Source organism: Molossus molossus, unplaced genomic scaffold (assembly GCF_014108415.1).
Source record: "Molossus molossus isolate mMolMol1 unplaced genomic scaffold, mMolMol1.p scaffold_m16_p_15, whole genome shotgun sequence".
Taxonomy (NCBI): Eukaryota; Metazoa; Chordata; class Mammalia; order Chiroptera; family Molossidae; genus Molossus; species Molossus molossus.
Window position 1 is genome coordinate 11011569 of NW_023425350.1, and position 71563 is coordinate 11083131.

Below are 71563 nucleotides of genomic sequence, written 5' to 3' on the forward strand. Positions count from 1 at the left end.
AGCAGCTGTTTAGCACCACTGGAATGTGCAAAAGTATTAAGTACACCAACTTCTCCTTATTTCCAGGTGAAAATTTTTATCAATTTTTTTAAAAATATGTGTTTATTGATTTGAGAGAGAGAGAAGCATGAAATTGAACTGGCAACCTTTCAATGCATGGGACAATGCTCAACCAGCTGAGCCATACTGCCAGAGCAAAAATTGTGAGCAGTTTAATGATGAATTTGTCCAAGTCCATTTGCTCGCAACTTCTCCAAAATGCCATCGAGTGTATAGCTGTTAAGGCCAACACCAATTATTTTTAGACATTAGAAAACATAAACACACTTTCAAACACTTCAATACAAAATAAAAGAAAATAATTACATTCTATTGTAAATAAACAAAAAGAGTAAAACTGTTTTCTCATCAAAAATCTAATGTAACCTAAACCTCAGAAATTCTTCTTTAGAAAGCATGATACAAAGCAGTCTTCAAACATCTGTACTCATATGTCCCCTAAAATAATTTGACAAATAAGTGATGTCTTGTGTATATTTAAATTACATGAAAATTTTCACAAGTTTTACTTACAAAATATGCAAATTTGTGCTGTTATAAATATTAACTCTCTAAAATAAAATTTAAATTTTTCAAATGTATCCCATTTAATATTAAAACCATACTGAATTGATACCTAGTATCATTTTTTGAAAATAAAATATTTAAAATTAAAGAATTTGGGGATGCCGACTTTTGCCACTCTTATTCAACATAGTACTAGAAGTCTTAGCCACAGCAATTAGACATGAAGAAAAAATAAAAAGGATCCAAATTGGAAAGGAGGAAGTGAAACTGTCATTATTTGTAGACGACATGATATATAGAAAACCCTAAAGACTCCATCAAAAATCTATTAGAGTTAATAAGTGAATTTGGCAAAGAAGCAGGATACAAAATTAACGTCAAGAAATTGACGGCATTCTTATACATCAATGATGAACTCACAGAAAGGGAAACTAAAAAGACAATCCCATTTACTATTGCAGCAAAAAAATTAAGATACCATCCTGGCCGGTTTGGCTCAGCAGTTAAAGCATCAGCCTGCAGTCCAGAGAGACCAGAGTTCGGTTCCTGCTAAGGTCACGTTCCTCGGTTGCAGTTTGTCTCCGGCCCTGGCTGGGTCATGCGGGTGGCAACCACTCGATATGCCCCTTTTACTCGATGTCTCTCTCTCTCTCTCTCTTTCCCTCCCACTCTATCTGAACAAAAGGTGGAAAAATGTCCTCAGGTGAGGATAAAAAAAAAAATTAAGATACCTAGGAATAAACTTAACCAAAGAAGTAAAGGACCTCTTCACAGAAAACTACAGGTCATTGAAAAAAGAAATAGAGGAGATATAAAAAAGTGGAAGCACATACCTTGTTCATGGATTGGAAGAATTAACATCATTAAAATGTCCATACTACCCAAAGCAATCTATAGATTCAATGCAATCCCCATCAAAATACCAACAACATATTTCACAGAGCTAGAACAAACACTCCAAAAGTTTATATGGAACTAAAAAAAGACCCTGAATAGCCACAGCAATCTTGAAAAAAAAGAATAGCCCTGGCCGGTTTGCTAAGTGGTTAGAGCATTGACCCGGGGTCCAGAGAGACTTGGGTTCAGTTCCTGCTAAGGGCATGTACCGTGGTTGCAGTTTGTCTGCAGCCCTGGTTGGGGTTGTGCGGGAGGCAGCTACTCGATGTGTCCCTTTCACGTCGATGTTTCTCTCTCTCTCTCTCTCTCCCTCCCACTCTATCTGAACATAAAATGGAAAAATGTCCTCGGGTGAGGATAAAAAAGAAAAAAGTAGCCTGGTACTGGCACAAGAACAGGCAGATAGATCAATGGAACAGAACAGAGAATGCAGAAATTGACCCAAGACAATATGCTCAATTAATATTTGACAAAGGTGGCAAGAGCATACAATGGAGTCAAGACAGTCTCTTCAATAAATGGTGTTGGGGAAATTGGACAGCTACTTGCAAAAAAATGAAACTAGACCACCAACTTACACCATACACGAGAATAAATTCAAAATGAATAAAAGACTTAAATGTAACTTGTGAATCCATAAAAATTCTAGAAGAAAATGTAGGCAACAAAATTTTAGACATCATATGCAGCAGAATTTTCACTGATACCACACCTAAGGCAAGAGAAACAAAAGAAAAAATGAACACGTGGGACTACATCAAACTAAAAAGCTTCTGCACAGCAAAAGAAACAATCATCAAAATGGAAAGGGAACCCACTATATGAGAGACCATAATTGCCAATGATGCATCCGATAAGGGATTAATTTCCAAAATATATAGAGTACTCATACAACTCAACAAATGGAAGACAAAGAACCCAATTAAAAAATGGGCAGAGGACCTAAATAGACACCTCACCAAACAGGGCATACAAATGGCCAAGAGACATATGAAAAAATGCTCAATGTCACTAATGATCAGAGAGATGCAAATTAAAACAACTATGAGGTATCACTTCACACCTGTCGGAATGGCTGCCATCAATGAATCATCAAACAACAAGTGTTGGCGAGGGTGTGGAGAAAAGGGGACTCTAGTACACTGCTGGTGGGAATGCAGACTGGTGCAGCCACTATGGAAAACACTATGGTGTTACCTCAAAAAGTTAAAAATTGAACTGCCATTTGACCCAGTGATCCCACTTCTAGGAATATACCCTAAGAAACCGGAAATTGATCCTTTTAAAACTGTCTGTCTACCACCCCTTCACAACCGCCCCCCCCCATACATACACACATGCACACCATACCCCTTGAAAGTTTCTTCATATTCTTAGGGTATTCCTAACACAATCTGAATACCACTCTAATATCCCTAGGAACAGTGCTGATGACTTGTGCTATGCTAAGAGAAAGTACTTTCCCTGAATTACAACTTTGGCTAAGGAAGTGATTTTGAAAGTTTCTGACATGGTACCATGTTACATTTCAAATCTGCTCTTTTGACCACTTGGCTAGCCAGTGTGTTACAGCTAGGTGTCATCTGAGCTACCTTGCCCCCACTCATCAGCTGACTCATCTGTGCAAGTACAGATTCTGAATGAAGAAGCCAAATCAAAGAATCATAGCATAATAGAGGAGCTCAATTAGAAGCATATATTGTTATGGAAAAACACTAGAGAGAAATAGGTAGCTTTTACATGCAAATATTAAATGGGTGAAATGGTCTCTTAAAACATTTCAAAGGAACTCTAAATTTAAAAAATAAAAGCTGTACAGTATTACTGTTGCTCATCTTAAAACCTAATGAAAAGAAAGATCTCTTATCCTTTGAGACAACATGGAGGGACCTCGAGAGTATTATGCTAAGGGAAACAAGCCAATCAGAGAAAGACAAATACCACATGATCTCACTTATTAGTGGAATATAATGAACAAGGTGGGCTGATGAATGAAATAGACCCAGAGACATAGAAAGGAATATGGTTCAGACAGACAAACCTCAGAGTAGGGGGGCAGGGGGGTGGATGAGATGAACCAAAAAACTCATATGCATGTATGCATAAGCAATGGACATAGACAACAATGCTGGGGTGGGTGGGAGGGCCGGTTAGGGAGGAGGGTGTCTAGGGGGGAAAAAGAAGAAACATCGGTAACAAAAATAAATTTATAAAACTTGGGGGGGGGGGGGAACCTAATGAAGAGAGAAGGCCTTTATCCTGTCAAATATCCTAAAATGTTTGGCTCATTGTAGCATCTAGATTGGCTCTAAGCAGAAGCAGAAAACCTTCCAGAAAGGATATGCTTGGTGTTCAGTCCCTGCAGATACGAGATGACCTTCCCCTGGAATGCCAGCGTGGCCTCACATCCACAAGCGTCTTCTATGGAGACCAGTTTTCGGACTTCTTGAATGTCTGAGGGCAATGACGGTGCACGAAACGTTATAATTAATCAGAAATCATAGCAAATCGGGAAATCTACGATTCGAGAGTTCCGTTTTTAAGACTTACCTAAATGCAATTTCTGGAAGGTAAAAAGACATAAGAGCACACAGAAAGAGGAGAAAATACTTTGGAATGTTCCCGTCACAGAAGAAATTAAATTAGGAAATGCTGGGAACGAGGTTACAATGTCAAAGCTGGTTATATGATGGGCGATGGTTATATTATATTTTAATTTCATTATATTTTCTCTATACTTTTGTGATTGAATTTTCCATGACAGAAAGTAAAAATTTTAAAAGGTAGTCGAGCCCTGGCCAGTTTGGCTCAGCGGTTGGAGCGTCGGCCTGCGGTCCTGAGAGACCCGGGTTCGGTTCCCGCTAAGGGCATGTACCTCGGTTGCAGTTTGTCCCCGGCCCTGGTCGGTTGTGCGGGTGGCAGCCACTCGATGTGTTCCTTTCACATTGATGTTTCTCTCTCTCTCTCTGTTCCTCTCTCTCCCTCCCACTCTACCTGACAAAAAAATGGAAAAATGTCCTCGGGTGAGGATTAAAAAAAATAAATAAATAAATAAAAAATAAAAGGTAGTCGAGTGGGAAGCCAAGAGTGCAGAAAGATACGACAATTAATCTTGTGATGCTGTGTCCTCAGTAAAAAATGAAAATGATGAAAATCTCTATTTGTGTGGCCAAAATACTTCAAGGATTAAAACTAAATTTTTCCTAAATGGACTATTATTCTAATGAACTATTTAAAATGAGCATTCTAATTCTTACCCATAAATATTTAGGAACTAAAGTTTGTCCAGACATTTAAGCAAAGAACCTGGGAGAATGATAATGTTAGTTCCTGTTTCTTTCTGTAACTGAGTAGACCCCTACTCAATATCATAGCCCCTAAAGTTGCCTAATAGAAATAAGAGTAACTTCCCAGGTTGAAGACTGATGTGTAATCTTCCACTTGAGAAGTACTACAGCCTGAGGACAGGGAGTGGTCCTTTGCTCCTACATTTTCTCCCATATTCTACAAAGATATGACATAGGGCCAAGGGGCCAGAAACTCACTTGATTAAGTATAATCTACCTACCTGTCCAAATCCCACTGAACCTCTTAGGGATGGCCAGCTCAAATGCCATCTCAACCAGTCAGTCAGTAAACCAGGATGTAGCTACTGAACGCCAAGTTCAAGCCCATCCATGATTCCTGTACAGAGTGTACAATTGGTACTTAGAATACTGTTGCAGTGTATCTTGCCTGATAGACCATGAACTCTGTGAGGGCAGGGGCTCAGTTGATGTTCTAATTAAAAAACCCCATAGAGCCCTGGCTGGTTTGGCTCAGCGGTTAGAGTGTCAGCCCGCGGTCCAGAGAGACCCGGGTTTGGTTCCCGCTAAGGGTGCGCACCTCGGTTGCAGTTTGTCCCTGGCCCTGGTTGGGTCATGTGGGTGGCAACCACTCCATGTGTCCCTTTCACATCTCTCTCTCTCTCTCTCTCTCTCTCTCTCTCTCTCTCTCTCTCTCTCTCCCTCCCTCCCTCCCTCCCACTCTATCTGAACAAAATATGGAAAAATGTCCTCGGGTGAGGATTAAAAAAAAAAACCCATAGAAAATTGGACAACTGCAATGTAGCACAATTGAAAGTTGAGAGATGGATCCATTCACAAGAGCATCAAAAATAATAAAAGATTTAGGAATAAACTTAACCAAAAAAGTGCAAGACTTGCACACTGCTAACTACAAAACACTGACTTGTCTACAGTCCCTTCCTCAAGACCTAATAGTACATGATATGTAACAGTAGCTCCATGAAGAGTTGCTAAACAAATAAATCAGTGAATGGCTAAAACAAATGAGGTCAGAGCCTAAACCATTATAAACATGCCAGAATCCCCATCTTCCAGCAGTAGAAAAAGTCCCCAAGGGTGATTTTTCTTTCTTTTTTTAAAAAATGTTTTGTTGTTGTTAATCCTTACCTGAGGATATTTTTTCCATTGGTTTTTAGAGAGAGTGGAAAGGAGGGAGGGAGGGAGGGAGAGAGAGAGAGAAACATCCATGTGAGAGAGAGACTTCAACTAGGGCCAGGGATTAACCCCACAACCTTTTGGTTTATGGGCCAATGCTCTAACCACCCAGATACACTTGCCAGGACTGATTTTTCCTTCTAATTAAAAAAAGAGAGAGGCTAGAACCAGGTCATGGAGGGAAGAATTCCTGGTGAGAGGAGTAGAATTGTTTCATTCTGATGCCAAGTGGGAATCCCTGGAGGATTCCAACCAGGAGAAAGTGCTTCAGACTTGGAGAGAGAAAAGCTGGCTCCTAGGTTGTCCTACCAAATGAAATAGGATTAAAGGGCCAGCCTTTACCTGAACACGTCTTCTTGTCTTCATTCAAGGTGAAGCCCGCGTGGCAGTCGCAGTGGTAGGACGCAACCCCATCACTCACACAAATGTGCTGACATCCATGAGAGCCCAGAGCACACTTGTCACGAACTGACCAGGAGTGGAGCAGGGAAGGAAACAGTCACAGATTACAACAGGAAGCTAAACACCGACTTCTGGGAGAAAACCACTTTGGTCTGATCCCAACAGGTGTTGAGAAGGACTCCTTCAGTCATCAGCAACAAGTCGCCCATGTTCCAGAAGAAGAAAGCCTATTTCCTGTCCCGTGTCTCCCATCCCCTTAGCCTGCCTTTTACTGCATACACCCCTTTCCTTTTTATTTCTTGCTGATATCTAGGGGTGTCTTCTCTGTTTTCCTACCCGCAGCACTGGGGCTGCACTGAGTCTTGATTATATTCCAGAACTCACCTTGAGCCTTTTCTGAGGACCACCCATGCCTCCAACATCTCCCACCATACATGGATCTTCTTCACCACCACCAAAATTATTCTTAGGACCTACCTGTCCATGGAGCTAAATTTGATGCTGCACAGAAAGGACTCAATGACCGTGGGCCTGCCCTTGATAGCTTACAAAGTGGGGCAGAAAGCACTGAGCCGCAGACACACATCATCATCATCATCATCCTGTAAATACATTTCATGGACGGAGAAAGTTTGCCCAAACTGGAGTGTGGAGCAGAGAAAAGTACTGTACTGGTCCCCATGGCCCAGATGACCCAGGACAAGTGAAAACCACTTGTTCTTTGGCAAATCCAGAAAGGCCTCCTGAGAGACATAGGTTCTTTCTCTGTCGCTGCAGGGGCCAAACTCGTTTATTTATTCCCCTCTAACTCTCCTCTGAAGTGTCACTTCATGCTCAGAAACTTCCCATGGCTCACTATTGCCCCTAAGACAGCTGTGAGACACAGGCTCTGTACAATCTATCCATGACTTGTCTCCCCGACTTCATCGCTACAATTCAAGTTGTTCCAGCACAATGCCTACAAAGAGAAAATGTCCTTCTCCTCCTCATCCCAGCTTAGCAGCCAACTCTCGAGATAACAACTGGGCAAGCCTCCAGCCCCGGCCTCTGCCCTGGGCTCCACATTCATTTACTAGCCTTCCACTGCCCAGCTAGGGGATCTGGACCATGTACCCCAGCTTTAGACAGTACTCATTATTACCCTAGAAATATATAAATAGTTTACATAAATAGTTATATAAATAGTTTAAGGTGGGTGATCATGTCCTAGGGCGGTGTTTGTCCCCAACTGAAGTCAGTCTTCACCTTAACTGAGCCTGTCTGTAGTCTTTTTGCATCTAAGATAACATGTCTGAAAAATATGCCTTTGGAATATCAAAGTAATTCTTTTTTTTTTTTTTTATCCTCACCCGAGGACATTTTTCCATTTTTTGTACAGACAGAGTGGGAGGGAGAGAGAGGAAGAGAGAGAATGAGAAACATCGATGTGAAAGGGACACATTGAGTGGCTGCCACCCGCACGACCAACCAGGGCCGGGGACAAACTGCAACCGAGGCACATGCCCTTAGCGGGAACCGAACCCGGGTCTCTCAGGACCGCAGGCCGACGCTCTAACCGCTGAGCCAAACCGGCCAGGGCTCAAAGTAATTCTTTTTTCCAGATCCGCCAGCATGTCTTTCTCTTCCAGCTCCCTTCGCTGCCGCATTCTCTGCACTGTGAGACCGGGTAGCTTAGTGCTTCAGAGTACATGTAACTGCCAGAGCAAGTGCCTGGTGCAAATCCTGGCTCTGTTACTCATTAGCTGAGTGACTGGGCAAGTTCCTTAATGTGTCTGAGCCTATTTCCTCATAACTTGTCTGTTGCTGTGAGGCCGGACGTGTGGCTGAGTCTAACATGCCTAGAACTACGCATGCATACAGTAGGCATTGAAGAACGCCGGAGATCATTAGCGGGAGCATTCCTGGGCTCGTCCGCCTGGACTGAAATTTTCTTTGGCCCTGGCAGGTTTGGCTCAGCGGTTAGAGCACCCGCCCTCGGACCAATGAGCCATGGGTTCAATTCCGGCCAAGGGCACATACCTCAGTTGCAGTTCGTCCCTGGCTCTGGTGGATGGCAACCAATCGATATGTCCCTCTCACATAGATGTTTCTCTGTCTCTGTCTCTCTCTCTTCCTCCCTCCCTCCTCCCACTCTATCTGAAGATAAATGGGAAAATATCCTTGGGTGAGAATTAAAATAATAATAATAATAAATAATAAAAAAATTTTTTTCTTTGTTGTTTTGTGGGTTTTCTTACATAAAATCTTCCATTTTGCCCTGGCCAGTTTGGCTCAGCGGTTAGAGCATCAGCCTGCGGTCCACAGAGACCCGGGTTCGGTTCCCACTAAGGGCATGTACCTCGGTTGCAGTTTGTCCCCGGCCCTGGTTGGGTCGTGCGGGTAGCAGCCACTCGATGTGTCCCTTTCACATCGATGTTTCTCTCCCTCTTCCTCTCTTTCCCTCCCACTCTATCTGAACAAAAAAATGGAAAAATGTTCTCGGGTGAAGGTAAAAAAAAAAAACTTAAAAATAAATAAATAAATAAAATAAAATCTGCCATTTTATTCCGTATATGTGAGTTGAAATGTAAATTTGTTTGTTTCCTTTTCCCAGGACTTCAATGCTCCTGGCAGCTGAAAGTACCCAGTGGGACACTTGGAAGGATTTGAGTCGTCCAGCCATGAGTCCTCTCCGCCTGCCTGACAGCCCTGTGTCCCCGAACAAGCGGCTCCCGCGAGTACCCGCCCGCCCTGCCTGGCCACTCCTGCAGCGACCTGCCACCACCCTCAAAGGCCCACTCCGGTCCCCCTCCTCGGTGCTGCTCATGTGGACAGGAAAGGGGCCACGTATTACACCGGACAGCTCGGGGGAGCCCTGCATGGTGGTCTTATGAACTCGGAGACCTAAAGTAACCACATAGGCTGGTCTGAAATGAAAACTTTCTAACTAAAAGCAGTTTAAGGTGGGTGATCATGTCCTAGGGCGGTGTTTGTCCCCAACTGAAGTCAGTCTTCACCTTAACTGAGCCTGTCTGTTGTCTTTTTGCATCTAAGATAACATGTCTGATAAATATGCCTTTGGAATTTCAGAGTAATTATTTTTTCCAGATCCTTCAAAGCACAACCTGAACCACAGTAGAGACCACAAATCCCCTCATTGTTGTCATTATCATGTTGAGTGTAAACTGTTAGCTGTCCTATACCCGCCTGTGTAAAAGAAATATCAGTCTATTCCTTTCATCTATTATCCATTCCCAGAGATTTGCTTTCTCCAGCGTCCCTAATGTATCACTAGTGGATTTCACGTAACCGCCTTACAGTTTCCTTTTGATTCTAATGAATAAAATAAGTGGTAAACCCTGGTTAGTGTGGCTCAGTTGGTTAAGCATCATCCTATGCACTGAAGGGTCGCTGGTTCAATTTCCGGTCAGGGCACATACCCATGTTGTGGGTTCGATCCCCAGTTGGGGTGGGTATGGAAGGCAACAGCTCCATGTTTCTCTCACATGTGGATGTTTTTCTCAATCTCCCTCTCACTTCCTCTCTCTCAAAAATAAATTATTTTTAAAGTGGTAAAACTGGCCCTGGCCAGTTTGGCTCAGCAGCTAGAGCATCAGCCTGAGGACCAAAGAGTCCCGGGTTCAATTCCGGTCAAGGGCATGTACCTCGGTTGCAGTTTGGTCCCCAGCCCCAGTCGGGGTCGCAAGGGAGGCAACCAATCAGTGTGTCACTCTCCCGAGGTTTCGCTCTCTCTCTCCCTCTCCCACTCTGTCTGAAGATAAATGGGAAAATATATATCCTCTAGTGAGGATTACAAAAAAAAAAAAACCTAAATAAATAAAGTGGTTAAAATTGCCATTTTTGGAAGCATTTTCTCAACCCGTTAGGATTTTGCTTCCTGGCAATTGTCATCAGTTTGGCTCAAAGAAACAAAAGTTCTTACAGGTTTGGGTGTTTCTTATGTTGACACTGACTAGAGGTAACAAGAGGATGTGCCTCCAGCCCCGCCCTTAGTTACCGTAGTCCCTGTCCCTGGCTACTTAGTCTCTGCTCACTGAAGGCACAGGTTCTCTTCGCACCCGCACCCCAAACCCCAAACCCCGCACCCCGAACCCCGTCAGTAAGTGGCTCCGAGGAAGAAACAGACGCTTCTTTTTTTTTTTATCCTCACCCGGGGACATTTTTCCATTTTTTTTTTTTGTTGTTGTTCATATAGAGTTGGAGGGAGAGAGAGGAACAAAGAGAGAGAGAAACATCAACGTGAAAGGGACACATCGAGTGGCTGCCACCCGCACGACCAACCAGGGCCAGGGACAAACTGCAACCGAGCTACACGCCCTTAGCAGGAACCGAACTCGGGTCTCTCTGGTCCACAGGCCGACGCTCTAACCGCTGAGCCCAACCGGCCAGGGCCGGACGCTTTTTTAACCCCACAGTGCCTTGCAGTCCTGGGAACAGAATAGGTGCTCAGCACTCTTTCATTTTTTTACAAAGGAAATTAGTGATAGCCATTTCCCTTCACCTTTCACCTCTCCTGAAAAGGTCACCTAATATATCTTCTCAAGGGAGAGGAAAATATGCACAAAATCTCAGAAATATACATTGACTATGCCAGAACCAAACACCACCTGGAGAGCTAGGAATTTCTCTTAGGAGTGTTTTTACATTATAAATGCCGCCCTGTTCTGCCAATGAGTTTAAATCAAATTAATGAGGGTTCGAATTCTGGCCTGGGCTCACTAGCCAAGCCTCAGATTCTTCGAAGATTGATCATCCAGAAACTGTCAGGGAATGACTCGCTGCAGACTTCCTGGAAGACCTATGTGGGTCGAATTCAGTCACTTACAAAGTCTCCTTTACAAACACGACCCGGCTTTAACATGAACGCCACAGAAAAGTTCCAGGCCAGGTTTTAACTGGAAAAAGATCAGTTCGACCTATCACACCAAATAGTTCCTGTCCAACTGACTTCCTCTAAAGTTTCCTATTTGCTCTATAAGCCCCCAGTGTACAGAGCTAGAAAATGTTCCTGGATGAGGACCCTACATTCACTGAGCTTTTCTTATATCCCCCCTCCCTACCCATTTCCCAGTAATTTTCTGACGTCATCTGTCTGCAGATTCCAGTGAGCTCATTGCCCTGTAAGCAGTACGTGCCTTCGTCTATAAGCACAGCCGAGTGTCTGAAGCCTGATTCTTTAAGTTACTTTGAAGAACCTCTCTTGGGGAGTTGCTAGTTGGTTTCGCTGCACTTGAAAGAGCCAAGGAGGAAAGGACTTGCTGAGTGTGCCTTACCTGAGCAGGTTTTTTTATCTTGATTCAGAGTGTAGCCCTCATAGCATTCACAGCGATGGGACCCAGCTCTGTCGTTCACACAAATGTGCTGACAGCCATGTGTACCTAAAGCACATTGATCTTGAGCTGCCAGACAGAAGTCCAGGAGAAAAGAAATTCAACATGAAAAAGTCTTGTATGAACTATATATAGACATCTGATTTGCAGCTAGAAATAGGTAAGAAGCAAACCCCTTAGAAACCTTTCAAGGGCATCAGTACGACGTGCCCTTACTGAAAGCAAGTTAAGTTAAACAAAAATCCTACGCACCCACACTCATTCTTCTACTTTCCCCAGCTCTTTTTCAGAATCATCCACATGGAATCTTTATACTCTAAGTGTCTCATAAAATACTTTCTAAAGCATTCCTTTCAGGATTATTTGTATTTTTTCTGAATCAGAGGGATACCAACAGCTGTGTGGCTACTTATACTAGATTCAGAAAGACACGGAGCTTGAAGAAAGTGTAGTTCAACCCTCTCCTGTTATAGGTAGGGAAACCGAGCCCACAGGAGACCAACTGGACTCCGAACAGCATCCAAGCTCAAGACCCAAACTGTCACTCAATGCACTTATTCTCTGAATGGACAGGATGTTTTTAATTACTATTTTTATTTTTAAACTTTTCACTTTGAAATAATTTCTGGCATATAAAAAAGAGGCAAAAATAGTACAAAGAGGTCCTGTTCTTCACCCAGTTTCCCTAAATGTTAACATATTACATGACCATAGTATAATTAACAAAACCAGGAAATTAACACTGATACAATACTATTAACTACTCTATAGATTGGTTCACTACTAAGCTACTCATCTAACTAAGCATTCAAATTTTGCCAATTATTCTACCAATGTCCCTTTTCTGGTCCAGGAGCCCACACTGCATTAAGCAGTCACATCCCCCTTAGTCTCCTCCAATCTGTAATGTTCCCTGTCTTTGTCTTTCATAACTTTTACACTTTTGAAACGTACTGGAAAATTATTCTGTGAGATGTCTCTCAGACTGGGATTGTCTGTTGTTTCCTGGAGATTCTGGATTTTTAGTGAGAATAACACAGACGCGCTGTTGTGCCCGCACGACCCCGTATCACGAGATGCATGTTGTCACTATGTGTCACTGCCATTGATGTTAATTGGATCACTTGGTGACAGTGATGTCGGCCAGGTTCCCCCACCGTGAAGTTACTGCTGTCCCTTTGTAAGTAACACATATCCTGTGGGGCGTTATTTGATGTTAACTGATAAATTGTCTTTAGCATTTGGAAAGGACTATTAGGGCTGGCACAGAAGAGGAACGAACAACCCTCTTCGACATGTGGGCCGTGATACATCCATGAGGCCATTTCTTACTTTTCTAACAAGACTTAGAAATGCAAAAAGCCAAGGGTGGCAAGAGAGGGAAACAGATCAAGGTTCCCGTCGATGTGCCCTACCCCCCCGCCCCCCCCGGCACCCCCCCACAGCTCCAGGAAGGTAGATAAAGAGGTGGCAGTAGAAAATCCCCTCCCCCACTTACCCGAACACGTTTTCCTGTCTTCGTTCAAAGTATAACCTTCGTAGCACTCACAGTGATAAGAGCCATTTCTGTCGTTCACACAGATGTGTCCACATCCATGAGTGTTAAGAGCACACTTATCAATAGCTATCAAAAATGATCGAGACACGTGTGAGCACATGGAAACATAAATCAATAATTACAGACCACACCACACACACATGCACACACATGCACACACAGCACACACAGCACAGGTTACAGGACTGGAAGCTGGGAACCAACTTTCTGGTACTGGTTCTTTGCTAACAGACCCCTACATGGGTAAGTCTCCCTTCCTCGGGTCTCAATTCATTACCTTTAAAATAAGTAGGCTGGCCCTGGCCAGTTTGGCTCAGCGGCTGGAGCGTCGGCCTGCGGATCAAAGAGTCGCAGGTTCGATTCCAGACAAGGGCACATATCTCAGTTGCAGTTCGGTCCCCGGCCCTGGTCCGGGTCGGATCGTATGGGAGGCAACCAATCAATGTCTCTCTCTCATGTCGATGCTTCTCTCTCTCCCCTCCCCTCCCTCCCTCCCTCCCTCGCATTCTATCTGAAAATCAATTGAAAAATATCGTTGGGTGAGGATTAAACAAATAAATAAAATAAGTAGGTTGAATAAAATGACTTAAATTTACCTCCTCTCAAAAACTTTTTTCCAGGATTTTTTTTAAATGAGCCCAATTCCACCTGGCCAGTGTGGCTCAGTGGATTGAGTGTCACCCCATGGACTAAGAGGTTCCCTGTTTGATTCCCAGTCAGGGCACATGCCCGTGTTGCGGGCTCCATCCCCAGTGGGGGGCGTGCAGGAGGCAGCCAATTGATGGTTCTCTCTCACATTGATGTTTCTCTCTCTCTCTGCCTTCCTCTCTCTCTACAAAATCAATAAAATTGCCCTGGCTGGTTTTGCTCAGTGATTAGAGCATCGGCCTGTGGACCAGAGAGACCCGGGTTCGGTTCCCGCTAAGGGCACGTACCTCAGTTGCAGTTTGTCCCCGGCCCTGGCTGGGTCGTGCGGGTGGCAACCACTCAATGTGTCCCTTTCATGTTGATGTTTCTCTCTCTCTCTCTCTTCCTCTCTCTCCCTCCCACTCTACCTGAGCAAAAAATGGAAAAGTGTCCTTGGGTGAGGATAAAAAAAAAAAAAAAAATCAATAAAATTATTTTAAAAATAAACAAATGGGCCTAATTCCCCTTCTTCCTTAACTATGTGTGCACATTCCTATACCAGATGAGTGAGGACCTCTCTCAATGTTCTTCTAGCTTCCATGAGCATCTATGGTCACAGAAAGGAAAGGGTAGTTTTTTATTTAATTAAAGAAAATCCAGGAAAAATTCCAACTCCTCCAAAGGATCAAGCGTTCTGTATGCTAATAGGCTGGTGTACGCATTACCTCACTTCCCTTCTCATTTTCCTTTTGAGGAAAATTGTTGATAAACAGCAGTAAACCAGCCAAAGGTCGGTTAGGAGAGAAGCACATGAGGCCAGTCTCAAACCTGGAGGGTAGGTCCCCAAATCCAAGTTCCAGCCGGCCACCCTGGGGCCAGCGGGCCTCACCTGCACACGTCTTCTTGTCGGCGTTCAAGGCGTACCCTTGGCTGCACGCACAGTGGTGCCTGCCGTCGCCGTCACTGACGCACACGTGCTGGCACCGGTGTGTGCCAAGCAAGCACGGGTCCTCCGCTGCGCAGAGGGGTGACAACAGTGTTGACATAGAGACATTCTGGGGACTTTCTCCCATGTCAAAAAGGCATCACTCTCTGGTGTCTTTCCAATCCTATCTTCAGGTCACTGGCAATTCTTGCTATGTGTGTCTGCCCCGGACTTACTAAAAACACCACTCTGAAACTTGGCATGGTACTCATTTTAAATCACGGATGCTATTGTTTACTTTCTCAAAAAAAAAAACACAAGATGATGTTTAATTTGGAGCTGACGCCAAATACTTACATGAGTCAGGCAATTGGATATTCATTCAACTTATCCACCTACCCAGAAATGGGGAGGCCGATAATGTATTTCCAACTTACTTGTGGAATATAACGAACAAAACAAACTGATGAACAAAACAGACCCAGAGACAGAGAAGTAGGGTACAGACTGACAAAGCTCAGAAGAGGGGGTGGGAGAGGGAAGAGATAAACCCCAGAACTTACATGCATGTATACGTAACCATGGACATAGACAACAATGCTGGGGACAGGGCAGGGGGAGGGATCGAGAGGAGGGTGTCAATGCGGGGGAGGAGAAACATCTGTAACAAAAATAAATTAATCTAAAAAATGAATAAATAAATAAATAAATAAATAAATAAAGTGTTTCTTGAAGTTCTGTGAGCTCGCTGTCCCATTGCGGCCAGAATCTGGTTTCTGAGGGTCCTATAGTTTGTGTCTAAACAGAATTCACACACAGGTGCATCCCTCTAGGCCTGGAACTCACTCACTTGGGCAGCAATGCGTATTTGAACTTGCAGGTGGGGAAGGGCAGTGCAGGGTACTGCCTTCCGAAAATGCAGTGAATTTAAACACAGGCAACTCCAGGGGCTCCGATATCAGTAAGGAGAATAGAGCCATACGCTGTACACGAACAGGTAAAAAGAAAAGAACAAAATAAATGAAACTGTAATTAGCTAAACTGCCTCTCCATCTTTTCCCTTCTGGAGCCATTTATATCTCATTGGATTTTTTTTCCTAGTGAGACGTTTTGAAAGAAGAATCAGTGAATTTAGTCATTTCTGAGAAACAAAGGAGGCCTGTTAGCGGAGGCTGGAGCCCCTGTGGCAAGTAACCCACCCTCCACTGCTCTGGCAACAGGACAAGGCTAATATTTTCCCAAGAAGAGCCTTTTCATGGAATGATCTTTCTAGCTTGTGGACTACAACAGCTGCTTTTGCTCCTCAGTCTTTTTCCATAGAGAGGGCATTTCCCCCCAGAACAAGCAGGTCTTTTGTAGCAGAAGGAAAAGATCGCCACTCATCACTTGTTACTTTATGGCCTTCGAGCCCAACCCCAGGTGCTAGCTATGAGACCCAACTTTGCCACAGACCAGCGTCTCTATGGACAAGCTCTCACCCACAGCGCAGGGGGTGTTCCTGGGAGAAAGCAAGCCATTTTCCTTTGGGGAACCAATAAATGCCAAGTAGATGCCACCAAAGCCAATGACAGCTCATGAAAGCCCAGTGTCTTGGGACAGGAGAGACAAGGGGATCTCAGCCAGACCTCAGCCAAACTTTGCTCCAGACCAAGACTTCACCTCCCGTTTCCTGACAAACCGGTGATTGCTGAGTTTCCCATGAATTTAGATATAAAGTCTCCTTGAAATATACAGTTGCAATTATTACTTCACTTGTTTGTTTCATCTTCACCCCCCACCATTGCTTGATGGTGGGGAGGGACAAATTTTTGTATCACCAGTGATCAATAAATGCTTATTAAATAAATAAATGTAGAATCACTTTTACAGCAAAAAGTATCCACATTTTAAAATTCACCTCAACTAGAAATCTGTCCACACCTGCTTGGAGAATTCCACAGAAGGTTCCAAAAGATTATCTCCAAATGGTAAAAAAAAATAAAACATGATGATAGATAGATGATAGATAGATAGATTGATTGATTGATAGATAGATAAATTTTAAAAAAATAAAAAATATAGTGTAAATCCCACATTCATAATTCTGATCAGTGACTAATAAACTCCAGCCTAGAATGGATTCATATTTATGGATTTGACTAATTCTTGCTAAAAATTTGAATTCTAAACTCCATCCTACGAGAAGAAATGAGAAGGGCAGTAACATGATTTTAAAAAACAAACCGTGCTCCGTCTGCCTCTGCAGTGAGCTGAAACCCCAGTCTCCCTGATCCTCATCCTACCCTTCCATAAAGAAGAATCAGAGAAGCCGAATGGAACCTGAGAGCTACATTCGTCCACCTGACTGCCAGTCACACTGAGGCCGGCTAGCGGGACAGATGCAGGGCCCTGTCTTCTGCAGGAAACAGCAGTGTTTTGTAAAACCCAGACGTGGTGAAACTAAAGAAAACTTCTGGGGAGCTCTGGCCGGTTTGGCTCAGCGGTTAGAGCATCGGCCCGCAGACCAGAGAGGCCCAGTTCAGTTCCCGCTAAGGGCACATACCTCAGTTGCAGTTTGTCCCCGGCCCTGGTTGGGGTTTTGCGGGTGGCAACCACTCGATGTGTCTCTCTCACGTCGATGTTTCTCTCTCTCTTCCTCCCTCTCTCCCTCCCACACTATCTGAAGATAAATGCAAAAATGTCCTCGGGTGAGGAGTTTAAAAAAAAGAAGAAAATTTCTGGGGAAAGTGTATTGGTGGGCAGACTAGAGAAGAGCGGTCCTGAGTGTTTTATTTTCATTTTTCTCTGACCCCATCAGGGAACAGCTGATCCTTTATCCAGGATATTTCCAGACCTTCCCATTTCTAACGCAAACAGGGAGATTTTATGAGTAAACCAAGTTATACATAAGGCAGCTCTATATTCCTAAACCAACAAAGTGTGTTTAAGTTGGTAAAACAAAAAAACAGAAACACACACACACACACAAAGTGTTGCTTATATTTAAGTTTTTCATAAAATTTCCACCCACCCACCCCCCAAAAAAGAGAGAGAGAGAAAGAAAAGGAAAGAAACGAATTCTCTTTCTTCGGATGCATATGTGACTGCAACATCGCGTGCAGTGCGAGCAGACACCTACCGCAGAAGGTCTCCTGGAACTTAGAGGACAGCTTCTCGATGACCCCGTAGGTCTCCACGTAGAACACGTGCTCCTCCAGGGGTTCGCTGGCCATCATCCGGAGCGACCGCAGGTCCGCCCGGTCCACGCCCACGGCGTACAGCTCGATGCCGGCCGCCCGCGCCCGGGCCGCCACCTCGGTCACCTGGTCCTGGGGCCGCCCGTCCGTCACGATGATGGCTACCTTCGGGATGTTGAAGCTGGGCCCCCGAGCTCCCGCCTGCACGGTGAAGGCCTCTTCCATCGCTGTCCTAATGGCCAGGCCCGACATGGTGCCTGTGGACAAGGGCGCGATCCGCTCCACCGCCCGTTTCAGGGCCTTCTTATCCGAGTGGGTCTGGAGCTGGAACTCGATCTTCACGGTGCTGGCGTAGTTCACCACTGCCACCCGCGTGGCCGCCGCCCCGATGTCCAGGGTGTCGATTATCCGGGACACAAAGGTTTTCACTTTGGTGAACTCCAGGGGCCGGACGCTGCGGGAACTGTCGATGATAAACACCAAGTCCAGCGGCCTGCTCTTGCAAAAACCTGCAAGGAAGGGTGCGGGGAACAGAAGTGACTGCGCAGTGATCCGAACACAATCAGAAATGGGGTGTGCCCGCCCGTGGGGCTCCGTGGTTGAGCATCCAGCCGTGTACCAAGAGGTCACCGGTTCAATTCCCAGTCAGGGCGCATGCCCAGGTGGTGGGCCTGATCCCCAGTGGGGGGCATGCAGGAGGCGGCCAATGATGTTCTCACCCACTGTATTTCTATCTTTCCCTCTCCCTTCCTCTCTCTCTCGAAAAATTATTAAAGAAAAAAAATTTTTTTTAAGAAATGGGGTAATTCCTCATACCCAGAATACTCTGGGATTGGAGGCCAGACAAGGCAGCATCCCTACCTCCACACACCCCAAGTCGGCTGTCTTCGAGACCATCTCCCTTTGGGTGTTGAACGCGCCTTGGCCTTCGGAAGTCCCTGGTGAGAATTCACACAGGTGTGACATGTCCCCAGATATCTCACCTGGAGGCTGGCCGCGCCCTGAATTTTCACTTAGAACCTCATCTCTCGGCTTCAAGTTTTGTTCTCAAGGTTCCTCTTTACTCCCAGGAATGAATGGCTTCCAGAACCATCCTGAGCACCTTGCGGGACAAAGGGTCCCTGAACAGTGTTGACGGTGAAGTGTCAGGGAAGCCTCACTGCACCCCACCCTGCCCATTTCCACGGGGCGAACACTCCAGAGTAGCCCCAAGTCTCCCTGTGTCTGGTTATTAATTCGTGTTTAATGAACTCTAGGGCCCTGCTAGCCTGAGCTGTGTTGAAAGTAGAAAGAGGGATGACAGCTTAATCTGATGCGTGTTCATTGCACTTCCAACTCTGTGGGCACTTCTTGTAAAGAAGCAGAGATTGAGATTTGGTGCCTATCCTACTGCCCTACTCAGATCGTAGTCACCGCTTTCATTTTTTCATTCACCAACATTTTTTGAGGGCCTTTCATGTATTAAGCCCCGGGATACAAAAGCAAATAAACCAGACTTCCTACTCTCAAGGATCTTATGTCTTTTTTTTAAATATGTTTTCATTGATTTTTGAGAGAGAGAAACATTGATGTGAGAGAGATACATTGATCGGCTGCCTCCTGCACACCCCCTACTGGGCATCGAGCCCACCACCCAGGCATGTGCCCTGTCAGGGAATGGAACTGGGACCTCTCTGTCCATGGAACGATGCTCAGTCCCCTGAGCCATACAGGTCAGGCAAGGAATTTACAGCTTTCCTACACAAAAGTACCTGGCACCGTGTAGTAATGCGATCAATGTTTTCATCTGTACTTTCTCCTCCTTCCCCTACCCCAATTCTATTCCGTATCCCTCCCTCTCCTAGCCACCAATATTAAGTCCAAAAGTCAGGACTGGCTAAGAGAGAAGCCAGTTATTAATTTTTTTTCCCAGTCATTCCTCCTTCTCCCCTCTCCTCCCCTCCCCTCCCCTCCCCGCCCCTCCCCTCCCCTCCCCCTCCCCTCCCTCCCCTCTCATCATACACACCAAGTCCTAAATGGGAATAAGATCACTGGACATTAAGCGTCAATCAAAGTTCTTTCCTCTCCTAATAGGGGCTGGAGTTAATGCTGCTCTAAGGTGATCTACTCAAGTGAGTAGGGGAAAAGGTACATTCAAAATAAATTCCTCAGCTAAGCAGTCTATGACAGAAAAAGTCTTACGTGGGACAGGAACTATGTCTCACTCTAGTTTTCTTTTAAAAACTGAAAATGACCCTTTTGGTTTCATCCTGCTGCCTGGAGGTATTCAATGAAGACAATAAAGAATACCCTACTATAAGTAACACTTCAGGGATCACAGGGTACCAACACAACAGCCCCGTGAAGTCGAAGAGGAGGAGGTGGCTTTTATACCCATTTTACAATGACAAGCCTGCGTCTCGGGGATGTGTAAGAGCTAGAAAGTGATAGAACATGGATTAGACTACAGGCCTCCTGACTCCTAGCCTAGGGGTCTTTTCCCTGCAGGGTTGCCTCTCTGAGGCAACATTTTCCACCACAAAAAAATCAACATTATCTCATGTACCTGGTAAATATCCTACTTGTTGACATTCAACCGCCACCCTGAAATATGCTGCATGTCGTGTATTTAGTTAAGTCAAAGGAATTAATTCTTTAGCCCTGGTGGTTTGGCTCAGCAGTTAGAGCGTCGGCCTGTGGTCCAGAGAGACCCGGGTTTGGTTCTCGCCAGGGGCACGTACCTCGGTTGCTGTTTGTCCCCAGCCCTGGTTGGGTCGTGTGGGTGGCAACCACTCGATGTGTCCCTTTCACATAGATGTTTCTCTCTCTCTCTCCCTCCCACTCTATCTAAAAAACAAACAAAAAAAACAAAAAACCAACAACTCTAGAATTTCACTTCACCCCTTGGTTACCGTGGATCAGGAGCAAGGAAGACCAGTGCTGAAAATCCTTCCAGAGCCAGATCCAGGTATTTTTTGCACAACTGGAGTGAAAGGAAAACTGCCTGATGATTGACCCGTTTCTGGAAATGTTTTCACCGACACTCAAACGGTGACATAACGAACGTGCCTGGTTCCTTCCTTGTCCGCTTGGTTTCTCACACGGAACCCTCTATGTGAGGTTATAGGGGCAGAATAACATCTCTCTCACACCCACCCCCAAGAGGTCCATGTCCCAGTCAACAGAACCTGTAACTATGTTACTTTACATGACAAAAGAGACTTCTCAGGTGTGATTAAGTCAAAGACCTTCGAAGGAGAGGTTATCCTTGATTATTTGGTGGGTTCAATGTGATTACAAGGGTCTAAATGTGGAAGAGGGAGGCAGAAGAAGAGATTAGAGTGATAAAATATGAGGATTCAACCTGCCTTTGGTGGCTCTGAAAACAGAGGAAAGCCCTGGCTGGTGTGGCTCAGTGGCTAAAGCATCTGACTGAAGGGCTGTGAGTTTGATTCCTGGTCAAAGGCACGTACCTGGGTTGCAGGTTCAATCCCCAGCCCTGGTCTGAGTCATGTGGGAGGCAACCAATCAAGCAGTGGAGAGACCCTTGCCTGGCATTGCAGACCCTGTTTATTTTGGGCTCTGACACTGATCGCTGGGACCCTTCAGTTTAACAAGCCTCAGTTTCCCATATGTGCTCTTCGGGGTTGTATGAGATGATCCTCCTCCAGCTCTGCTGCTCTAGGAGCAGTTACTGCCACAGTAACCAACTACAGACTCAAAAGGGAAGTGGCATTGTTCACCCAAACCCAAAGACTCCTGAGTGTTTGAGGACCAAGGAGAGCACAGGCTGGGGTGGGGTCCAGCCAGTTGAAGCAGAACATGTGGTGAGGGGCAGATGAGAGGTTGAGACCAGGATGGTTACAAGACAGGTAGGGGGGGCATCCAGGGGCAACTCAGGTTTCCTTCCTGACCTTACACCCCCAACCCCAGAGTTTAAAGGCGGAATTCTGGCCCAGATCCTAGATGACACTAAAGCAGCCTGAGGGCTGGCGGGAGGGGTCACACTCTGAGCTGAGGCAATGGAGATGAAGCAATTTCCAGACAACTCAAAGCAGAATCCAATTAGAAAATGGGCCAAGGACCTGAATAGACACTTCTCCAAAGAGGACATACAGGTGACCAATAGGCACAGGAAAAAATGCTCATCACTAGTCATCAGAGAGATGCAAATTAAAATCACGATGAGGTATCACCTCAAACCTGCCAGAATGGCTAGCATCAATAAATCAACAAACATCAAGTGCTGGTGAGGATGTGGAGAAAAGGGAACCCTTTTATAGTTGGTGGGGATGCAGACTGGTGCAGAAACAGTGGGAACAATATAAAGTTTCCTCAAAAAATTAAAAATGGAACTTCCTTTTGACCCAGTGATCCCACTTCTGGGAATATATCCCAAGAATCCCGAATCACCAATCAGAAAGTATATATGCACCCCCATGTTCATAGCAGCATTGTTTACAACAGTCAAGATCTGGAAACAGCACAAGTGTCCATCAGTAGATAACTGATGGATAAAAAAGCTGTGGTACGTTTACACAATGAAGTAGTACATGGCTGTAAAAAACGAAGGAACTCTTACTTTTTCCTACAGCATTGATGGGCTTGGAGAGTATTATGCTAAGCAAAATAAGCCAGTCAGAGAAAGACAAATACCATATGATCTCACTCATATGTGGAATCTAATGAACAAAATAAACTGAGTAACGAAACAGAACCAGAGGCATAGATACGTGGAACAGACTGGCTGGGGGAAATGAATGAAAGGTGAAGAGATTAGCCAAAGAACATGCAGTATACCTGTAGCCCATGGACACAGACAACAATGTGGTGATGGGCAGAGGGAGGGGGGCGAGGCCTGGGTAGGGATGGATAAAGGGGGTTATAATGGGGGACCTCTGTAACAGTGTCACCAATAAATAAAATGCAAATAGAATTTTTAAATACTTTAAAAAATTTATATGCTTTTATTTATTTGAGAGGGAGAAGCAATAAGGGGATGGAGGCAGCAACCTGGGTCAGTACCAGAGAAGGAAACGGGATCATGCTCAACCGAGTCACACCCACCAGGGGTAAAATAGAATGTTTAAGATCAAGCAAACAAAAAACCAGTCTCAAGAAGTTTTGTTCGGCGGAAGCAGAGGGAGGGCACCGAGGTCCCACAGCTGCCGTCCCTCTCTATCCAGACACGCGGAGCAGTACTGGAGTTGGGGCGTCAGGAGACCCAAGCGGTAGCCCTGGCTCCCTTCCTTCTTGAACCTGTTTGCACCAGGGGTAGCTCAGGCGGCGCAGGAAGGACACATGGACGCCTGTTTGCCCCTGCCCCCATGCCGGGCTCTCCCTCCCTCCGTGTCCCCTGCCGCGTGTTCTTCCAAGGGCGCCCCCCACCCCACCCTGGCTGTACCTGCGCCTCGGGCTCCTCCGGGCACACGGATGGGGGCGGCTGGAGCGGGACGGTGCCCAGGGCTGCCCCCCGAGCCCCGGGTCCCCAGCCTCAGGAAGCCAGGGCGGCCCAGGGGACCCGGGGCAGTGGGGGCTACGGGGCACAGCAGGAGCGGCCAGAGCAGCAGCAGTCCCGGGAAGAGGGGCCTCATGGTGAAGGTCCCCGTGCGTTCTCGCTGACTGGTCTGTCACTGCCGGGACAGGACGCACGAGGCCCATTTTAACAGCCGGTGGCCTCGCCCACCACCCGCGGCCGCGAATGGGGAGTCGTCCCCTCCCTAGCAAATGCTGAGCAGCTGGGCCAGGAGGGCGGCGTCCAGACCCCCGATCACGTGGTGGGCCCTGCGCTGGTGGTTCGGCTGGCGCGGCCCTCTCCAGACCCTGGCAAGCCTGTCCCGGGCCGCAGCCCCCCAACCCTCCACTCCCGCTCCTACGTCGGCCGGGCCTGGCCGCCCTGGCGCCTCTGGCTCGTCCCTAGGGTCCCAGCGAGGCTCGGACTCTGCCTTCCCCCTGCCCAGCCCTGCCCGCCAGATCCCCATCCGCTCCTCACTCTGCATTCCTGTCCCCAGCTAAGGGACCCACGCTTGCTGTGGGCTGTGTGTGTGTGTGTGTGTGTGTGAGAGAGAGAGAGAGAGAGAGAGAGAGAGAGAGAGAGAGAGAGGGCGCTCACGGATCCTAGCAGCAGGAATGCGGTGATTTCATCCCGCTCACAGCGTACGGGGAGAAAGGGATGAAGGGCGGACCTGTCTCGGAGAACATGTTGACTAGGAAAGAGAATGCCCCACTTGAGGACACCAGGAAGGCTCCTGAAAGCAGGTGATATTTGAGCTGGTTCATAAAACATGGCAGTGAACACGAATTCCAGTAGATCCTTTCTGGCTGTCTTGCTTCCAGACTTTTTTTTTTTTTTTGACTTTTTTTTTTATCCCCACTCGAGGACATTTTTCCATTTTTGTTCAGATAGAGCAGGAGGGAGAGAGAGAGAGAAACATCCACGTGAAAGGGACACATTGAATAGCTGCCTCCCGCACCACCCATCCAGGGCCGGGGACAAACCGCAACCAAGGTACATGCCCTTGGTTGCAGTTTGTCCCTGGCCCTGGTTGGGCACATACCTGGGTTGCGGTTTGTCCCTGGCCCTGGTTGGGGTCGTGTGGGAAGCAACCAGTCGATGTGTCTCTCTCACATCAATGCTTCTCCCTCTCCCTTTCTCTCTCTCCCCCTCCCACTCTATCTAAACAAAAATGGAAAAATAACTGCAGGTGAGCATTAAAAAAAAAAAAGGCCAGGTGGTTCCCATAAATTGTGGGAAAGCCATAACAAAGAAAGGGGGAGACTTTTAGAGTTAATCTGGGCCAGGATATCTAGCAACAGAACTTTAAAAAAAACTTATAGACAAAGGGTATGTAAGGCAGAAACTGCCCCCCCCCCACTAGCTCTTTAGATCAGCTGAGAGCCCGTCTGTGCTTCATAGCAGATGTATAGGTTTGCTGCTTTGTTTCATTAATAAATGTGCATGCTTTAATGTTTTAATAAATTCACTTGCTGCCCTGGCCAGTTTGGCTCAGCAGTTAGAGCGTCGGCCTGTGGTCCAGAGAGACCCGGGTTCGGTTCCCGCTAAGGGCACGTACCTCGGTTGCAGTTTGCCCCGGGCCCTGGCTGGGTCATGCGGGTGGCAACCACTTGATGTGTCCCTTCACGTCGATGTTTCTCTCTCTCTCTCTCTCCCTCCCACTTTATCTGAACAAAATATCGAAAAAAATGTCCTTAGGTGAGGATAAAAATAAATAAATAAATGCACTTGCTTTAATGCTTTAATAAATTCACTGAACAAATGCAAATATTGTCTAGAGTCTCTTTTATAAATTATTTTAAATGAAAAGACAGGACTGAGGATGGGGACAGTCCACTCCCTCTGATTCAGGGGGCTGTCCAATCACATCTCTCCGATGTCTGTGAGAAGCGCATGTCACATTTTCGTCACAACTGGGCAAAGCAAGTCACACAACCAAGCCTGTTATCAGTGGGTGAAAAATATAAGCCTTTTTTTCCAGCACTGTCCAGTTTTATTAACCACTCAAGTATAGTAGCATCTGGTAAGATGGAGACAGAATTGGGACTTATCAAATTCTACTACAAAGCGATTGTAATCAAAACAGCCTGGTACTGGCATAAGAACAGGCATATAGATCAATGGAACAGAACAAAGAGCCCAAAAATCTACCCAAGCCATTACGCTCAATTAATATTTGACAAAGGAGGCAAGAGCATACAATAAAGTCTCTTCAATAAATGGTGTTGGGAAAATTGGACAGACAGATGCAAAAAAATGAAACTAGACCACCAGCTTACACCATACACAAGAATAAGCTCAAAATAGATAAAAGACTTAAATCATGAAACCATAACAATCCTAGAAGAAACCATAGGTGGTAAAATCTCAGACGTCTCACATAACGGAATTTTCACCACTACATCGCCTCTGGCAAGAAAAATAGAGGAAAGAATAAAAGTGAACAGATAGTCAGCATCTAACAATTTTTTAAAATAATTTTATTGATTTTAGAGTGAGAAAGAGAAACATCAGTTTGTTGTTCCACTTATTTATGCACTCGTTGGTTGATTCTTGTATGTGCCCTGACCAGGGATCAAACCCACAACTTTGGCACATTGGCATGATGCTCTAACCAACTGAGCCACCCTGCCAGGGGTGTCATCTAACAATTTTTTAAAAAGTGACTACAAACTCTTTTCACAAACATGTTTTCACAGAGCCAATACAATACTAGCCATTGACCCAGCACACCAAGTGAACTGAAGTACTAAAGATGTAACAAGACAATAGCTACATTAGAAAGACCTCAACATTTTAGAAAAAGAGTAAAACACTTTCCGTTTCTCCTCTTTATCCCCTAAAACAGCATCATCCAGTCTGGATCTACCGATGGTCCTACCTCAGCCTCTAGAATATTTGTCAGGAAGGCAAAAATAGAACAACGGTGGCCAGTACCGTCTGGATATTTAGGGAGGAGAAAGTCAGTTCACAGAACAAATTCCTCAGCTTCAGTCTCATCAGCAGGATCTTTGGATTCTTCCTTCTTTGGTCTTCGGCGTGCTTGTCCTTGTCTCACACGCGCTCCAGCCGCCTGTGCCTCTCGGTTCCTTGCTGGCGTCCTCTCGGGTCAGTTGCCCCTCTGCTATTTGACCTCATCGGTGTTCTCTTCTGCCACTTTCTGAAGCACTTCTTTCTCGTGCTCTCGTTTCTCAGCTGCTTCGAGACCTCAGCTTCGTGGGACTTGCATCTCTCTTCTGCAGCTTCTAATTTCTTCTGAATTTCCTCCCAGGAGAGATCCTTCTTTGGAGAGGAAAGGGGCATTCTGGGACGGGCCCTCTTGATCGAGAGCTGAGAATCCGTTCAAAGGCCTGGCCTGAGGCACGCTTCTCCAGTTCTGTCACCTGGACAGCAGAAGCAGCCGTGGTGAACAGAAGACATGTGTCTGGCGATATGTTCTACCCAATCCACGGCAAGGAAAGCCCTGCCCGGCCCGAGCTACCTGGCCACAGTGAGAAAATGTAATGAGCCTTTTATAAGAAGGATAGCAAATTGCTGGAAACTACGATATGACCTAGCACAATTTATTTATACATCTTTTATTTTTATAAGCTTTTTTCTTTATTGATTTTGAGAGAGAGGGAGAGATAGAAACATTGATGAGAGAGAACATGGAGGATTGGCCACCTCCAGCATGCACCCCCTGGGGATCGGGCCCACAACCTGGGCATGTGCCCTGACCAGGAATCGAACCAGCAACCTCTTGGTGCATGGGTCGACGCTCAATCACTAAGCCACACCAGCCAGGCTGTTTATGCATCTTTTATAATGGGATGTATGAGTACCCTAAAGTTTCCTGTTCTGACTCAATAACCGTTTTGTCTCTGAATCCAGATCAGCCTCTCATCAAGAAGCCGCTCACTAACAGCTTTTCAGCTTCAAAGGTAGGGATCCTCAGTGGATGGGCGTCTTTATTCTTGCCTCTGGCACCCTGTGAGCAGGGAGGGGCTCTAGCTCTCAATTCAGGTTAATGGGGAAAGCCTCTTCCAACAAACAGGCTGTCACTCCCCCGGAGTCAAGTCTTTTTTACTTCAGGTTGTGCCCTGCTGCCCAGCTTAAAGGCTCCCAGTTCACCATTGTAATTCACTAGTTATTAATAATAGGAAGAGGACGAAGAGGCCAGACATTATAAGCACGGTCATCTGGGGCAGCTTCAATTTACACTGCCCGGGAAACCACCAGTCCCATTTCCTGTAAATCACTGGGGGAAGAGGTCTAACAAAGGGGAAGATGGGCACATGCACAGTAAAGTTGGGGTGACGTAGGGAAGGTGCTTGGTTAGAGGGGGTGGAACCACAGCAAGTGTACAAAATCGTAGGTTAAAATCCACAAAGGAATTCTCGCTCTCCTGTTCCTTCGGCTTTGCTTCCTCCTTGCACTCGCTCATGTTCCCTCCATACCCATGTGGCCTAGAAGCCAGATGGCCCCTGGCCATGCAGACCCTACAAGCAGTAGAATGCAGCTGGGAACACAAGCTAACCTAGCCAGATGCTGGTACAGACTGTGGAAATATGGAGTGGAAACTCTCAGCAACGGCTCATAATTCTAGCTCTGCTGAAAACGAAATGAGACTTTTTCCTTGACTGGATGGAGGGAGATGGGACCTTGGAAACTCAGGATTTGATTCCACACAAATAAATATCACTCATTGTGCCAGGCAAGTCTCACATAATTCCTTTTCTCATGACATCACAAGAAGCCCACTTCCACCAGCAACAGGTGGGGACATGGAGAGCACCCCACTAACACCACCAGGACACATACAAGGCCATGGTGTCAAGTTGGAGTCTGAGATACTTTTTCCGCATCCTGATTTATGCCCAAAACTCCTAGTCATGTTACTTATAGCAACTCCCAGGTTCAGTCTTCTGTGACTCCATGTGTAAAGGAGAAAGACCTGGAGAAGCCTGTATCATACACACACAGAGGTTCTGCCACTTGACCGTGCCTGACCGGGAATGGAACCAGCGACCTCTTGGTGTATGGGTCACAGCTCAACCACTGAGCCACATGGGCCAGGCAGCCTGGCGGGCTTTTAAAGGGCAGATTCCTGGGCCCCCACTCAAGATATTCTGATTCAGATGGTTTGGAATCTGCATTGGATCCCTGGAGGCGACTGGCACGCTGAGAGTCTGCAACGTCCTGGTTCTAATGGTCTCAAAACAGGCCTGGACGTGGGCTCACTGCGAGGGCAGGTACAAGGAAATGCTATCCGGCAGGGATGAGGGTGGGCCTGCATCCCTGCACAAAGTGAGTCTGCCGACAGACCAGCTTTATGATCATGCGCCATCTGGGACCAGGGGTGCTCCTTTCTCCCCTTTCTCTTCTCCACACTTCTGAAGAGCAGTCACCAAGAAAATGACTCAATCGCCAAATCAAAAGTCCTCTTCTTCTTTTTTTTTTTTAATCTTCACCCAAGGATACTTCCCCATTATCTTCAGATACAGTGGAAGGGGGGGGGGGGGAGATGAGAGAGACACATTGACTGGTTGCCTCCCGTACAACCCAACCAGGGCTGGGGACTGAACTGCAACTGAGGCTCGTGCCCTTGACCAGAATCGAACCCACAACTCTTTGGTCCACAGGCCAACACTCTAACCACTGAGCAAAACCAGCTAGGGCCAAAAGGCCTCTTCTGAGAGTTCAGACACCTGCCCTTTTGGCGGGTGCCCCCAATTTCAGCCTATTCCTGCCAAGTTGGCACTTGATCCAGATTCTGCACAAGTGTCTAGTTCCTTTGCGGCTCAGCTCCCTGTCCTGCCTCCCACACTCCAGTCTGGAAATCCACAGGCTTTATTTCTGATCAGCTTTTAAAATTTTACAATAGATTTTTTGCTTACTATGAAAGTTATATAACTTACTGTTCAGAATTTAGAAAATGCAGAGAAGTAAAAATAAGAAAATAAAGATCATCCATAACACTACCACCCAAAGTACAGGGATTTCATACAAATAGAAATACTTCAAAATGCTGGGGTAGAAATTCCTTTATCTAACAAAACAGATTTGAAAACCAAGGCTATAGTAAGAGACAAAGAAGGACACTACAGCCCTGGCCGTGTGGCTCAGTTGATTGCAATGTCATCCTGTACACCAAAAGGTGGCGGGTTTGAGTTACAAACAGGGCATATGCCCAGGTTGCAGGTTTGATCCCTGGTCAGGGCCTGAGTGAGGGGCAACCAACTGAAGTTTCTCTCTTACTTCAATGTTTTTCTCTCTCTCTTTCTCCTTTCCTTCCTCTAAGATCAATTTTAAAAATGGATACTAGCTCTTTTCCAGCTGGAACCCTGGAGGGTGCCGAAGAGAAGGAGGAGGTCCCTGCTGTGCCAGAAACCCTTAAGAAAAAGCGAAGGAATTTCGCAGAGCTGAAGGTCAAGCGCCTGAGAAAGAAGTTTGCCGAAAAGATGCTTCAAAAGGCAAGGAGGAAGCTCATCTATGAAAAAGCTAAGCACTATCACAAGGAATCCAGACAGATGCACAGAACTGAGATTCGAATGGCTAGGATGGCAAGAAAAGATGGCAACTTCTATGTACCCGCAGAACCCAAATTGGCATTTGTCATCAGGATCAGAGGTATCAATGGTGTGAGCCCAAAGGTCCGAAAGGTGCTGCAGCTTCTTCGCCTTCGCCAGATCTTCAACGGCACCTTTGTTAAGCTCAACAAGGCTTCGATTAACATGCTGAGGATTGTGGAACTGTATATTGCATGGGGGCACCCAAATCTGAAGTCAGTAAATGAATTGATCTACAAGCGTGGTTATGGCAAAATCAACAAAAAACTAATTGCCCTGACAGATAACACATTGATTGCTCGCTCTCTTGGTAAATATGGCATCATCTGCATGGAGGATCTGATTCATGAGATTTATACTGTTGGAAAATACTTCAAAGAAGCTAACAACTTCCTGTGGCCCTTCAAATTATCTTCTCCACGAGGTGGAATGAAGAAAAAGACCACCCATTTTGTAGAAGGTGGAGATGCTGGTAACAGGGAAGACCAGATCAACAGGCTTATTAGGAGAATGAATTAAGGTTTCTACCATGGTTATTTTTATAATCTGGCCAGTTAATAAACAGCGAGTGCTTTAAATTGAAAAAAAAAATGGATACTATATAATGATACATCACATAAACACAATGAAGGATAAAAACCACATAATTATATCAATAGAAAAAGCATTTGATAAAATACAGCACTCATTTATGATAAAAATTCTCAGCAAAGTAGGAATAGAGGGATCATACATACTAAAGGCCATATATGTGACAAACCCACAGCCAACATCATATTTAATGGCCAACAACTAAAAGCATTTCCCTTACGATCAGAAATAAGACAGGGATGTTCGCTTTTACCACTCTTATTCAATATAGTATTGGAAGTCCTAGACACAGCAATCAGACAAGAAATAAAAGGCATCCAAATTGGAAAGGAGGAAGTATAACTGTCATTATTTGCAGATGACATGATTTTGTACATAGAAAACCCTATAAATTCCACCAAAAAACTAGATCCAATAAATGAATTCAACAAAGTAGGAGGATATGAAATTAATATTCAGAAATCAGTGGCATTTTTATACACCAATAATGAACTCTCAGAAAGAGAATTTTTTTTTTTTTTTATCCTCACCCAAGGATATTTTTCCATTTTTTGTACAGATAGAGTGGGAGGGAGAGAGCGGAAGGGAGAGAGAGAGAGAAACATCGACGTGAAGGGACACATCGAGTGGCTGCCACCCGCACGACCAACCAGGGCCGGGGACAAACCGCAACCGAAGTACGTGCCCTTAGCGGGAACCGAACCCGGGTCTCTCCGGACTGCAGGCCGACACTCTAACCACTGAGCCAAACTGGCCAGGGCTCAGAAAGAGAATTTAAGAAAATAATCCCCTTTACTATTGCAACAACAACAACAACAACAAAATAAGGTATCTAGGAATAAATCTAACCAAGGAGATAAAAGATCTGTACTCGAAGAAAATTATAGGAGGAAGAAACAAATAAGTAGAAACATATACCAAGTTCATGGATTGGAAGACTTAAGATCATTAAAATATCCACATTACCCAAAGCAATGTATAAATTCAATGCAATCCCTATTAAAACACCGATGGCATATTTCACAGACCTAGAACAAATATTCCAAAAATGTATATGGAACCAAAAAAAGACCCCAAACAGCCTCAGCAATCTTAAGAAAGAAGAACAAGTTGGTGGTATCACAATACCGGATAGCAAACTATACTACAAGGCCACTGTAATCAGAATAGCCTGGCACTGGCATAAGAACAGGAATATAGATCAATGAGACAGAACAGAGAGCCCAGAAATAAACCCATATCTTTATGGTCAATTAATATTTAACAAAGGAAGCAAGGGCATACAGTGGATTAGAGAGAGTTTCTTCAATAAACGGTGCTGGGAAAATTGAACATGTACATGCAAAATAGTAAAACTAGACCCAACTTACACTATACACAAGAATAAACTCAAAATGGATTAAAAGACTTAAATGTAAGTCATGAAACCATAAAAACCCTAGAAGAAAACATAGGCAGTAAAATCTCAGACGTCTCTCAGAACAATGTTTTTGCTGCTGTATCTCCTAGGGCAAGGGAAACAAAAGAAAGAATAAACCAATGCAACAGTATCAAAGTAAAAAGCTTTTGCACAGTAAAAGAAACCATCAACAAAATAAAAAGGGAACCCATTGTATGGGAGAACATATTTGCCAATGAGACATTCGATAAGGGGTTAATTTACAAAATATATAAAGAGCTCATACAACTCAACACCAGAAAAGACAAACAATCCAATTAAAAAATGGACAAAGGACCTGAATAGACACATCTCCAAAGAGGACATACAGATAACCAATAGACATATGAAAAATGTTCAACATCACTAATTATCAGAGACGTACAAATTAAAACTACAATGAGCTATCATCTCACACCTGCCAGAATGGCTATCACCAATAAATCAACCAAGAAGTGCTAGTGAGGTTGTGGAGAAAAGGGAACCCTTGTGCAATGTTGGTGGGAATGCAGATTGGTGCAGCCATTGTGGAAAACGGTATGGAATTTCCTCAAAAAACTAAAAATAAAACTGCCTTTGACCCAGTGATCCCACTTCTGGGAATATATCCTAAAAATTCAGAAACACTGATTTGAAAGAATATATTGACCTATGTTCACAGCAGCATTATTTACAATAGCCAAGATCAGATCTGGAAGCAGCCCAAGTGCCCATCAGTAGGTAAGTGGATAAAAAGCTGTGGAACACTTACACGACGAAATACTACAAAGCCATAAAAAAAAGGAACTCTCACCTTTTGCGATAGCATGGATGGACTTAGCATTATGCTGTGAAATAAGCCAGTCAGAGAAAGACAAATACCATGTGATCTCACTTATATGTAGAATCTAATGAATAAGATAAACTGATGAACAAAACAACCAGAGGCATGGATACATGGAACAGACTGAGGGCTATTAGAGCAGGGAGAGGGGGACTAGATGAAACAGGTGAAGGGATTAGCCCATATATATGTGTATATGTATGTGTGTATATGTATGTATATATGCATATATATATAATCTCACAAAGACAACAGTGTGGTGCTGTCCAGAGGGAAAGGGGAGTAGGGAAGGCGGAAGTGGGCAAATGGGGGAAACAGGGATGGAATGAGACTTCGCTTGGGATGTTGGGTGCACAATGCAGTGTATAGATGATGTTTTATTGAGTTGTACACTTGAAATCTGTATGGTTTTGCAGACCAGTCACCCCAACAAATTCAATTTTTAAAAATGTAAAATATATCTTCTACATGCTAGATGAGCATGTCATCACTGCTGTATTCTTAACAAGATGTAAAGTGGAATATTTCCTGGAGGAAATTTTAATTGTGGGGTCCATACGTGCAGTTTGCTTCTGCTTTCTCTTGGATTCCCCTGGAGGTCAAATGATGCATGTTAACATGAACTGTTCTTGATGAATTCGTGACCCAAGTAAATGATCTCAATATGAAAGCAGAGCTTACTATGCTACCCGCATAATTTTTCTATCAAACCATTAATATTAATTTCTGGCCCATGATTCAAGTGATATATTCCCCATAACTTTAAATAATATTTCAGAGTCACTGGATTAAATAAATGCATTCTAATAAAAAATCTAGCACTATAATCTCAAAGTATCAAAAACCATGGCAGTCGGAGTTTATTATAATGGAAAATGTTAGGCTTTATCTACAAAAAAAGGGTAATAGATTTCTTACAAATGACGACAGTAAACTTGAAGAAATTTATTAAAGCATCTTATCACAAAATGGAAACACATACAAATCAGAAACATGCAACCATCATCTTCCAGTCACGTTAAAATGTTATATATTTGTCCTGTTTTCATAGCTGAAAACTTCAGATCTTAGAGCTAACTCACTCACCCTGAATATTTTAGTCATTCCTCCTGAAAGTATCCAGGGCAGCACATAACCAAAATGCAAACTATTATATAAAGAAAGTGCAAAGTTAAAAAAGAAAATGTGTAGAGAATAGCCCTTCCCACCCCCCAGTAAAAGGCAAACAATGGCACTTTGCTCTTGCTTCACCTAGATTGTCTTCAAAGACTACTAAAATGTAATAGATTTAACAAACAAACAAAAAAGCTGACTTATAATAGATGTTCAAAAGCTTGTTAGTGTTCGAAAATAAATGTTTAAACAAAGGAAAAGGTAGTTTATATCAACAAGTCTGAAGAGCCCTGTATTGCAGCATTCTGTAAAACAAACGAGACAAAAGCTGGTGGTGTCAGGGTTACTGACAAAGGCAGAATGTCTTCAGGCAGGTATGTAAGGCGGTGGTGGCTCTTTTTCAGGCATCTTCACGGCCATTTCATAGGTTGGCAAAACATACTGAAGAGAGAAAAAACTGTATCAGACTTAATTCTTTAAAATTCTACCTGGAATAATTCAGCTTTCAGATTTTCTGCCCTAAAAAGGGACACACACACCCACAGAGAAGAGCTGAAGAAACTGTCAGCTAGAGTCCCCGAGAGGAGATGACTGTAACCGGAACTCTACATGCAGGGGAGACATCTGACCCAAGACTGCTGGAGAGGGATGAAGTGAGGGAGGGAGGGAGGGAGGGAAGGAAGGGCAGAGTTTTGCTTCTGAACTGACCCTGACGGGCTACCAAAACACCTGGACAGGAAGCATGTGCCCCTGCTCCCCTCCCCACCCTGTCCTTCCCGTGACTGATAAAGTCCCAGTGCCAACTGTCCCTCAGGTGGCTGCAGGTCAAGATTCAGGGCCCCAGTGAACCATACTAAAAGAAGCTTCCAATAAGATGCTGGATCCTAATTTCATCATCATCTACAGTCAAGGATTAGGGACTTACAGTAGCATTCTAACCTAAGTGACTCCAAGTGTGCCAGGCTGGCCCTACATGGGCCACATGTATTCTACATGTTGAAAACCTGCAAAGAGTCGGGTAGCAACTAGAGGGTCCCAAGCAGTGAGCATCCCCAAAAGACTCCTGGAGCCCATTCATTCATCTCCCCACAAAAAAGCAGCTTCTTCGGATCATATGCATGTTTTTTAAAGCAACACAACTGATGGTACCTCCATCCTCAAAAGTGCCACAAGCCACAAGCATGGCATGGGTCACACGCTGTTTCCTGCCTAATCTCCCCCCAAAATGCAATACTGTGGGAACCACTTAGGAATCAAACCTAACAGCCAAACTGACTGAGATCAGCAGTGCAGGCTGTCTCTCACCCACATACCCAGGATTCCAAGTGGGAAATGCTCAGTTTTGTGGACTTAACCTATTCATGCCCTAAACCACAGTTAGGGCATTGAAGAGATAGTCAAGATCCAGGTTCTTGAGAATAATCAATGACTAGTAAAATGTTAACATATACGTAGGTCCTTCACCTGTGGCGGTGCTTCAAAGGCAGGGTACACAGCAATCTCTGGTGTGTTTCTGTTGTTGATGTATTTATAGCAGTTCCAAACACAGTTGATTAGATAAGCCTAAATGAATACAAATAAAATTTACATATTCTAGAACTCAACAGAATACCTGTTCTAAAATTAAGGGGACTTACAACCCTTCCCCCACATTTCTCTATGGAGAAGAAAACTGACATCCACTTGGACCCAGCACAGGCCAGGCCCTACCTCTACCTGATCTCACTTAAACATCACTAGTTTTATGATCATCATTTTACAGAAAAACCGAAGTTGGGGTATCAGGTCTGATAACCATTGTGCTGCAGAAGAAATTCTGTTTCTGAACCTTGGGAATTTTAACAATTTTCAATCCAAATCATGAACTATTTCTAGAAACATGGTAATCCTTACTTAATAAGGATCCTGGAACTTCCAGCCACTCTCTGGAAACAAGGACATTCCCTAAAAAGTCTCTGTACTTCTGTGTCAAAATCAACACTGTCACTTACTGTGAACTGCAGGGAGTAAGGCAACAAGGAGGTTAAGATGGACAGTAACTGGTCCCCCCAAATATTAGTCACCAACTCACCTTAAAGATGATGAAAAAGACGAAGAACACAAGAACAATGAACAGGAGGCAGCTGGAGTCCAATGCCAGGAGGTCATCTTTATAGGGAAAATCAGGCTATAAAAAAGAAGGGAGGGATGAAGAGGCAGAGCAGAGAGGATTTCTAGGGCAGTGAAACTATTCTGTTCAAAACTATGATGAATACCTCTCATCACACACATGCCCAAATCTATGGAATGTACACCAAAATGAACGGTAATGTAACCATGGATCTTAGGTGATGATGATGTGTCAGTGAAGGTTCACAACTGTAACAACTGAACCACTGTGGTGTGGGATATGGGTAGTGCAAGACGTTGTGGGGGGTGTGGGTTGGGGATATATGGGACCTCTCTATATTTTCTGTTCAATGTTGTTGTGAACCCAAAACTGCTCTAAAAAAAGTAAGTTTATTGAACACACACTTGTAATTCAACCACAGCACTCGCACTGCGATAACCCAGAGAGCACGGCACTAATACAAACAGAAGGGGCCAAAGTCAGAAGGGCTATCCTATAAAACTGATAACAGAATTTAATTCAAAGTACTTCAAAGCCTCATTATTAATGCACATTATTGGTAACTTAAAATGCATTTGTTTGAATACTCAGAATATTCCTAAGAGTCTAAATTGAGCTCACTTTCTTTCTTTTCATTATTTTTAACAGCTTTCTGGCCTTTGGAAAAACACTATTTCCTGTATAGAACTCCAAATTTGTCCCTGGGTCACTGAGTCACTAAGTCAAGAAGCGCTGATATTGCCCTGCCCAATGTGGTTCAGTGGCTGGAGCATAGGCCTGGGCACCGAAGGGTCTGGGGTTCAACTCTAAGCCAAGAGTGCGTACCTGGGTGACAGGTTCGATCCCCAGTTGGGGCACATATGGGAGGCAACCAATCAATGTCTGTCTGCCTGTCTCTCTGTCTCTGTCTCCCTCTCCCCACCTCCTTTCCACTCTCTCTAAAAATCAATAGAAAAAATATCCTCGGGCCATTTAGTTCTACCTGGGGAAAATAACTGACCTAAAAGCCAATCGTCAGTCTCAATGTTCACTAAAAAGGGGCAGAAAGAAGGTAGATCCCTGGTTATAAAGCCAGGCAAGATTATATGATTTACTGCAGACATACTATGTTCTACCGAGAAGGAGCAGCTATATTTATCCAAATATTTATTTAGCATTTACTATGTGCAAGGTAATGAGCCAGGTTCAAGGAGAAGAGCACTACCAAAGAAGAGTCAGGATTTACAAGCTGGCCAACAATAATCCAGGCTGAGAGATGAAGTTAACAACAACAACAACAACAGGCAGAAATCAGTGAGGTCTGTAAAGGGAATAGTAAAGATTTCATTGTCATGGTTTTCTATATAGCTCATTTAATTCTTTTAAACTTATATGGTTTTTTAAAAATATATTTTTATTGAATTTTTAGAGAGAGGAAGGGAGACAGAAACATAGATGTGAGAGAGAAATATCTATTGGCTGCCTCCTACACGCCCCCTACTGGGGATCGAGCCCACAACCTGGGCATGGGCCCTGACTGGAAATCGAAACCGGGACCTCTCACTCCACAAGATGATGCTCAGTCCACTGAGCCACACAGGCTGGGCTAAACTTGTATGTTTTTAATGGAAATGTCAACCCAAATAATCTCAGTTTCATAAAAAAGCAGCACAAAGAAATCCCAAAACACCAAAAAAAAGAAAAGAAAGGTCTACAGACCAACCCCAAACTAAGTGGTCCCTTGGGACAAAACTATTCATTAAGATTTCATCTATAAATAGGTAGGACAAACACATAATGGAACCAGCTCATTTGGGGAATGCTATGATTTTATTCTGAAGGCTTGCAATTTTTCAGCCAGAGATGCTCAGAGAACTGTGTTTAGAAAGCTGCTGGCCAGGCCAACAGGCCCTGCGCCTGGCCACTCCACTCCAGCCCCACCACACGCTGCTCCCCTTCCATTACTCCTGTGTGCCAGCACCACAGTCATCTTTAGCCCCCTGGCTATATACCATGCTGCTTCCTGCTGCAAGGTGTGTCTTTCACCGGGAACCCTCCTTTTGTGCTTTCCCTATCTTCATTCCTACTTGGAATAAAATCTCACTTCCCAGCCCAGGTCTGATACAGCGGTGTGAGATCCGCTCACATAGCAGCCTACACTTTTCCCTCACAGCTTTTATCACGATTTTAATTCGGTAACTGTCAATTTTCCAATTCCTTCACTAGAAAGTAAGTTCTCCTGATATATCCCCAGGATCTAGCAGAGTGCCCTGCACAAAAGCAGCTACCGCCCCGCTGGTGTGGCTCAGTGGACTGAGCGTCATTCATGGACTGAAAGGTCCCGGTTCAATTCCCAGTCAGGGCACAAACCCGGGTTGCAGGATGGATCCCCAGTGGGGGTTATGCAGGAGGCAGCCAATCAATGTTTCAATAAAAACATACTTAAAAAAAAAAAAAAAAAAGCAACCAACAAATGTTTTTTCGAATGAACAATAAATTTGGTGATATGCCAATGGATTAGGCAGGAAATCTGAAAGCGGGGAGAAAATTCTTAAAGGTAGGGTTTTTAAATGAGCTTTCATTTACCTGGGCCCCACACCTTCTTAAAGACCTTCTTTTGGCCCAGAGTAGTCCCTGCCCCTTCGTCATACGGCACTTAATCTCAGGTCCCCATTGATTGCTTCCTATGACAGCTCTAGTTCATTAGCCCAGATAACATCCTCATGCCTCGACTCCCCAAATGGTTTGCTCCCTGAAGAGGACGTTATCTTTTTCATGGGGGGGGGGGGGTTCTTCATATCTACACAATTCACCAGAACAGAACCAAGCACACAGCAGGCACTGAAATGTTTGCTCCGAATGCCTGCCAAAACAAGAAGCTAAGACCTTAATAAGTGCCAAATACAGTCAAATTATTATACTTACAGTTTACTCAAAACAAAAGTTAACTACTTAAATTCCATAATAACCATTTTTAGGGACTTCTAATATTGGATCAACCAAATGGTATAGTAAGAAGATATTCTGTTTTCATCTTACTGGTTTCAACATGGTAGTTAAGAGTAATGACATTATTTTATAACACTTTAAAAAAATAAATAGGGTTGGTTAAAATAAAAATAGTACTGCCCTGGCCAGTTTGGCTCAGCAGTTAGAGCGTCGGCCTGCGGTCCAGAGAGACCCGGGTTCGGTTCCCGCTAAGGGCACGTACTTCGGTTGCAGTTTGTCCCCGGCCCTGATTGGTTGTGCAGGTGGCAGCCACTCGATGTGTCCCTTCACGTCGATGTTTCTCTCTCTCTCTCCCTCCCACTCTATCTGTACAAAAAATGGAAAAATATCCTCGGGTGAGGATAAAAAAAAAATAAAAAAATAAAAATAGTACCTAAAAAGATGACTCAGAATTTCAATTTAAATATTTTACTTAAAGTGGAAAAAACAAGTTTAATTAGCATACAGACTTACTAATTGATCCAGATACTCTTTGATTCTTGGCAAATAAGTGAGAGAACTGATAGCAACCAGGCAACTGAGGACGAAGTCAAAAAGCCGGTAACAGAAGAATGGAATGAGCCAACCCACTTGATACTGAAAAAAAAAAACAATAACCATATCACATCACATAAATGAAATTACCAAGTACTGTTCAGTAAAGATCAAACTCCAAAAGATGAAAACATAGGATACTTACAGAAATTGCTCCATACACCAGCATTGAACTGATTATAAACATAAGAACAGAGACGGCAAAAAGAACACAGGCATTGTCTAAGAAAACAAAAACCAAAATCTAATTAAGCTACTTATATAAAAAGAACAAAATTCTTCATGACAAACATTTTAAAGCTGGCTTACAAACATCAAAGTATTTTCAAGATTGGCTATGAAAAAAATCTAAGGCCAAGAGGGTAAAAAAAAAAATCTGCCTCAGCATTAAGTAATGAAACTTAAGAAATTCGTACCTTTGTTTCCTTGTTTGTTAAACTGCTACACCTCACTGACACTTATTAAGGATGGCACATGAACCAGGTAGGTACCCTGCTAGGGAGGCAGATCTCTGCCCAGAGTCTAAGAGTCTAAGATGTGCAAGCAGGTAACTACAATCCAATGTGGCAAGTGCTACAACAGGTGCTACAACAGAAGTAGAAACAGTTAGCTCTGCCTGGAGAATCAGGAAAAATACATAAAAGAAATAACACAAGTTGGGTCTTATGAGATGAGCAGGGTTCAGCTGAAGGCAAAGGCTGGTATTTGCTTAAAAGACACGTGTATTAAACATAGATGCTACAGATGCCCCCTCATGCCTTAGATAAAATACAGAATCTGAAGTTCAAGGTTGCCCATTAATCCCCTCTTCTCCATCCCAACACCCAAACCCACTGCTCCGCATTCCTTCACCTTGGCTTCTCCCCACATACAGGTCTGTCTGTTTTCTTCTTTTTGTTCCTCAACTCTTTCTCAGAGATTGTTTCCTTTCTCTATATGAATCCATGTTCACTAATTTTCTCATAAAACATCCAAGTAATTTTTAAAAATACTAAACCCCACTTGACTTATTGAGTTTCTTACCACGAATCTAATGTTGATTCTGAGACTCTGGATCGATATTAAGAACCTGAAGGGCACTAATAATGATGAATGATTAGAATAACTGCTGCATATTCACTCTATGGGATGAATGTATATGTATCATCCTGTCACTTGGCAGAATAAACATCAATATTTGGCACTAAACTAAGTAAGAATCTCCCTCTTTAAAATTTCCTAGATAGCTAAATGTTAAGGATTTAAAGAACTTCACACCAAATGGCACTTAGAGGGAAACATTCAGTAAATACATAAAGTAAACAGGACAGGTACTATCAAACTTGAAGAAAACTTCGTAATTCAAAAAATCAGCTCTTACAAATTTGTTATGGAAGGTACACACTTATTTACATTTCTTAAAATACTGAAATAGTAAAAGTGAAGTTCAAGGTCTTCCACTGGAGCAACAAACAGCAAAATGGGCAGAAACTGGGTGGCAGGAGGAAATAACATGTAACGGCTGGAACAAGAGATGCTCCAGCCCTGGCCAGTTTGGCTCAGCGGTTGGAGCGTCAGCCAGCGGTCCAGAGAGACCCGGGTTCGGTTCCCGCTAAGGGCACGTACTCCGTTGCAGTTTGTCCCCGGCCCTGGTTGGTCGTGCGGGTGGCAGCCACTCGATGTGTCCCTTTCACATCGATGTTTCTCTCTCTCTCTCTCTCATCCTCTCTCTCTCCCACTCTATCTGTACAAAAAATGGGGGGGAAAAAAAAAAGAGATGCTCCAGTATCTGTGAATCAATAAAGCAAACAAAATATGAAGGCCAGATGCCAAGATATGAACTTCAGATATCCACTCACCAAGAGACTCAGGAACCTCCTTTAGGGGGCCCCCAGTTTACCCATTCCCAAGGTCAGTATACATAAGGTTAAATTCCTATTTGAAAAACAGCTTGGTTTTCGCTCAGTGGCTGGACCGTCAGCCTGCGGACCAGAGAGTCCCAGGTTTGGTTCCCACTAGGGGCATGTACAAAAAAGAAAAAGAAAAACAGCTTGTATATGCTGCAAAAGTACTTCAGATATACTGAGTATATATCCTATTTAATTGATTATAACCTAATCACCTCATTTAAAATTGATCATCAGGCCAACGATCAGGAATCAACTTGCCATATAACACTGGCTCTGTGGGAAAGTCAAATTTCAACTTCCAAAGAAACCCAAACCACCATAACCAACAACCCTTCAACAATAAGGGCTTTTGTGGGGTGTAGGCACTGACAATGAACACGTGACTCTCCACAGCAGGTGCAGCACTCATGCAGCACACTTGGGACGGTACCCGTCGCTCTGGCCCAGGCTCGGAGCCGGCTGTACAGACACACCGGAGTCTCCGTAACCCTAAATCTTTATTCTACACCTCCATTTTAAGAGAAACACACATGACCAGGGAAGAGGTTGGCATGAGTAGGTTCAGTAATATTTTACAGCCTAAAATAAATTTTATAAATACCAAAAATGCAATTAGAAGCTAAAGTTGTATTTATCATTCTATCTTGGCTTTTAAATAAAAACAGACAACTCAAAAGAAAACAAATGCCAGAAAGGATGTTTCTAATATGTTCTTGGTATTTCTTCTATCACATTTGACAACAAAATTAAAGGGCTATACTCTATCTTTGAAAAGACTCACTTAAAAAAAAGAAAAGAAGCCCTGGCCAGTTTGGCTCAGCAGTTAGAGCGTCAGCCTGCGGTCCTGAGAGACCCGGGTTCGGTTCCCGCTGAGGGCACGTACCTGGTTGCAGTTTGTCCCCGGCCCTGGTTGGTCGTGCGGGTGGCAGCCACTCGATGTGTCCCTTCACGTCGATGTTTCTCTCTCTCTCTCCCTTCCTCTCTCTCCCTCCCACTCTATCTGTACAAAAAATGGAAAAATATCCTCGGGTGAGGATAAAAAAAAAAAAAAGAAAAGAAAAAAGCACTCCAGAAAACAAAGTGTGAACAACTGTTAGTGTTTCCATACAACGTATGATGGATGTCCACCAAACACTACCCGGCTCCCGGAAAAAAGTTAGCCTGTGGACAATGAATCATTTGAATTAACAACCAAATTTTTTTGTGTGTGTGTGGTACATGCCCCTAGTGGGAACTGAACCCGGGACTCTCTCGTCCGCAGGCCGACGCTCAACCGCTGAGCCAAACTGGCCAGGGTAACAACCAAATTTAAAAAAGAAAAAGTCATAAATGGATCAGAGCAGGTCATAAATGTAACGAAGCACAGAACTTTATAATAAAAGCTAATAATAAGTCTAAAAATAATAGAGATCCTGTAACAGTATAAATATAACATATACAAGTGAACTGGGAACATTCTTCTGAAGTAAAACTGAAAAAAAAAAAATCAACAAACAGAAATTATTTACACTGGAAAGTGTGAGGCATAATTTTCTGTTCAAATATGAAATTTCTAACATACTTTATAATATAAAATTTCAACTAAAATTTTTCTGCACCTGAATTGTAGAGGAAGATAACGAAAATATTGCTATCAGGAAATAAATAGGTTTAAAAAGGTAATTTCTATGAATATCCTAGTGTTACTCTATTTTTAACTCTAATGTCAAGTCCTTCTTCATCTAAATAATAGAAATATATTTAGAATAGAAATTGTGCCCCTAAGCAAAAGATATTACCAAATACTCAAACAACTCATGTTTTATATGTACTGTAAGTCTTGTTTCCCGAACAGGTCTCCCACTCTTATCCTGCACTACTTGTCCGCTGGCCCTCAAAGGCTCAGTCTCTTTGCAATTCCTTCTTTCCCCTTGATCGCCACAGCACCAAACAGGAATCAAAGTATACAATACCAATTTCTGAGAAATCTCCTAGTAGTCCATTTCATTTTCTGGCTAGAAATACTCAATTATAATCCTGAGTATCTTTGAAAAAACCCACAAAACACTTTTGTGCCTCAGCAAGTAGATAACTTAAACATATTTTAATTAATCCACTTCTAAATAACAAGTGTGTATGTGTGTGTGTGTCTAATTAGCAGGAGGCTTTTTCAACTAAAAACATACCTGCCATCCTCTCAGATGAATAGTAATTGCCAATGACTTCATACTGAATGTTAACAGATGGCATTGAGTTTGGATGAGTTACCTCCACAGTCAGCAAAATTGCCATCAACAGGTTTACCACCTATGAAAGATAGTATTTTATCAATTATATTGTTAATAAGGAAGCAATTTTCAGCACAATCTTTATATATAAAATTATTTTACTTGAAGAAAGACATAAAATTAGAGACTACCTGTGAGATGAGATAATACTCAATATCACATAAAAATAGTTTTAAAATAAATATTTCATAAAGTATAAAGTTAATTGTTTCTGAGAAAAGATGATTAATTGATTTGATTCAGTACAACAGAATAAAACAGTGCAACAATTAAACATAAGCAATCATTAGAAATAGTTCATTCACACCCAGCCGGTGTGGCTCAGTGGATTTAGCGTCATCCCATGGACTGAGAGGTCCGGGTTCAATTCCCAGTCAAGGCACATGCCCAGGTTTCAGGCTCGATCCCCAGTAGGGGGCATGCAGGAGGCAGCTGATCCATGTTTCTCACATTGATGTTTCTATCTCTTACTTTCTCTCTTAAAAAAAAAAAATCAATAAAAACATATAAAAAAATAAAAACAAATCTTTTGTTCGTGTTCAAAGTCACACATTTACATACCAATATCAGAATTTCTGGTTTTGAAGAAGCTGGTTCACCCAATACACTTATCCAACAGATAAATATTAGTAACCACTGAATAAATATATAATAACCCATCACATCAGTTTGAAACCCCTCCACAGTTATCTCCTATCTAGTGATAGAGAACTACTTCCTCTTGACTAAGTTCTTTAAAGACAAAAATGCTTTAAGACTTTATAAGATTTTGACCATGTCACTTTACTTTCACCTATTGGTCTTAATCCTACCCCTTAAGATAATCTGCCGCCAGCACCACCACCACCATCCCTCCCCCTGCACCCCTCCTGGAGTAAGTGCTCCTCGAATACTTAAGGGCAGCTGACATGTGCATACAAGTATGTCTTTTCCAGAATAAACACTCAGATGCTCTCTATACATGTGCCCCAGTTTGTAGGACATGCTATTTAAAAGAGCTGAGGCCCTGGTTGGTGTGTCTCAGTTGGCTGGGTGTTCTCCCCATGCACTGAAAGGTTGCAGGTTTGATTCCCGGTAAGGGCACATGCCAGGGTCGATCGAGGGTTCAATCCTCCACTGGGGTGCGTAAGGGAGGCAGTCGATCAATGATGTTTCTCTCTCTCCTTTCTTCCTCTCTCTAAAAATAAATTAAAAAATCTTTAAAATGAGCTAAGATGAGAACACACAGGGGTCTCAGTTCCCACATCTTAGCTAACAAATTTCAATTAATGCAGCCTGAAATTGCACTGGCCCCCTAAATGTTTTGACTGTTACATGAGAATAACTCTCTAAAATCCCTACTTCTTTTTCAAACTTGATCCCACTAAGCTGCCACCAGTACATTCAAAGGCCCAAGCATGAGCCCTCATATATTTGCAAATGAATTTTATCTTATCACACTCTTGCTTGTCTAGATTTTTTTCAGTCTAGATTCTGACACCCTACAGATTTTCTCTCTCTGAATCCTGCATTTGAAAATATCATCAGCATTTCCATCTAGGTCACTAGCAAAAGAAGAGGGAGGGCTGGGCAAAGCTCCAGGGGCTGTCCTCTTCCAGTTAATCGATCAATAACCTTCAATAAAATTCTTTGTGATCCAGAGAAACATCTTAAGACTTTGTCAAACATCCTGCTGAAATCCCATCATAATTATCTGGTAAATTTCCAAGGGGGGGGATAACTCCATTTATAAAGGAAATATTCACGCCTCTAGCTTTGAGTCCCTTCAGTATCCCAGGAGGCACCACTTCCTTTAGGTGTTCAAAAAGGACACTGTTAACGATTTCAAAGAGAAATCAAACTTGAATTGGAGTCAGCCTTCTATAGGACTTAAATTTTCCTGGAGGCATTACACATTCAAGACAAGTAGCCCAAATTTTTATCTTTAAATAAGGTTAGGTGATCTAAACAATGTCAAAATATCAAATACCAGTTGACTAATTTATCTGAAGATATACTATATACCAAGTATACTGACATATTACTTCATTTTGCTTAAGTGAAATAAATACTACTAAAGTCCATTTACAGATGGAGAAATTAAGGTTCAAAAAAAGCAAAATAATTTGTGTAAGTTCACTGAGTTGATAAAGGATGCAGCTAAGATACAAATCTGGTTCTTTTTCAGACAGCCCTGCTTCTTAGCACTACACGATTACTTACCATTCCTAAGCAACTCCTGTTTTGAGGTCTTTAAAAAAAAAAAACAGCCCTGGCCAGTTTGACTCAGCGGTTGAGCATCGGCCTGCGGACCACAGAGTCCTGGGTTCGGTTCCCGCTAGGGGCACATACCACCAAAAAAATAAATAAATAAATGTTCAGTAACATGCCTTTTTCCTTGCACTGCTCAAAGGCAAGGTACTTTATCCTTCAACTCCTGAAAGGCAAAACACATATGCAAGATGGCTGATTTTTTGATAATCCATTTTCATTGCAATAGGTGTGTCGGTGTATATGGTGTAAAAGTCTGAGGTAATACGATTAGGTGGATTAATTATTGAACAATCAGATACATCTACAAAATTATATATTCTGTTTAAGGAAATAAGCTCAAAATCAATTCAGCAAACTCTCTGCTGAACACAATATAGCCATAGTTAAAAAGCTCTGCAGAGAAAATCATTCTCATGTCAAGAAAAACACGCAAACTGAATTATTAAGAACATGACACACCAAAAAAATTTAGTATAATTTTCCCTTATCATATATAGGATTTATAAAAATATATTTTCTTCTTTTCCATGGATAAGTCAGAATCATCCACTATTATCTTCTAGTACTCTTGTAATATGTTTTTATTGAATTTTTTAGGGAGCCCTGGCCGGTTTGGCTCAGCGGTTAGAACGTTGGCCTGTGGTCCGGAGAGACCTGGGTTCAGTTCCCGCTAAGGGCACATACCTCAGTTGCAGTTTGTCCCTGGCCCTGGTTGGTCGTGCAGGTGGCAGCCACTTGATGTGTCCCTTTCACATCGATGTTTCTCTCTCTCTCTCTCTCCCTCCCACTCTATCTGAACAAAAAATGGAAAAGTGTCCTTGAGGGAGGATAAAAAAAAAAAAAATTTTTTAGGGAGAGAGAAACATCAATGTGAGACAGAAACACTGATCAGCTGCTTCCTGCACGCCCCCTACTGGAGATCAAGCCTGAAACCCCGGCATGGGCCCTGAATTGAACTGGGACCTCTCAGTCCATGGGATGATGCTCAATCCACTGAGCCACACTGGCCAGGCATCTTCTTCTAGTATTAACAACACATCAAATTTCATTTCAGTGAGTCATATCCCTGAATAATAAACAAAACAAATCATAGGTCTAATCAAAATGATCAAATAAATTTCAGTACTACTTCATTAAAATCTTGCATAACTTTTCAAATCTTCATTGAGTTAATTATACTTCATTAAGTCACCATATTTTATTAGAACCCCAACTTACATTTTAAAATACTAATCTGAAAAACTCATCTTTTTGAACTTAAAAGATTCACCACTGGCCCTAGCCAGTTTGGCTCAGCAGTTGGCCTGAGGCGAGACCCAGGTTCGGTTCCCGCTAAGGGCACGTACCTAGGCTGCAGTTTGTCCCCGGCCTCGGTTGGGGTCATACGGGAGGCAGCCACTCAATGTGTCCCTTTCACGTCATTGTTTCTCTCCCTCTCTTCCTCTCACTCTATCTGAACAAAATGTCCTCGGGTGAGGATAAAAAAAAAAAAAAAAAAGATTCACCACTGTACACTCATCCTGTGCTCAACAGACCCTGTGCTGTTCATTTTTTATTTCGGTTGATTATTTCCAAGTTACATGTAGCATTTTTCAAAAAAATATATAAAACTAATTTTATAGTCTTGTGATATAAAATTTCTCTGAAAATAGTAAATATGTACAATTCCAGAATATTTATTCCCAATTCACTTTTCCCTTTATTGCACTTAACAAAGAAAATTAACAAAAATGTAATTAAAATAATTAATCTCTAAATCTAGTATTATGGAGAGGTCCAGAACACAGCAACTATGCAAGTACGTTAACACCATGGACAATGGACATACCACTCAATGTGGAAATGGTTCTATAAACTTAGTGGGTCAAACAATATGGTTTACATTATTTCTGAGTCTTTTGCACACCTTATATAAGTAAACAAACAATACCAACAAAAGCCAGATATATTAGATTTCACTTGTTACAAAGAAACAGTATCGCCCTGGCTGATTTGGCTCAGCAGTTAGAGCGTTGGCCTGTGTTCCAGAGAGACCCGGGTTCGGTTCCCGCTAAGGGCACGTACCTTGGTTGTCCCCGGCCCTGGTTGGTCGTGCGGGTGGCAGCCACTTGATGTATCCCTTTCACATCGGTTTCTTTCTTTCTCTCTCTCTCTCCCTCCCTCCCTCCCAATCTACCTGAGCAAAAAATGGAAAAATGTCCTCGGGTGAGGATAAAAAAAGAAACAGTATCAGATCCATGGAAGCAGCCAGCCTTAGGAGAGTAATTCCTCTTTGCTCTCTCATTTCACTGCCACACCCAGCCCAGAAGGTTCTTATGTGGACTGGTTTTTGTTTTATAATTATTACTCTTTACTTTTCCCACAGCATATTTTGCCACAACCCAGTATCTGTGGAGACTACAATTAAAACAATGTGTTTGCTTCAGGGCATCCCTATAAGGGTCTCACAGGCAAAGAAAGAGGGATCCACGGGGAGCCAAGTCTACAACTCCCCAAGTCAGCAAAGAACTGTCATCAGATAAAAAGGAAAATTAACTATCTTTAAATTTTGTTGTTGTTAATCCTCACCCAAGGATATTTTTCCATTGATTTTTAGATGGGGGAAAGGGGCAGAGAGAGAGGGAGAAACATTGATGTAATGAGAGAGACATCAATTGGTTGGATTGGTTGCCTCCCAGCAGGACCTGGACTCCAGAGCCACGAATCAAACCTGCAACCCATGTACATGCCCTGGACTGGGAATCAAACCCCAGACCCTTCAGTCTTCGGATCAACACTCTAACTACTGAGCCAAACTGGCCAGGGCAACTATCTAATTTGTTGTTAACTATCTGAATTTTTAATCAGTGGAGGGATTAAGCAAAAACCAACCAACCAATCAACCAACCAACCTCATAGACAGACAACAGTATGGTGATTACCAGAGGGAAATGAGGTTGGGGGGGGGTAGGATAGGGTAAAAGGGGGAGAAGTGGTAATGGAAGGACACTTGACTTGGGGTGGTGAAGACACAATACAATATATAGATAATGCTACAGAATTGTACGCCTGAAACCTATATAATTTTATTAACCAATGTCACCTCCAATGAATTCAATAAAAATAAAATAGAAAAAAATTACAAAAAGCTTATATATAAAATTTAAATTATAATAAATGTATGATTTTGTTGTTCTTTTTACCCCTATGAGCAGTAACAAATGAGTTACCCCTACTTCTTTTTGTAGGAGACGATTCACTTAACAAATGTCAAATGAATACTTCAAATAAGTAAGTTAGCTATCATACACATTTATGGTGTAAAACATATCACCTTCCTTGTGTAGGGAGAAAATTTTAAAAATAAAAATAAAAAAGATAGCCCAGCCAGTGTGGCTCAGAGGTTGACCGTTGACCCATGCACCAAGAGGTCATCGGTTCGTTTCCTGGTCAGGGCACATGCCCAGGCTGTGAGCCTGATCCTCAGTGAGGGGCAGCGTGCAGGAGGCGGCCAATCGATGTTCTCTCCTATCAATGTTTCTATCTCTTTCCCCCTCTCCCTTCCTCTCTTTCTAAAAATCAATAAAGGAAAAAAAAAAAGAAAAGAAAAGATAATTATACTAATGTGCAATGAGTAGTATTTAAAAGTACATTTAGATGTGTAGAAACTCTCCCAGGCACCCAATGAGAAAACCAGATCCCTTTGGCTGAGAAGCAAGGAAAGTTTCCACCAAATGCAAGAAACATTTCAGCTAACCCTTAAAAAATTAACCAAAATTGGCAAAATGTTAATGGGTGATGAGTAAATGGGTTTGTTTGTTTTTTAAACTATTTCACTATTTTTATATATTTAACATTTTCCTTCATAAGGTTTTTTAAGAGTTGGGGAACAATGAACATTTCAGGGGAAACAAGTCATACAGAACGATGTGTCTGAGGAAAGATACTAACTTTGAAATATGAACAAGCTATACTTATGTAGAAGAGCCGGGGGGAGGGCTGGAAAGGAACACAGCTGGAGGAAACCGGCTTCATTTCTCTCCCAGCTACCCAACTTCAGAGTGTTTACGTTTGAAACACTCATGAAAAATTAACCATATATTAAACAGACAATAGGGTTCACCATTTTCCAGAGAAAGATGGTAACTTCAAAATAAATTCTGTTGTCAAATGAAAAAATATACATTAGCCATATGTTAACTCTTTCCAAGACCTAAAATTATTCCAAATGCTCAAACGCATTCCTGTAAGTACACCATTAACAATGAAGGAGGACACTTCCTGCAGCATTGTAAGCCCATTTTGAATCATTCAAAAAACATTACATGGTAAATATAACCACATAAGAAACTATTGTTTAAAATTATCTGTCTACAAATTATTTAATAAATGATAGAGAAAACAATTTTAGAAATGCCAGAATTTAAACTAGAGCTCATTCTGAAATTTCATATATTACTTAACTAAGTATTAAGACAGGTATGCTTCATTCAAATCTAAAATGCCAAAGACTAAAACACTTTAAGCCTGGTGCATATAACTGGCTCTGGCTTCTCTATATCCTACTGCACTATTTAGTTCCACACAATTAATACTTTAGTATATAGTGTTACAGTCACCTAAACTCCAGACCAGTAGAAACAGTTGCTAGAAAGCAATGACACTGTCAAATACAAAGCCATTGATCTAGTGTGTCTGGGCCCAGGAGGTGGGAGGGCTGCATCTCTAGGTTCCAAAGAGTACAGGGGCAATCTAGAGAGAATGATAAATATCCTCGCACCTGGAATAGAGGAGAGTGTCATGAAAGGTAGTTGGAGAGGGAAGTGACATTCTACCTCACTCACTCCCATATTTTTTCTCCATCCTTAGTAAAGGAGTTTCTGGCAATAAAATGCTCTGTTAAGACAAATTCTTTGTATTACACTTTTTTTCTAATTGGTCTTGTTTTCTAAATGTTATATGCCTCCCCAACTGGTCCTTATATTGCTGTGGTACTAAAGCCACTAATAATATTTTAAAAGTCACCAACAATATATTTTTTTTAATTTATTTTTTCTTTATTGATTTTAGAGAGAGAGGAAGAAAGAGGAAGAGAGACAGAAACATAGATGAGAGAGAACATCAACTGGTTGCCTCCTGCACACCCCCCACTGGGGATCAGGCCCACAACCTGGGCATGTGCCCTGACCAGGAACTGAACTGGCAACCTCTTGGTGCATGGGTTGATGCTCAACCACTGAGCCACACCAGCCGGATTCACCAACAATACAGTAAACAACAAAACTAACAGCCTTTTCCGGGCCTTAATCTGATTAGAATCTGATCACTTTCTTCCCTCCCCTTTGTTAATAATGTACCATAAATTTCATTTTCGTATATGTGCTCCAAAGTTCTTTGTAATACCATAAGAGGGCAGACGCTATGTTCAAGCCAAAAAACACTGAGAGCCTCTACGTGGCAGGTAGTAAGACTACAAAAGATCAATAACATATGGTCCCTGTGATTTCTTCTTCTTCTTATGTCCACTACAGACTTTTCCACTGCAGATGGTCAATAAGTCTCTTAATTTAAGAATAATTGATTTAAGAAGTTTATAATGTTCTATTAACCAGCAAAGTCCATGCAAAGTAAGAACAGCTATGGCTAAAGCATGGAAAAGGGAGATATGTGAAATGTTTCCACATAATGTGCTTCCAGGGGGTGGGAGTGGGGGTTCAACACCTCATTCCCTATTTTAGGAGAATAAATGCATTTTGAGTTTTGCTATTTATAATTCCCACTTTTCCCTGCTATTCCTTTCATTTTTGTTGTTGTTGTTGTTCAGATACTGGGAGGGAGGGAGGGAGAGAGAGAGAGAGAGAAACATCCACGGGAAAGGGACACATCGAGTGGTCGCCACCCACGGACGGGGACAGACTGCAACCAAGGTACCTGCCCTTAGCGGAAACCGAACCCGGGTCTCTCTGGACCGCAGGCCGATGCTCTAACCCCTGACCCAAACCGGCCAGGGCTCCTTTCATTTTTATAAGCTGATCCCATAGCATAAAAAAAAAAAATCTGCCTTGGGACCTGGCCTACGGGTAGGTAGCTCATTAGGTTAGAGCATCATCCAGATACGCCAAGGTTTCAGGCTGGTTGGTGCATGTACAGGAATCCACCAATGAATGAACACATAAATAAGTGGAACAACAAATAGATCTATCTTTCTCTCTCTCCTCTCCCCTTTATCTCTCTCTCTAAAATAATCAATGAAATAAAATAAAATAAAATTTTTAATCTGCCTTGGAAAGCAAAACAGCTAATTACATTCAGGTGGTTGAAATTGGGATGGTGGTTATTTCTTCTTGAGAAGTTAGCAATCTTTTGTTCTGTTGATGGAGGGAAAGGAAGATTGAGTTTGCAGGCAAGAGTACTAGACTACTGGACACAACCTCAGTTGAAGCAGGAGGGAAAGGGCATCTTCTAGGGATGAGGGAGGCAGGTTTGAGTAAAAGGTCTGAGGACTCTAAAGATTTGAATTACTCTTTTAGGGGGACAAAGGCAGAGCTAAGGGCAAACAACAGAAATTAAGACCCATACCATTAGCAAAATGGATTAGAAATAAAAGAAAGTTAGAAATACAATAGCTGCTACTACCATTAATTGATCGTTGTCCATTATTACAAATCAGTTACAATACAGAACAAGAAGGGAAATGTGATACGCCAATAAGTGATGTTTCTAAATATAAAAGTACAGGAAATATTATTTAGAAACAAGCAAATAAACTAACATTTAAGTTTTGTTGTTGTTTCTAATGTTCACTAATGAAGTGAGGCTGTAAAAAACAGGACAGTCGGGAATAATGTGAAGATTAGAAGGCGAGAAGGGGGGGCATGAAACACTATTTGCCTACTTGAAGATGATTCCAATCTGGTGTTTGTTCACACAGTAATGAGTTCAAGGCACAGGGCAGTGTAGTAATGAGAACAGAGAAAGGCAAAAAGAATGTGATAAAGCTCTTCCCCCTTTAAAGTTCAGTTATCAGAAACCATGCCACAACCTCCCACGCGGGGGAGGGGGGAGGTTCACAAAGTCATTTGGAAAAGTGGCCAAGTCGACATTAAGAAAAGTTGGTCAAAGCCTCTGTGAAGTCATCACAACCAGAAACTACGTAAACAAAACCACATATTCAGAAGTCCTAACAGGCAAAAAATTAGCTTCAAAATGTACATATCCTGGAGATGATGTAAGAAATCACGGAAGTATTATCAGTAACACTATCAACTTGGTTATGACACATAATTACACAGGTCTTAAACCAGGGAATGCTAACATATGGGGCCAGAATGGCCCTGGGGCCAGAACAGGCTCTGGGAAAAAAACGGAACGAGTCTGATACGAAAAGCGTCTAATGTGCAGGGGGTAGTACAGCTACACCAAAGCAGCTCGAGTGTAAATCCGACGACCCGTACTGCCTCCGAGACAGGCCTTCCTGCCGAAATCACAAACACATTCTGACAAATGAGGTCCAGAAACCACAGCCTGCGCCGCAAATCGGATCTTTCCCTTGCCCTTCAGACAAGACACAACGTCGGAACTAGGCTACAGTGATGCAGGCCCGTTCCTAATTGTTTCGTGGAGGAGAAAAGTTCCAGGGAGCCGGAGGGGGGAGGGGGGACTTCAGATCACGGAAGTACAAAAAGAGTCGAATCCTGCTAATTTCCAGAACTTCCCACCACAACCCAACTCCCTCATTTCCCCTCCCCCTCTGCCCGCAACGCCTCCGCCTGGCCCAACCCCGCTTTTCTCGAATTCTGGCCAAGAACAATCCCCCTCCCCACCCACCCCGACTCTGATTCCTGGACTCAGTCTCCTCCCTCGAAGTTAGAGCACCCTAAAAAGAAGCTCCCCTATGCCTAGCCGCCCCACCCAACACCCCGTTTTCAGTCCCACCCCTCCCAGTAAACACTCTCTTCCTTACAAACTGCACCCCCACCTCCCGCTCATGCGCATTCCCCCCAGGGCCCTACCCTCCCGCCCCGCCCGTCCTTACCATGTACCAGGTCCCCAAGATGATCGTCCCGGTGCGGACATGGCAACAGCCGCAGCACCGGGTGCTGTAGAACCGGTCGCTGCGGCTCCGCTTGAAAGTCATGGACACCATTGGGAATCTCGCGGACCTTGTTCTTGGCCGGACACCTGACAAAGGCTTTCCGCCCAACGGATGAACCTAACTAGCTCTGTCACTGTGTCCAAAACCAAACGACGCGTCTTCAAGCCCGCCCCTAGTCCGGGCCCCAGCCAGCTGCTGTGCACATGCGCACTGAGGGCCCAGCGCTGCTCTCGCGCGACCTCGGTTTACCCTTCTTCTTCCACCTTCCTCTCACACAGGCCAATGGAAGAGCAGAAAGCTGGGTGGACTCGACCCCTGATTGGGACAACTTGGAGATTGACAAGACGTCACGCCCAATCAGAAGTGCAACTCGCCTCAGCTGTTGAGTGAGAGCAAGGGCTAGCTCAGAGGCCTAGGGTAGGTAGGCTGGGTGTAGCTTGGTAGGTCACCATCTCCCAGACGCGAGCAGCAAGAAAAAAAGTATTTAATATGAAAAGGGAGAGATGGGACGGGTAGCTGGAGGACTTTTCTGAGTGACGACGTTGCCACGTACTGCGGAGGCGTCACGGAAGGGCGGCTGCTCACGTGACCCCTGTGCGCAGCTTATTGGGCTGGCCGGGCGGTGCCTGTGCAGAGTGGGCGGGGCTAACCCTGGTCTTGGCCCTCCTCTTCGCTCTGGCGGAAATTGATTTCCTGGAGGAGGGAAAGATTTGGTTTCCTTTGTTCCTCACCCAGAACCTGGTTGGTGGGAGCAAAGAAACACTATGGGTTCCTGCCAAAGACAACTAAGAGGCCCGAGAATTGAGGATAGTACAAGAAGGATCAATGGGGAGGTCTGCTTACAGGGGAAATTGTAAACATTGAAATGGACCAAAAGGCCTGACTGGTGTGCTCAGTGGTTGAGCATGGGCCCATGCGTCACAGGGCCCCGGGTTCAGTTCCCGGTCAGGGCACGTGCCCAGCTTGTGGGCCCAGTCACCAGTGGGGGGCATGCAGGAGGCGGCCAATCAATGTTCTCTCATTGATGTTTCTCTCTCTCTCTTCCCCTTCCTTCCTCTCTCTCTCTAAAATCAATAATGAAGAATATTTTTTTAAATAAATAAAATAAAATTCAGACGTGTATTTGGCATTCAGTTTTTTTTGTTTTATTTTTAACATGTAAAATTAAGCTTATCCTGAATGGAATATTTGTTGCCAATGATAAAATTGGGCTTTCAAAGGAAAAAAAATAGAGAAAAATTATATCCACCATCATGAGCTTGATAACAATATTTTTCTGATGAGAATGGAGGTGAAATAAACTGATTTTTTTTATGTTGTAAAATGTCAGCATTTGAATATCTGCATAACTCAGTGAACCAACATTTCCCACGTTAACGATGCATAATGTTACAAAATGGATAGTAAAAGAACCAGTCAAAATACAAGGTAGACCAATAATTTTTACATTTGTTTTGTTAATCCTCACCCGAGGATATTTTTCTATTGATTTTTAGGTAGAGTGGAAGGGAGGGAGAGAGAGAAAGAGAAACATCAATGTGAGAGAGACACATCAATTGGTTGCCTCCTGTATGATCCCGACCAGGGCTAGGGATCGAACCTGCAACCCAGGTATGTTCCCTTGACCAGGAATCGAACCCACAACCCTTTGGACTGAGGACCAATGCTCTAACCGCTTAGCCAAACTGGTCAGGGTGACCAGTAATTTTTAATGTAACATTATGAAAAGTTCATTGATATGGTTTCATATTCTACATTGTAAATGACCACTTGCCACCTGGAAGGTTTGGATCAATGGTTGGAGCATCGAGCTGCGGACCAGAGAGTCCCGGGTTCAGTTCCTGCTAGGGGAACGAACCAAAAAAACAAACAAACAAGAAATTACCACTTGCTAAATTTTAGTGGAGAATCAAAGAGGAACAGCCACAAATATCTAAAAGGGCTATTAAATATCTAAAAGGCTTTTTTCCAACTACATATCTGTGTGCTGCTAAATTCTCTTTGTATATTTCAACCAAAAGAATATATCACAACAGATTGAATGCAAAAGCAGATGTGAGAAAATAAAAACAGAGCCCTGGCCGGTTTGGCTCAGCGGTTGGAGCAGCAGCCTGCGGACCAGAGAGTCCCAGGTTCGGTTCCTGCTAGGGGCACGTACCCTCCCCAAAAAAATAAAGAAATAAAAAGCAGATGTGAGAATCCAGCTACTTCTATCCAGCCACTCTTCTCATTACTTTTATAAATTTTATAAAATATAGTTCTTTTTCATAGATTATTTTATGTTAACATACAATGGATTTATTATTGTTATTTTTTTAACAATTTTTTTTCTTTATTGATTTTTAGAGAGAGAGGAAGGGAGGGGAAGAGAGAGACAGAAACATCGATGAGAGAAAACATCGATTGGCCGCCTCCTGCATGCCCCCTACTGGGGATCAGGCCCACAACCTGGGCATGTGCCCTGACTAGGAATCGAACCGGCGACCTCTTGATGCATAGGTCGGCCTTCAACCACTGAGCCACACCGGCCGGGTTATTCTTGTTATTTTTAAATCAATTTATAAATATTTTTAAATTATCTAAATTTTAATTTCTAATATGATAACTATCAATTGCTAAAACCCATGTAAATGAAAGCTCTTCGGTGCCCTCTATCATTTTTTTTTTAATTTATTTTTTAAAATATTTTTAAATCTTTATTGTTGAATGTATTACAGATGTTCCTCATTTTTCCCCCATTGACTTCCTCCTCCCCACTCCCGCCCCCCCTCCTGCCTTTTCCCACACTATTGTCTGTGTCCATTGGTTATGCATATAAATTCTTTGGTTTATTTCTTCCCACCCCCCAATCCCTTTCCCTTTGAGGTTTGTCAGTCTATCAGTGAATTTGTACTTCTTAATCCCTTCACCTTTTTCACCCTTGCCCCAACCCCCCTCCCATCTGGCAACCAATAAAATGTTCTCTGTATCTATGAGAATGTTTCTGTTTTGCCTGTTCATTTTGTTTGTAGATTCCATTGTCGATAGATATGTATTCATTGCCATTTTGTGTGTTCATATATTTCATCTTTTTCTTCAAAAAGACTCTTCAACATTTCATATAATAATGGTTTGGTGATGAACTCCTTTAACTTTTTCTTGTCTGGGAAACTCTTTATATGGCCGTCGATTCCAAATGACAGCTTTGCAGGATAGAGTAATCTTGGTTGTAGGTTCTTGGTTTTCATCACTCTGAATATTTCTTGCCACTCCCTTCTGGCCTGCAAAGTTTCTTTTGAGAAATCATTTTTAGAAGTGTAAAGGGTCCTGAGACCGAAGAGTTTGAGAACCACTAACCTAAGGCCTCAAATCACACAGTTGACAATGGTTTATGATATTTGAAGTGGAGACTTGGGGGTACTAAGAGCTGCCCTAAGCAGATTTTTTTTTTTTTTGAACAGAAGAGGAAAGTGAATTTAAGGTTTTCAAAATCCTTAATACTGTGGGTTTATACAACTCTCACAGTAACAGTTCGGATCACTGGCTAATCGGCGTTTGCCTGGACAAGAAGCCTCTTGTCTGAATCTGTTTTTTCACTTGTAAAATGGAAATAGGATTTGCTTCCTAATGAAGCTTTCATTTTTTTACTCTGATGAAAGCAGAAGGCAATCATGCCTTTAAATATTCCTTCCATGATTTAATTATTCATCTCTAGTCCCTCGAGGTATTTCTTGTCTGCTGATATTGGTAATTATCTCCTTTAGCCAAATTAAACATGTGGTTTTTATTTTTAATTGCTCCAAGGTATTGGAAGGAATAATTGGTAAATGTTGTCCAAGTATCTTGAAGATGAAAAGTACTATGTAATTATCACCATGGGAAAATTACTTTTCATGCACTTTGCTAAAATCACTACTTGGGCTGTGGAATTAAATTTTAACCTTAAGGCCCTGGCAGGTTTGGCTCAGCAGTTAATGTGTCAGCCTGTGAACCAAGGGGCCTCGGGTTCGATTCCAGGTCAAGGGCACGTACTTGAGTTACAGGTTTGATCCCGGCCCACGCTAGGGTGGTGCAGGAAGCAACCAGTCTATGTTTCTCTCTCCCTCCCTTCCTTTTTTTAACCTTAATGACTTCCGGTATGAGCATAGTGACATAGGTTGGCATCTTTCTGTTTCTTCTCCTTTAATCTTACAAAAGCATCAAGAAGAATGACAAATCAGTGAACTTGATGTTCAGCAAATCTGGGAGCAGATACCCATGGCCTTCAAAATACAAGCTGGGCTGCTAAGAGCAGCTGAGATCAGACAGAAGACATAAAGGAGGAGGCGAGAAAAAGACATGAAGCCCAAGCAACAGCAGAGTCTAGAACGCATCAGCAAACATAGTTCCTAAAGTGAGGGGTTCACGTAGAAGGGAGGGTATGAGCCTCCTCATGTCAAGGGATTTGGATGAGCAGAAATGGTCGCAATAGTCCTCTTGAAACCTGATCATAAAGTAGTTGAAGAAGTGTTCTACACAAATAATTAAATAGATAAATCATACACTTCCGTGTGCTAGGGCTCCCAACTGAGTGCCATAAACTGCATAGCTTAATTTGTCTCATTTCTGGTGGCCAGAAGTTTGAGATCAGGTGGTGGGACCACACAAAAACTCCATTTCCCCTTTCTGTGTGTCACTCTCTTCCTTAATCATTAAGCCCTTGGGTCATCAGATACTGATCAGGATCAAACTGTCCTAAGAACAAAGCCTCAGGCTTGTTGACCACAGAAACAGAACTTTGGTCAAACTAAAAATAACATCTTGATCTCAGTTGTGTTTCAGCCCCAGGCCCATGAAAGCTAACCACTCGGCCACACCGTTGCAAAACCAGACAGAACGACGCCATGGCTGACCGCAGGACCAGATGCGATGATCATCTACCCTCTACCCTAGTGTCAACCACCAGTAGATACTACAACCCTAACTCCACCATGACTAATATCTTTCCCATTGATTTTTTAGATAGAGTGAAAGGTAAGGAGGGAGAGAGAGAGAGAGAAACATCTGAGAGAGACACATCAATGGGCTGCCTCCTGCGTGACTCCAACTGGGTCCAGGATTGAACCTGCAACCCAGGTACATGCCCTTGGCTGGGAATTAAACCCACAACCCTTCCATCCATGGGCCAATGCTCTAACCACTGAGAAAAACTGGCCAAGACTGATTGATGGATTTTTAAAATTTGTTTCCAGTTTTTGCTGTTAGAAATAGAGTCACGAGCCCTGGCCTGTTTGGCTCAGCGGTTAGAGCGTCCACCTGCGGTCCGGAAAGACCCGGGTTCGGTTCCCGCTAAGGGCACGTACCTCGGTTGCAGTTTGTCCCCGGCCCTGGTTGGTCGTGCGGGTGGCAGCCACTCGATGTGTCCCTTTCACATCGATGTTTCCCTCTCTCTCTCTTCCTCTCTCTCCCTCCTACTCTGTCTGTACAAAAAATGGAAAAATGTCCTCGGATGAGGATTAAAAAAAAAAAAAAAAAAAAAAAAAGAAATAGAGTCACGATGACTATCCTCACAAAGTTTTTGTATTGTTGCTGATAGGCCTTTGGACTTCCTCTTCAATACTGTCACCTAGTGTCGAAAAACATGGCCCCGTACTTTCTGCTGGCTCTCTTTCTGCCTTTCGTCGGAACTTCTGTTTCCTCTGCCCCTAGTGCCCCTGTTCCATTCAACTCGGACACTATCCCAGAGGTTCTCTTCAATGTGGGGCTTTGTCTTGGAAGAGATTTGGGTCTGGTTTGAGAGTTCATAGGGCCCAGGTGGTACCAGCACCATCCAACCTTACCAGCCACTTTCCTACAAATTGGAGTCCGTAAAACATCCTCCCAGTTGGGCTGCTGCCCTCAAGGTGGCCTGCTGAGTTTTCTGTACCAGCTGGTGACTCTCCAGGCAGCAGGGTCCTCAGCAGTCCCTCGCCCACACAGCAACCCATGCCACACAGGTCTTGTTGCTCTCGGTGATGTGTCCCCACCTTCCTGCAATTTGGCACACAGGTCTTGTTGCTCTCGGTGATGTGTCCCCACCTTCCTGCAATTTGGCATCTAGAGGAACACCTTGCATCTAGTTTTGTTGACGATTTCATCAATCAGTTCTTTGGCTTTACTGACAACTTCACTCTCAATCAGAAAAAATGCAAATGAAGTTCAACCAAGAATCTATAGAAAGCCCTGGCCGGTGTGGCTTAGTTGGTGAGGACATCGTCCTATGGACCAATAGGTTGCCGGTTCCGCTCCCCGTTAGGGCGCATGCCCAGATTTCTAGCTCAATCCCCAGTAGGGGGCATGCAGGAGGCAACTGATCTGTTTCTCTCTTTTTCTCCCTCTCCCTTTCTCTCTAAAAATCTGTAAAACATCTTTAAAAAAAAATTTTAAGTATCTGTAGGAGCCCTGGCCTGTTTGGCTCAGCAGTTAAAGCCTTGGCCTGTGGACTGAAGGGTCATGGGTTTGATTCCTGGTCAAGGGCATGAACCTGGATTGCAAGTTCGATCCCCAGCTCCAGTTGGGGTCGTGCGAGAGGCAACCAGTCAGTGTTTCTCTTTCACATTGATCTTTCTCTCTCTCTCTTCCACTCTATCTAAAATCAATGGGGGGGAAAATACCCTCAACAAAAATAAAAGTTTCTATAGGAAATCTTTGTATATTCTTACACATTTTGTCAGTTTTAAATTATATCAAAATTTAAAGTTTCCCACAAAAAATTAAACTGAAATCTATATTTTGACTTAAGAGCTCGGCAAAAATCCCAAAATTTGGTAATACGCACTCTTGACAAGGCTGTGGGAAAAGTCCCTTTAATACACTGTCGGCAGGAATGTAAACCTCTGTGGAAGGCAATTTGACAAAATACATCAAATTTCAAATGTATTCGTGCTGTTTGGCCCAGCAATCCAACTTCTGGGAATTTATAGCACAGTATGTGCACGTGTGTGAAATAATATATGAACAGTGTTACTCGTTATTAACGGTGTTAGTCAGAGCAACACCTGGAGACCATCCAGCCAGGTTTAGGTTGTCATCAATAGAGACTGGTTAATAAGCGGTGCTGCCTCCTTTTAATGGAAAGAATAAAGAACTTCTCTGCACAAACAAAACCAGTCAGATCTCTAAGATGTTAAAAAATGTACAGAGCAATGTATCATACCATTTTGTAAACAAAAACTTAAGGGGGAATACAATATACATTTGTGTTTATGTATATTTCATAATTATATTCTGCAAAAAACTACAAAATTGACAACTCAGAATGTGGGCGGGGTGGAGCATAGGGTGCTGGGCATATGGGGAACAAGGGTAGGAGAGAGACTTTTCACTGAGTACTTTTTTTTTTAATCCTCACCTGAGAATATTTTTCTGTTTATCTTCAGGTAGAGAGAGAGAGGAAGATAGAGAGGAAGAGAGAAACATGATGTGAGAGGAACACATCGACTGATTGCCTCCTGCACGACCCCGACCTGGGCTGGGGACGAACCGCAACCGAGGTATGTGCCATTGGCTGGAGTCGAACCCAGGACTCATTGGTCCGAGGACCGACGCTCTACCGATGAGCCAAACTGGCCAGGGCTCATTGAGCACTTTTGAAGTGTTTTGAAGGTTGAATCATGTGAATGCATTACATAATCAAAAATGTAAAAACAAAAAAAGTGTCAAAGCTATTTCATCATGTATTTGTTGGCATCTGATTCTAGACTTTCCTTTAGAAGAAGTGCAAGTGGCTGGGTGTGACCTGGCTGCTTCTAAGTCCCTCTGAGAAGCAGATGTAAAGTCTTCAAAGCTCAGTGTTATGGACGGAACTTGTGTCACACAAGCAGAATCAGACGCCCCCGAGCTGTGATGGTCAATACCCTCACAGGAGGCTGGAGGTGGCCCCAGGGAGACGTCTGGAGAAGCCGGGCTAAGACCATCCATCCACATGCACATCCTTTGCTGCCAGGTCCTCGTGGCGTTGAGTCTACCTGTTGGAGTGGACCAGACTGGAAATGGACAGGACACTGAGGGAACCAGAGTCCAGCCAGACCCAAGCACGTCTCTCCTCTGAGCTCTTGGCCTCGACAACTTCAAAAGGTACCATTCACGTGGCACACCCTGGCTGGTTTTCTTTAGTATCTGTGTATGAGTTTGTCCTACTACCTTGGCCAGACAGCTCCTGGTGGGCTGGGACATGTTTATAAATCTTTTAATATACCAAACCGCGTAGCATTAAGCCCAGCCTGATAAATATTTGCTGATGGACGGGCAATCCAAAAATGGGGTCATCGACCCCGAATCACAGATAAATGGATTATTTGATCTGGTAAGAGCATCTATTTTAAAGCTCTGCAGACTCGACTCTGCCCAGCTTTGGCATCTGGGGCTTACATGAGTCTTTTAGAAATGTGACCTTTGGTGACCCAAGACGTGTCTGAGCAGCAGCAGCATGCAGCCCACGATGGCTTTCTGTCCCTGCTGCCAGGGTTCGTTTCTGCTCCCTGACAGGGGTCACTTTTAAGCAGGGATTTCAGCAGCCACAAGCAGAATTGACACACTAGGCAAAATCCAGGACAGGCTCTGGATTAGTCATGGTCATAACCACTATTTATGCAGCTCCTTTCAGGCCAAGACTCACATTGCCCCCAGAGGCCCAGGCTGTTTCTCTGTATGATTTTTTTTTTTCCCTCACCGAGGACATTTTTTCTTTCTTTCTTTTTTTTTTTTTTTATTCAGACAGAGCGGGAGGGAGAGAGAGAGAGAGAAACATCGACGTGAAAGGGACACATGGACTGGCTGCCACCCGTACGACCCAACCAGGGCCGGGGACAAACTGCAACCGAAGTACATGCCCTTAGTGGGAACCGAACCCGGGTCTCTCTGGACCGCAGGCCGACGCTCTAACCGCTGAGCCAAACCGGCCAGGGCTCTCTGTATGATTTTTTGGAAGGCATGAGGCAACAAAACCATACTTGAATACTTCTCCTGTAATGTAAGAGCTTGAGTAGCTAAACTCTACCATGTTGGGCCCTCTCAAGCCTGCCTACCTTTCATCTGGCTATTGACCCGCAGTAAGCACACCGGCATAGCATTGTCTATATGGTGAACTCCCCTGCTGGAATCCACGGAAATAATAGAAAATAGTATGTGTGTACGGGGGGGTGGAGGGGAAGGCAAGAACAACAACAAAGACAGTGAATTGAGAATTCGAGGACTAGAGTTTTTAGTCAGTAGCTGCCGTCTCTTGGCCTTCTGGGATTGGTGCAACACAATGAACCTACAACCTCACGCTGGTTGGAGTGAGAGGCAGATTGGCAAGAGAGCAAATGCTCCAGCTCTCTGGAGGCAGTGCCATTTATTTGCAGGCTGGTAGCCCCAGGTTACAAGTGGATTTAAGTAAATTATTTCCCTGAGATGGCATTACTGCATACACTCTAGCTTTGTCTCTTGCTTTTTAGGGAAGAGACCTTGAAGCCAAAAGATAACAAACCCTTATTCACTTGCAAGTGAAGTGCCCAACACACCTGGTTGGGCCAGGTTTCCCCCGGGCTACGATTTTGAGAATGCATTAACACAAGGTTGAGAGTGCTTAACACTAAGTTAAAAAACATCCATCTGCCCTGGCCAGTTTGGTTCAGGGGTTGAGCGTCGGCCTGTGGACCAGAGAGTCCTGGGTTCGGTTCCCGCTAAAAAAAGAAAAAGCCCATCTTCCAACCCCCCAAACCCCAGAGGTATCCTGTTGGATGTCCTTAAGCTGATTATTTCTCTGCGCTCCCCACAGAACTTTGTAAGGTGAGGAAAAGAGGAGGATGTCCCTGCCCTGCCTTCCATAGGACACCTGTCCAAAGCCATGTGTCCCTCTGGGATGAGATGGGGGGGGGGGCAGGGTAGGGGTGGCCTGCACAGAGCCACTCAGCCCTTCCCTGGTGCCCTTGGATTCGAGGGCTGAGGTGGGGATGTCACCTGTGAATGCAGGACAGAGTTGGTGGTGTGTTTTAGAGCAGAGACTGAGTTTGGAATTGTCCTGACAGTCCCCAGGCCCCCTGGTTTCTAAACTAATTATCTAGATTAGTGAACTGAGTCTTTTTTTTAAGACCACCAAACTCCAGATGGTTGAGGGTAGGAGGGGCAGCTCCCTGGGAGGGCAGGAGGGCTGAGCGGGCAGTGGGGTACCCAGCACTGTCCCAGAAGGCGTAGGCCTGGCTTTGGTTCCAGCTCCACCAATAAGTCACAGAGGGAGCTCAGTTCCCCATTCGTGCAATGAGGGGGTGAACTTCGGGAGGCGCAGCTCTGAGTTTGGAGGATCTGCCTGCCTCTCCTTCTTCGCCAGGCCTCTTTCCTCCCTTCCTCGTCCGCTCGGTCTTCAAGTTCCTTTCCACGCTCGTGCAGGGGGGAGACCTCGGTTCTTTTCCTGGCCGGTCTGGGCTTTCTCATGATCAAGGCCACCGTTTTCTCAACGGCACTGAGAGAATTTGGGGAAGTCTCTAAAGGCGTGCCCGTCTCTGATGCTCCTGTCTTTCTGGGAGTCCGCGTGGAAAGTCCCGCAGGTGTGCAGCCAGCTAGTGCTGGATGGTGCGGGCTGGGGCGCTCATTCACCCATCCCAAGGGCGCTCATCCTTCAGCTGCCCCAGCCGCACTCACCTGCTGGTCCACCACGTTTCTCAGGAGGACTCCGGGGAAATAGTTGAGACCGAGGTCAACAGGTGGAATATGTTGTAGTGGCTTTGATATGTGTCAACTGGATTAACAGTCTCCACTCATTCAATCAAACACTGTCTAGGTGTTGCAGTGAAGATAGCTTGTACATGTCATTAAAATCCACAATTATGGACTTCAAGTAAAACAGATTTTTGTAGATAACCTGGGTGGGCCTGATTACATCCACTGAAAAGCCTCAAAGGCAGAGCTGAGTCTTCCCTGAAGAAGAAGAAACTCTACCTGTGACAGGAGCCTCTGTCCATGCCCGAGTTCCAGCCTGCCCTCCCTGATGGCATCCCTCCAGACTGAGATTCGCTCTGCCAGCCCCCACAATCACCAAGCCAAAGCCCCGCAATACATCTGTTAATATCTGCTTCCTACTCATTCTGTTTCTCTGGTTGAACCCTAACCAATGCACTGTTCTGTGCTAACTCTGGTCTGACTTGTAGTCTCCAGGTCACTTCTGAAAAAATATGAAACACGGCTCCCTAGTTCTCTCCCTGGCCCTCATGACCTTGGCAATGGGTGTCAGCACCCCTACCCAGGCAGAACAAATGTGCTCTGCTCTCAGCTACATGCTGGCCACGGCGAATGAGTCTCTTGAACTCTTTTGCCTTTGCTGGGTGTTTACAGCTTCACAAGTACTTGATCTTGGGGCTCTTTGTACATTTCATTTACCGGACGTTACTTTTAATGGCAGGATCTTGTAAATAGCTCTTCTGAGAATGGAATATTCTAATGTGACAGCTCTTCTTGGACATCTAAAATAACAGCCAATAGCCACATGTAACTAAGCGTGTGAGCCTCCGGAGAAAACCAGGATCCTGTGTCTGTGAACTAAAGCAATCCTGCAACTAAGGAGAGCCCACCGAATCGGGGGCTGGAGAGGGATCTTGGAAAAATAAAACCAAAGAACGCAGAGTCCTTTGCCTTTTTATGTTCAAGAACTGAGCTTTTAATCATCTCTCTCTTCATCCTGCAAACATGAACTTGCCAAGCACCTGGAGTATAATTTTAAAAATGAAAAAAACAACGCAGATTCCATTCATGTTTGTCCCTGCTGGGTGAGCAGGGCATAGGATGGATGTGTTAACCCTTATTTGACAGCTCATGGAATGGAGACTATTGTCCTCTGAAGTCCAAGAGAAACTGAGCCAGAGGATCCTTCTTTCAGGAGTGGGGGCTGGGATAGGGAGCGAGGGGGTCCCTGGCACTAACAATGGAAGCCAGTAAAAATTACACAGAAGACAAGCAAAGTTTGCCAGTCTTCAGCTTTCGGACAATCCCAGGCAATGGGGTTCAGGGCTTGCGGAACTACAGTGAGCATGAGACTAGGAAGGCTGGTGGCCCCGTGTGGTCTGCAGCCTCGGAGGAGGGCTGGGCCACCCAGCGTGGAACCCTTTCGGCCCTACCTGCACGCCCTTCCCCCTTTACTCGGTGCCTCTACTTTCTTCTGGCCCGAGGCCTGTGCTGACATGTACGAGGGACTGGCTGCTTCACCACAGGCCTAAAGCAGCCCCAGATCTGGGGCCACTGCTGAGGGCCGGTCTGGGCCTGGCAGGGCTGCCCAGTGCCAGGGCTGCCCCGGTCTCTCAGCTGGCCTCTGCAGGCTGCCCTGTGGCACTGATTCCTCTCTCTCCTCCCACAGCTTGCGGCCAGGCAAGGAGAGCTCAGCTCGAAGCAGAGAAGGGCATCGGCCCCTCGGAAGTCTTCAGGCTTCTGCCCTCAAAGTGGCAGCGAGCTCCAGTTCTGGAGACTTTGCAACTGAGCTCAGCTATGCCCACTCTACAGGTCACAGTGGCTAAAAGTTCTGAGCTGGTGGGAGATCGCATCCACAACGCAAGGCCAATGTAGAGCAAAATGGCTTTTTTGCATGTGCCTGGGTGCAGGCGGGCTGAGCCAAAAAGGGTTCGGCCTCGAATAGCAAGTTGGGCTGTAGTTTATATACCCTACTTCTAGCTTCTGGAAGTTTCTGCTGATGTACTCTGCCTGGCCCATTGTCCACTTTGCAGTTGGACTGGTCTGGTATCTCATCCTGCATATGCTGGGTTATTCATTGCTTTGCGGATAATCCAGATAATCTGTAGTCAACAGAAGGCTGAGCAAAGGTTATGCAACCAACACAATTTTCAGTTTCTGCCTTTTGCAAACTTTTACCTTTACCCTTTAAAACATTACTGACCCTTTCATTGACCACGGCTGGAGTATTTGGGGAACTTACAGTTCAATAAGGTGTAGCTTAACCAGCATTTTGGGTGTGATGAGGGATGAGGCTGAAGAGCAGGGTAGAGGGTACACGGCATAATCACAATATAAATTGTAACTCACCAGGGTGAGACTTTGAAAAAATATTAACGTGCTTTTCCTTTTTGCCTTTCTGAGTATGTGAAATTCTCTAGTCTTCCCTAAAAGGGTTCGTAATGTTTTAAAGGGTAAAGGTTAAAGCTTGCAAAAGGCAGAAACTGAAAATTGTGTTGCTTGCATGACCTTTGCTCAGCCTTCTGTTGACTACAGATTATCTGGATTATCTGCAAGACAATGAATCACCCAGCAGATGCGGGATGAGATACCAGACCAGTCCAACTGTAAGATGGACAATGGGCCATGCAGAGCAAGTCAGCAGGAACTGCCGGAAGCTAAAAGCAGAGTATATACCCTATACCCACCTGTTATTTGGGGATGACTCTCTTTTTGGGGGGCTCAACCCGCCTGCACCAGGCACATGCAATAAGGCCGTTTTGTTCTACATTAGCCTTGCGCTGTGGATATGATCACCCACCAGCTCGGAACTTTTACTCCCAAGGCATTCATTTACCTGGGAGAGATTAAGCTTGCTCTAGAAGGAATACAGAAAGAAAACCTTACTGTTCACCTTTTGACTTTCAAAATAAGATTTTGATAGTTTTGTTGGTAAATAATTGAAATACAATAACCGCACATATTCCAAATGTGCAGTTTGATGAATGCTGACATATGTATGTTAGCTTTTAACGTCCATATTACTGCCCTAGCCTCTCATTCCAGGAAACCAAAACCCACCACTCTTATCGTTTAACCTTTCCCCTAAGCCTCTCATTCCCGAGGGCAAGGACCCATCACTCCAGCCAGGCTGAAGGAATGATGGAACCATCCTAAACCACCCAAAACTGCAAACGGTCGCTCGACAAGAAAAACAAGTTTCAGGAGACCCCAGCCCCCGACCAATCAAGAACTCAGGAGACCCCAGCCCCCAACCAATCAAAGAGGACCACGTCTCCTCAGCTAAACCACCACCCCCTCAGCCCTAAATTTAAAAATCCCTAGTCTGGCCATGGCCAGTTTGGCTCAGCGGTTAGAGCGTCGGCCTGCGGTCCGGAGAGACCCAGGTTCGGTTCCCGCTAAGGGCACGTACCTTGGTTGCAGTTTGTACCCGGCCCTGAATGGGCCGTGTGGGTGGCAGCCACTAGATGTGTCCCTTTCACATCAATGTTTCTCTCTCTCTCTCTCTCTCTCTCTCTCTCCCACTCTATCTGAACAAAACATGGAAAAATGTCCTCGGGTGAGGATAAAAAAAAAATAATAATAATAAATAAAACATAAAAATCCGTAGTCTGTACAAGCTGATTGCTACTCTCTCCTTAGAGGCAGGCCGGCAGGCCGGTTCCCAATAAACCTGCGCTTCTGGAGACCCTGCACCGCCTCCTTCCGCCTCGTTCTTACATGATGGTGCCGAAACCTGGGACGGGAGCTTGTAGCCTGGACGATCCCTGGCACAGACCACCCTTACTACCTGGGAAGCTAACTTCCAGATTCTGGGTGGACTGTGGTTTGGGTTGATTGGCCGGCTCCAACCGGTCCTGGACCTCCTCCTACCTGCCGAACCAGAAGGTAAGGAATTTCTCCCTCCCCTCTCCGGCTGGCCTTCCAAATTGTAGGTACCCTCACTCTCCCTTTCTCACTCTTTCTCTCCTTCCCTGTCCTCTCTTATTCTTCCACCTACATTTGCTACTGGCTGGCCCACCCGTCTCGTTCTCGTCTCGAAATTCACCGAGTGGCCCGCCCGTCTCGCTCTCGTCTCGAAATTCTCCCTTATTTTTCCACCTACGCACGGTTTTGATTTTGACCCATCCCTGTCTACCGAGTGGCCCGCCCGTCTCGCTCTCGTCTGGAAAATCTGGGTACCCAGTCGGACCTCTCGCTACTCTCAGGCATTCAAGTCGGGGTGACGACTCCTTCTTGATTTGTCCTTCCTACAGGCTTGTCCTCCGAGGCCTTGACTGGACACAGGGATGCCCTCTCCCGTCATTGCCTCTCTACGAAATGGGGTCGTCTCAATCGAAACCGCCTTGCTCAAGCCCCCTTGGCTGTCTACTGAAAAATCTAAACAACCTCGGCCTCTCCGATTTGAGGCCCCGCAAACTCGTATTCCTCTGCAATACAGCCTGGCCCCAATATAAACTTGACAATAACTCTCAATGGCCAGAAAATGGCACTTTTGACTTCGATATTCTAAGAGACTTAGATCATTTCTGCCACCGGACAGGCAAGGCCTCAGAAATTCCTTACGTGCTTTCTTCTCTCTCTGCTCTCACCCTTCCCTTTGCTCTACCCCCTCCACCCACCAAGTCCTTCTGGCCCGATCCCCTATCCCCATCTCTTCTACAGATTCTTCTGACCCTCAAGACCACTCGGCCCCCACTCCTCCTCCTCCTCCTCCTGTCCCAGATACACCCCCTTCTCCCGCCACACCATCCCCACCACCCACTCCGCCTCAGCCTTATCTGAATGCCTCTTCTCCACCACACGCGCCTTCCCCCGCATGCGCCCCCTTTCTCCGCCCACGTAAACCTCCCCAGTCTGGTTTATATCCGCTCCGGGCAAAAGTTGCTGGCGCCGAGGGAATAGTGTGTAGCCATCTCCTTCTCCCTCTCTGACTTAGCCCAAATTGAATGCTGCCTTGGCTCCTTCTCCTCTGATCCCGACACCTACATCGAGGAGTCCGATACCTCACTCAATCGTATGATCTTACCTGGCACGATCTTTCTATCATCCTTACTTCCTCCCTCTCTGCACACGATAAGGATCAGGTGTGGGCGACCACCCAGCAAGTAGCAGATGAGGCACATGCCCAGGACAGTTAACCTCCCTCTACGGGGGAGAAGCAGTTCCCCGCAATGACCCAAATTGGAACTACCAAATTGGCCATGCTAATCGTAGGGAACGCGACCGTCTTATAGACTACCTTCTTCAGGCCTTAGAAAAACTGGCCAATAAGGCCGGCAATTACGACAAAATCAAAGAAATCATTCAAAGGCCCCAAGAAAATCCAGGAGAATTCCTAGAACGACTCTCCCGGCCTTTCCTAGATACACTTGCATGGACCCCACCACCCCAGCTGGGACCACCCTCCACTCCCATTTCATCTCCCAATCTGCCCCTGACATTAGACACAAACTCAAACTTGAGGACGGGCCGAGACCCCTCGGAGAGGGCCCTTACATACTGCCTCCAAGGTCGTTAACAACCGGGAGGAACGGAGAGGGAAGAGCAGCAGAAAGACAACAGGAGAACTACCTTGTGCTAGCGAAGGCCCTTCAAGGGAACTCTGGTCCGAGGAGCCAAGGCTCTAGGGGACAACCTCCTCAGTCGAGTCCTCCTGGCCCCTGCCTCAAATGCCAACAAACGGGCCACTGGGCGAGACAGTGCCCAAACCCTCGCCCCCCACCGGGGCCTTGCTCGCATTGTCACCGTGAGGGCCACTGGGGAATTGATCACCCAAGCACCAAAGGGCATTCGGGTCGACCGTCCCCAATGGCGCCCCACCTAGGACAGTAACAGACTCTGGGACTGGCGGCGGGGACTGAGGAGGCCCTGGGACACCGGCCCCAGTACACGTCACCCACAGTGAGCCCAGGGTAAACCTTCACATAGCAGGTAAGGAGATCTCCCTCCTCATAGACACCGGGGCCACCTTCTCCACCCTCCCGGAATTTAATGGCCCTCTCTGCTCTTCTCAAACCTTCATAGTGGGGGGTCTCAGGTGGGTGCTCCTGCCCCCTTATTACCTGCTCATATAACTTGTATCTTAGAAGGAACTTCATTTACACATCAATTCCTAGCCATGCCCCAATGCCCCACCCCCTCCTAGGACGGGATATCTTAAGCAAATTCCATACTACCCTCCAACTCTCCCCTCCAAAGAGACCTACAACCATTTCTCAAAATATCAGAATATTCTGCTTGCTGGACGACAGCCACACCCCGATTCCTCCGCTTCCTCCGCTTCCTTTCCCATTTCCCCTCTTGTCAATCCTCAGGTCTGGGACACTAGCCAGCCCTGCACAGCTACTCACCAGACCCCCGTCAAAATATCCCTTAGAAACATCTCTCTCTTTCCTAATGTACCCCAGTACCCCATTTCTCGAAAACATCTACAGGGCCTAAAACCCCTCATCTCCAAATTTTTAGCCTCGGGCCTCCTAATCCCCACTAACTCCCCACCAGAAGCGGACTGTTTTCCTCCCATTTCTTGTAGGCCTCACCTTTTTCACCTCAGTAGCAGCCCTAGGACTTGGACACAGCCTTAAAATGACCAAACAAATCCAGGCCGATTTAGAACAAGGTTTCGAGAACTCAGCAGCCTCGCGAGCCTCCCTACAACGACAACTCATCTCCCTAGCAGAAGTTGCCCTCCAAAACCAATGGGCCCTGGACCTCCTCACCGCTGAGAAAGGAGGTACCTGCCTTTTCCTCCAAGAAAAATGCTGCTACTGTATCAACGAATCAGGTATGGTAGAGGAA

The 71563-nt window shown here is 44.4% G+C and overlaps 3 protein-coding genes across 4 annotated transcripts; 1 reads left to right on the forward strand and 2 right to left on the reverse strand.

The window, feature by feature from the left end:
- Window positions 1–212: 212 nt before the first annotated feature.
- On the reverse strand, window positions 213–23557 carry MATN3 (matrilin 3). Its single transcript, XM_036263606.1, has 8 exons — window positions 23368–23557; window positions 17927–18493; window positions 14773–14898; window positions 13197–13322; window positions 11642–11767; window positions 6309–6434; window positions 3808–3918; window positions 213–268 (listed from the first exon to the last, which is right to left on the reverse strand). The coding sequence occupies exons 1-8, from the start codon at window positions 23555–23557 to the stop codon at window positions 213–215; spliced, it is 1428 nt and encodes a 475-aa protein (XP_036119499.1).
- A 6349-nt stretch (window positions 23558–29906) lies between these two features.
- On the forward strand, window positions 29907–30566 carry LOC118630902 (60S ribosomal protein L7-like). Its single transcript, XM_036263133.1, has one exon. It carries the CDS (start codon window positions 29922–29924, stop codon window positions 30546–30548), a length of 627 nt encoding a protein of 208 aa, XP_036119026.1. The 5' UTR covers window positions 29907–29921; the 3' UTR covers window positions 30549–30566.
- Window positions 30567–33805: 3239 nt separating this feature from the next.
- On the reverse strand, window positions 33806–54333 carry LAPTM4A (lysosomal protein transmembrane 4 alpha). Of its 2 annotated transcripts, XM_036263067.1 has the most exons (8): window positions 54050–54333; window positions 43681–43801; window positions 39772–39848; window positions 39546–39668; window positions 36066–36161; window positions 35459–35557; window positions 34346–34435; window positions 33806–34028 (listed from the first exon to the last, which is right to left on the reverse strand). In XM_036263067.1, exons 1-7 carry the CDS (start codon window positions 54158–54160, stop codon window positions 34361–34363), a joined length of 702 nt encoding a protein of 233 aa, XP_036118960.1. In that variant the 5' UTR covers window positions 54161–54333; the 3' UTR covers window positions 33806–34028; window positions 34346–34360. The 2 variants fall into 2 exon arrangements, with proteins under 2 accessions (XP_036118960.1, XP_036118959.1); XM_036263066.1 differs by having other exon boundaries at window positions 33806–34435; window positions 54050–54332.
- Between the last annotated feature and the right edge of the window lie 17230 nt (window positions 54334–71563).

Bases quoted from the DNA above. Each gene is read 5' to 3' on its own strand.
- MATN3 (XM_036263606.1), bottom strand. From the start codon at position 23,557: ATGAGGCCCCTCTTCCCGGGACTGCTGCTGCTCTGGCCGCTCCTGCTG. The intron at 18,494-23,367 runs GTACAGCCAGGG...CCTTCCTTGCAG, and splicing joins CGGAGGAGCCCGAGGCGCAG to GTTTTTGCAAGAGCAGGCCG. The intron at 3,919-6,308 runs GTAAAGGCTGGC...CATTGCCCTCAG, and splicing joins AGACAAGAAGACGTGTTCAG to ACATTCAAGAAGTCCGAAAA.
- LOC118630902 (XM_036263133.1), top strand. From the start codon at position 29,922: ATGCTTCAAAAGGCAAGGAGGAAGCTCATCTATGAAAAAGCTAAGCAC.
- LAPTM4A (XM_036263067.1), bottom strand. From the start codon at position 54,160: ATGGTGTCCATGACTTTCAAGCGGAGCCGCAGCGACCGGTTCTACAGC. The intron at 39,669-39,771 runs GTAAGTATCCTA...TTTTTTTTTCAG, and splicing joins TGGTGTATGGAGCAATTTCT to TATCAAGTGGGTTGGCTCAT. The intron at 35,558-36,065 runs GTGAGTTGGTGA...GTATTCATTTAG, and splicing joins TCTTTTTCATCATCTTTAAG to GCTTATCTAATCAACTGTGT.